General features: G+C 48.2%; 4 protein-coding genes across 4 annotated transcripts; 1 reads left to right on the plus strand and 3 right to left on the minus strand.

Annotated features, from left to right (window-relative positions):
• Positions 1–22,126: 22,126 nt before the first annotated feature.
• On the minus strand, positions 22,127–22,533 carry LOC136582571 (histone H2B 1.1-like). The gene has a single exon (XM_066583739.1). It carries the CDS (start codon positions 22,514–22,516, stop codon positions 22,136–22,138), a length of 381 nt encoding a protein of 126 aa, XP_066439836.1. The 5' UTR covers positions 22,517–22,533; the 3' UTR covers positions 22,127–22,135.
• Positions 22,534–22,830: 297 nt separating this feature from the next.
• On the plus strand, positions 22,831–23,258 carry LOC136582574 (histone H2A type 1). The gene has a single exon (XM_066583742.1). It carries the CDS (start codon positions 22,850–22,852, stop codon positions 23,240–23,242), a length of 393 nt encoding a protein of 130 aa, XP_066439839.1. The 5' UTR covers positions 22,831–22,849; the 3' UTR covers positions 23,243–23,258.
• A 2,068-nt stretch (positions 23,259–25,326) lies between these two features.
• Positions 25,327–25,798, minus strand: LOC136582572 (histone H3). The gene has a single exon (XM_066583740.1). The coding sequence runs from the start codon at positions 25,796–25,798 to the stop codon at positions 25,388–25,390; it is 411 nt and encodes a 136-aa protein (XP_066439837.1). The 3' UTR covers positions 25,327–25,387.
• A 650-nt stretch (positions 25,799–26,448) lies between these two features.
• On the minus strand, positions 26,449–27,105 carry LOC136582573 (histone H1B-like). The gene has a single exon (XM_066583741.1). It carries the CDS (start codon positions 27,103–27,105, stop codon positions 26,449–26,451), a length of 657 nt encoding a protein of 218 aa, XP_066439838.1.
• Positions 27,106–72,089: the final 44,984 nt, after the last annotated feature.

Genomic DNA, 72,089 nt, shown 5'->3' on the forward strand with positions numbered 1-72,089 from the left:
GCTCTGAGGGCTTCCAGAAGAGGTCGCATAATTCGCCTCTTTGTAAGAGTAGCAGGGGATAGATCCTGGAAAATTTGGATTGAAGAGTCCCCGTATGTTAAATTTTTGTGTTGTCTGGCAGCTTTCAGGATGGCAGACGTGTCCTGGAAGGTGAGGAGCCTGCAGATAACATCCCTGGGGGGCTCTGCAGGCGGGGGGAGGGGTCTAAGAGCGCGGTGGATGCGCTCCACAGAAATTGTCGCCGCTCTGTCTTGCCCAAGTAGCTAGCCAAATATTTCAATGGCAACTTTAGACAGGGCCTCCGCTGCCCAGGATTCAGAGATTCCCTTGAAACGGATATTGCACCTCCGGTTACGATTCTCCAGGTCCTCCTGGAGAATGAGGGCTTTATTTAAATTGTCGTGCTGTTCCTTTAAGACTTTAGCCATGGCCAGGGCATGAGATGTAGCAGAGGCAGAGGCAGGCTCCAGCTCCTCAACTCTGCCACCCATCTGCCTTATGTCAGCTTTTATCTCTGTTAGCTCGTTTATGAGGCGGGACAGAGCCTTTGAGATAAGCTCCTTCATAAATCCCCGGGACACAGGGCTGGCATCCTCTTCATCAGAGGAGAACTCTCCCTCCCCCTCCTTACTGTAGGCAGATGCAGCCTCCGAGGCTGGCACTATCTTGATGGAAGGGTGGGGGGAGCCGGAGCTGCGCTCCTTCAGAAAGCGCTGCATCCCCATCTGGCTTTTGGAGGTCCTGGGTGTGCAGGCTTGTTCTCCACCTTTGTCCCTTACAGGTTTGGGCATTTTGATGCTGCTATCGGTGCTGTGGGTCCTCCGTGGGCGCCTCGCTGAGGGAGCTCCGGTCTCAAGCGGCCATCTTGCTCCGGAGTTAGGCCACGCCCTCAATTATTCAATTCTAAGCGCAAAAAAATAGCGAACAAATTTTACGTACGGAATTTAATTCTCTCACTTCCCAATGTCATAGAAACTTGAAATTTGGCACGAGCATTGATTATGTCATAAATAGGAAAAGCTAATGGGTGCCAACTCGATTATTCAATTCTAAGCGCAAAAGAATTAGCGTCCAAATTTTACGTACGGAATCTAATTCTCTCACTTCCCAATGCTATAGAAACTTGAAATTTGGCACGAGCATTGAATATGTCATAAATAGGAAAAGCTAATGGGTGCCAACTCGATTATTCAATTCAAAGCGCAAAAGAATTAGCGTCCAAATTTTACGTACGGAATCTGATTCTCTCACTTCCCAATGTCATAGAAACTTGAAATTTGGCACGAGCATTGATTATGTCATAAATAGGAAAAGTGAATAAGTCCCAACTCGATTATTCAATTCTAAGCGCAAAAGAATTAGCATCCAAATTTTACGTACGGGATCTAATTCTCTCACTTCCCACTGTTATAGAAACTTGAAATTTGGCACGAGCATTGATTATGTCATAAATAGAAAAAGTTAATAAGTCCCAACTCGATTATTCAATTCTATGCGCTAAAGAATTAGCGTCCAAATTTTACGAACGGAATCTAATTCTCTCACTTTCGCAATGTCATAGAAACATGAAATTTGGCATTAGCATTGATTATGTCATAAATAGGAAAAGTTAATGGGTCCCAACTCGATTATTCAATTCTAAGCGCCAATGAATTAGCGTCCAAATTTTACGTACGGAATCTAATTCTCTCACTTCCCAATGTCATAGAAACTTGAAATTTGGCACGAGCATTGATTTAGTCATAAATAGGAAAAGCTAATGGGTCCCAACTCGATTATTCAATTCTAAGCGCCAAAGAATTAGCGTCCAAATTTTACGTATGAAATCTAATTTTCTCACTTCGCGATGTCATAGAAACATGAAATTTGGCATGAGCATTGATTATGTCATAAATTGAAAAGGTTAATGGGTCCCAACTCAATTATTTAATTCTTAGCGCAAAAGAATTACCATCCAAATTTTACGTGTGGATTCTATTGCTCTCACTTCCCAATGTAATTTGGCACGAGCATTGATTATGTCATAAATAGGAAAAGCTAATGGTTCACAACTCCATTATTCAATTCTAAGCGCAAAAAAATAGCGTCCAAATTTTACGTACGGAATCTAATTCTCTCACTTCCCAATGTCATAGAAACTTGAAATTTGGCACGAGAATTGATTATGTCATAAATAGAAAAAATTAATTAGTTCCAACTCGATTATTCAATTCTATGCGCTAAAGAATTAGCGTCCAAATTTTACGAACGGAATCTAATTCTCTCACTTTCCCAATGTCATAGAAACATGAAATTTGGCATGAGCATTGATTATGTCATGAATAGGAAAAGTTAATGGGTCCCAACTCGATTATTCAATTCTAAGTGCAAAAAAAATAGCGTCCAAAGTTTACGTACGGAATCCAATTCCATCACTTTCCAATGTCATAGAAACTTGAAATTTGGCACGAGCATTGATTATGTCATAAATAGGAAAAGCTAATGGGTCGCAACTCGATTATTCAATTCTAAGCGCAAAAAAATTAGCGTCCAAATTTTACGTACGGAATCTAATTCCATCACTTCAAAAAAGTCATTGAAACATGAAATTTGGCACGAGTACTGATTATGTCATAAATAGGAAAAGTTAATAGGTCCCAACTCGATTATTCAATTCTAAGCGCAAAAAAAATAGTGTCCAAAGTTTACGAACGGAATCTAATTCTCTCACTTTCCCAATGTCATAGAAACATGAAATTTGGCATGAGCATTGATTATGTCATGAATAGGAAAAGTTAATGGGTCCCAACTCGATTATTCAATTCTAAGTGCAAAAAAAATAGCGTCCAAAGTTTACGTACGGAATCCAATTCCATCACTTTCCAATGTCATAGAAACTTGAAATTTGGCACGAGCATTGATTATGTCATAAATAGAAAAAGCTAATGGGTCGCAACTCGATTATTCAATTCTAAGCGCCACAGAATTAGCGTCCAAATTTTACTTACATAATCTAATACTCTCACTTCCCAATGTCATAGTAACTTGAAATTTGGCACGAGCATTGATTATGTCATAAATAGGAAAAGTTAATAAGTCCCAACTCGATTATTCAATTCTAAGCGCAAAAAAAATAGTGTCCAAAGTTTACGAACGGAATCTAATTCTCTCACTTTCCCAATGTCATAGAAACATGAAATTTGGCATGAGCATTGATTATGTCATGAATAGGAAAAGTTAATGGGTCCCAACTCGATTATTCAATTCTAAGTGCAAAAAAAATAGCGTCCAAAGTTTACGTACGGAATCCAATTCCATCACTTTCCAATGTCATAGAAACTTGAAATTTGGCACGAGCATTGATTATGTCATAAATAGGAAAAGCTAATGGGTCGCAACTCGATTATTCAATTCTAAGCGCAAAAAAATTAGCGTCCAAATTTTACGTACGTAATCTAATTCCATCACTTCAAAAAAGTCATCGAAACATGAAATTTGGCACGAGTACTGATTATGTCATAAATAGGAAAAGTTAATAGGTCCCAACTCGATTATTCAATTCTATTCGCTAAAGAATTAGCGTCCAAATTTTACGTACGGAATCTAATTCTCTCACTTCCCGATGTCATAAAAACTTGAAATTTGGCATGAGCATTGATTATGTCATAAATAGGAAAAGCTAATGGGTCCCAATTCGATTATTCAATTCTAAGCACCAAAGAATTAGCGTCCAAATTTTACGTACTAAATCTGATTTTTTCACTACGCGATGCCATAGAAACATGAAATTTGGCATGAGCATTGATTATGTCATAAATTGAGAAAAGGTAATGGGTCCCAACTCGATTATTTAATTCTAAGCGCAAAAGAATTAGCGTCCAAATTTTACGTATGGAATCTAATGCTCTCACTTCCCGATGCAATTTGGCACGAACATTGATTATGTCATAAATAGGAAAAGGTAATGGGTCCCACCTCGATTATTCAATTCTAAGCGCAAAAGAATAGGCGTCCAAATTTTACGTACGGAATCTGATTCTCTCACTTCCCGATGTCATAAAAACTTGAAATTTGGCACGAGCATTGATTATGTCATAAATAGGAAAATCTAATGGGTCCCAACTCGATTATTTAATTCTAAGTGCAGAAGAATTAGCGTCATAATTTTACATTCGGAATCTAATTCTCTCACTTCCCGTGTTATTTGGCACGAGCATTGATTATGTCATAAATAGGAAAAGTTAATGGGTCCCAACTCGATTATTCAATTCTAAGCGCCAAAGAATTAGCGTCCAAATTTAACGTACGGAATCTAATTCTCTCACTTTCCCAATGTCATAGAAATATGAAATTTGGCATGAGCATTGATTATGTCATAAATATGAAAAGTTAATGGGTCCCAACTCGATTATTCAATTCTATGCGCTAAAGAATTAGCGTCCAAATTTAACATACGGAATCTAATTCTCTCACTTTCCAATGTCATAGAAACTTGAAATTTGTCACGAGCATTGATTATGTCATAAATAGAAAAAGTTATTAAGTCCCAACTCGATTATTCAATTCTATGCGCTAAAGAATTAGCGTCCAAATTTTACGAACGGAGTCTAATTCTCTCACATTCACAATGTCTTAGAAGCATGAAATTTGGCATTAGCATTGATTATGTCATAAATAGGAAAAGTTAATGGGCCCCAACTCGATTATTCAATTCTATGCGCTAAAGAATTAGCGTCCAAATTTTACGTACAGAACCTATTTCTCTCACTTCCCATTGTTATAGAAACTTAAAATTTGGCACGAGCATTTTATATGTCAGAAATAGGAAAAGTTAATGGGTCCCAACTCGATTGTTCTTTTCTAAGCACAAAAAAATTAGGGTCCTACTTTTACGTATGGAATCTATTTCAATTGCCAATGTCCTAGATACTTCAAGTTTGGCACGAGCATTGATTATGTCATAAATAGGAAAATAGATTGTGTTCCAACTCCATTATTCAATTCTATGCGCAAAAGAATTAGCGTCCAAATTTTACGTACGGAATCAAATTCCATCACTTCCCAAAGTCATCGAAACATAAAATTTAGCACGAGTATTGATTATGTCATAAATAGGAAAAGTTTATAGGTCCCAACTCGATTATTCAATTCTAAGCGCCAAAGAATTAGCGTCGAAATTTTAAGTACGAAATCTAATTTTCTCACTTTGCGATGTCATAGAAACATGAAATTTGGCATGAGCATTGATTATGTCATAAATTGAAAAAGTTAAGGGGTCCCAAGATGATTATTTAATTCTAAGCGCAAAAGAATTAGCGTCCAAATTTTACGTATGGAATCTAATGCTCTCACTTCCCAATGTAACTTGGCACGAGCATTGATTATGTCATAAATAGGAAAAGTTATTGGGTCCCAACTCGATTGTTCTTTTCTAAGCACAAAAAAATTAGCGTCCTACTTTTATGTACGGAATCTATTTCAATTCCCAATGTCATAGATACTTCAAGTTTGGCACGAGCATTGATTATGTCATAAATAGGAAAATAGAATGGGTTCCAACTCCATTATTCAATTGTAAGTGCAAAAAAATTAGCGTCAAATTTTACGTACGGAATCTAATTCCATAACTTCCCAAAGTCATCGAAACATGAAATTTAGCACAAGTATTGATTATGTCATAAATAGGAAAAGTTAATAGGTCCCAAATCGATTATTCAATTCTATTCGCCAAAGAATTAGCGTCCAAATTTTACAGACGGAATTTAATTCTCTCACTTCCCGATGTAATAAAAACTTGAAATTTGGCAAGAGCATTGATTATGTCATAAATAGGAAAAGCTAATTGGGTCCCAACTAGATTATTCAATTCTCAGCGCCAAATAATTAGCGTCCAAATTTTACGTACGGAATCTAATTCTCTCACTCCCCGATGTCATAGAAACTTGAAATTTGGCATGAGAATTGAATATGTCATAAATAGGAAAAGCTAATGGGTGCCAACTCCATTATTCAATTCTAAGCGCAAAAGAATTAGCGTCCAAACTTTACGTACGGAATCTAATACTCACACTTCCCAATGTTATAGAAACTTGAAATTTGGCACGATTATTGATTATGTCATAAATAGAAAAAGTTAATGGGTCCCAACTCGATTATTCAATTCTCAGCGCCAAATAATTAGCGTCCAAATTTTACGTACGGAATCTAATTCTCTCACTCCCCAATGTCATAGAAACTTGAAATTTAGCACGAGCATTGATTATGTCATAAATAGGAAAAGTTAATAGGTCCCAACTCGATTATTCAATTCTATTCGCTAAAGAATTAGCGTCCAAATTTTACGTACGGAATCTAATTCTCTCACTTCCCGATGTCATAAAAACTTGAAATTTGGCATGAGCATTGATTATGTCATAAATAGGAAAAGCTAATGGGTCCCAATTCGATTATTCAATTCTAAGCACCAAAGAATTAGCGTCCAAATTTTACGTACTAAATCTGATTTTTTCACTACGCGATGCCATAGAAACATGAAATTTGGCATGAGCATTGATTATGTCATAAATTGAGAAAAGGTAATGGGTCCCAACTCGATTATTTAATTCTAAGCGCAAAAGAATTAGCGTCCAAATTTTACGTATGGAATCTAATGCTCTCACTTCCCGATGCAATTTGGCACGAACATTGATTATGTCATAAATAGGAAAAGGTAATGGGTCCCACCTCGATTATTCAATTCTAAGCGCAAAAGAATAGGCGTCCAAATTTTACGTACGGAATCTGATTCTCTCACTTCCCGATGTCATAAAAACTTGAAATTTGGCACGAGCATTGATTATGTCATAAATAGGAAAATCTAATGGGTCCCAACTCGATTATTTAATTCTAAGTGCAGAAGAATTAGCGTCATAATTTTACATTCGGAATCTAATTCTCTCACTTCCCGTGTTATTTGGCACGAGCATTGATTATGTCATAAATAGGAAAAGTTAATGGGTCCCAACTCGATTATTCAATTCTAAGCGAAAAAGAATTAGCGTCCAAATTTTACGTACGGAATCTGATTCTCTCACTTTCCCAATGTTATAGAAACTTGAAATTTGGCACGAGCATTGATTATGTCATAAAAAGAAAAAGTTAATGGGTCCCAACTCGATTATTCAATTCTAAGCGCCAAAGAATTAGCGTCCAAATTTAACGTACGGAATCTAATTCTCTCACTTTCCCAATGTCATAGAAATATGAAATTTGGCATGAGCATTGATTATGTCATAAATATGAAAAGTTAATGGGTCCCAACTCGATTATTCAATTCTATGCGCTAAAGAATTAGCGTCCAAATTTAACATACGGAATCTAATTCTCTCACTTTCCAATGTCATAGAAACTTGAAATTTGTCACGAGCATTGATTATGTCATAAATAGAAAAAGTTATTAAGTCCCAACTCGATTATTCAATTCTATGCGCTAAAGAATTAGCGTCCAAATTTTACGAACGGAGTCTAATTCTCTCACATTCACAATGTCTTAGAAGCATGAAATTTGGCATTAGCATTGATTATGTCATAAATAGGAAAAGTTAATGGGCCCCAACTCGATTATTCAATTCTATGCGCTAAAGAATTAGCGTCCAAATTTTACGTACAGAACCTATTTCTCTCACTTCCCATTGTTATAGAAACTTAAAATTTGGCACGAGCATTTTATATGTCAGAAATAGGAAAAGTTAATGGGTCCCAACTCGATTGTTCTTTTCTAAGCACAAAAAAATTAGGGTCCTACTTTTACGTATGGAATCTATTTCAATTGCCAATGTCCTAGATACTTCAAGTTTGGCACGAGCATTGATTATGTCATAAATAGGAAAATAGATTGTGTTCCAACTCCATTATTCAATTCTATGCGCAAAAGAATTAGCGTCCAAATTTTACGTACGGAATCAAATTCCATCACTTCCCAAAGTCATCGAAACATAAAATTTAGCACGAGTATTGATTATGTCATAAATAGGAAAAGTTTATAGGTCCCAACTCGATTATTCAATTCTAAGCGCCAAAGAATTAGCGTCGAAATTTTAAGTACGAAATCTAATTTTCTCACTTTGCGATGTCATAGAAACATGAAATTTGGCATGAGCATTGATTATGTCATAAATTGAAAAAGTTAAGGGGTCCCAAGATGATTATTTAATTCTAAGCGCAAAAGAATTAGCGTCCAAATTTTACGTATGGAATCTAATGCTCTCACTTCCCAATGTAACTTGGCACGAGCATTGATTATGTCATAAATAGGAAAAGTTATTGGGTCCCAACTCGATTGTTCTTTTCTAAGCACAAAAAAATTAGCGTCCTACTTTTATGTACGGAATCTATTTCAATTCCCAATGTCATAGATACTTCAAGTTTGGCACGAGCATTGATTATGTCATAAATAGGAAAATAGAATGGGTTCCAACTCCATTATTCAATTGTAAGTGCAAAAAAATTAGCGTCAAATTTTACGTACGGAATCTAATTCCATAACTTCCCAAAGTCATCGAAACATGAAATTTAGCACAAGTATTGATTATGTCATAAATAGGAAAAGTTAATAGGTCCCAAATCGATTATTCAATTCTATTCGCCAAAGAATTAGCGTCCAAATTTTACAGACGGAATTTAATTCTCTCACTTCCCGATGTAATAAAAACTTGAAATTTGGCAAGAGCATTGATTATGTCATAAATAGGAAAAGCTAATTGGGTCCCAACTAGATTATTCAATTCTCAGCGCCAAATAATTAGCGTCCAAATTTTACGTACGGAATCTAATTCTCTCACTCCCCGATGTCATAGAAACTTGAAATTTGGCATGAGAATTGAATATGTCATAAATAGGAAAAGCTAATGGGTGCCAACTCCATTATTCAATTCTAAGCGCAAAAGAATTAGCGTCCAAACTTTACGTACGGAATCTAATACTCACACTTCCCAATGTTATAGAAACTTGAAATTTGGCACGATTATTGATTATGTCATAAATAGAAAAAGTTAATGGGTCCCAACTCGATTATTCAATTCTATTCGCCAAAAAATTAGCGTACAAATTTTACATACGGAATTTAATTCTCTCACTTCCCGATGTAATAAAAACTTGAAATTTGGCACGAGCATTGATTATGTCATAAATAGGAAAAGCTAATTGGGTCCCAACTAGATTATTCAATTCTCAGCGCCAAATAATTAGCGTCCAAATTTTACGTACGGAATCTAATTCTCTCACTCCCCGATGTCATAGAAACATGAAATTTGGCATAAGCATTGATTATGTCATAAATAGGAAAAGTTAATGGGTCCCAACTCGATTATTTAATTCTATGCGCTAAAGAATTAGCGTCCAAATTTTACGAACGGAATCTAATTCTCTCACTTTCCCAATGTCATAGAAACATGAAATTTGGCATAAGCATTGATTATGTCATGAATAGGAAAAGTTAATGGGTCCCAACTCGAATAATAAATTCTAAGCGCAAAAAAATAGCGCCCAAAGTTTATGTACGGAATCTAATTCCATCACTTCCCAATGTCATAGAAACTTGAAATTTGGCACGAGCATTGATTATGTCATAAATAGGAAAAGCTAATGGGTCGCAATTCGATTATTCAATTGTAAGCGCTAAAAATAGCATCCAAAGTTTACGTACGGAATCTAATTCCATCACTTCCCAATGTCATAGAAACTTGAAATTTAGCACGAGCATTGATTATGTCATAAATAGGAAAAGCTAATGGGTCGCAACTCCATTATTCAATTCCAAGCGCCAAAGAATTAGCGTCCAATTTTTACGTACGGAATCTAATTCTCTCACTTCCCAATGTCATAGAAACTTGAAATTTGGCACGAGCATTGATTATGTCATAAATAGAAAAAGGTAATAAGTTCCAACTCGATTATTCAATTCTATGCGCTAAAGAATTAGCGTCCAAATTTTACATACGGAAACTAATTCTCTCACTTTCCCAATGTCATAGAAACTTGAAATTTAGCACGAGTATTGATAATGTCATAAATAGGAAAAGCTAATAGGTCCCAACTCTATTATTCAATTCTAAGCGCCAAAGAATTAGCGTCCTACTTTTACGTACGGAACCGCTTGGAAAAACCGCAGCAAAATAAGCAATAGCGGTTTTCATTGCAGTTTTTGCTGCATCCATGGGGCCCTATGGAAAAAAAAGCGCTGCGGAAAGGTCGAAAGAATGGACATGCTGCATCTTTCAAAACCGCGACGCAGTTGCTTATCCGCACTGTGGCTCTGCGGTAAATTTTACGCCCTGTGAGAACGACATTTTGGCCAAACACATTGGCACTGCATTGCACTGCAACCGCGACGGAATGGCCACAATGCGGATATGCAACGGCAAACCGCGGGAAATAAGAAACAAATACGCCCTGTGTGAACCCAGGCTTATAGCTTCAAAATCAGAACTTTGTAGCAGGGGTATTGTGCAGAATATGTTGTTTCAGCAAGACTCCACTAGATGGCAGCAGAGCACAGTAGCAGTCCTGTTCTCATAAGACAGCAGCTGCATCCTTCCTGAGTGTCTCTCCTCTCTCTCCTGGATTTAAGAGGTTGCTCGGTGTGAAAGAGGGGGGAGTGTGGGTGGGCAGGTGAGGGGGCGGGCAGGTGACTTCCCTTGTGGTGAGTTTAGTTGTAAATTGTGCTTGTAGAGGCACTTTTCTGTTGTTTGCTGCAGGCTTTCTTCTCTCTCCCTCCTCTCCCCCAATAACATCCCCTTCTCTCTGTGACTCAACATGAATCTGAGAGTTGATGTCTCTCTGCCTCCCGGCTCCTGTGACAGCGTCCCCCACAATGTAGATTGCGCAGTAGGGTCAGCAGTTAGTGTGACTCCTGCTGTGTAGGCACCACAGGAGTGTTGGCACGGAAGTGTAGGGACCTGGGGCAGGAGTTTGCAGGCTGAGAGCAGCTGGCAAGCCTCTCTCAGAGCCTGTCACTCACCCGGTTGCCACTGCAGGAACAGAGTGCAGGGAGTAGTACACAACCATGGCTTCTCCAGGAGCCTCACAGCCCAAACAGCAGCAGGGTTGTATTTGGGACTTCTGCTGGGCACAGGCTCCTGGTAGTCCAGCCCACAATCCTCTAGGTTCAGCAGGCCACACCAGGCCCCAGCTGGAGTCAGTCCACAGAAGACCTTAAAAGACCATAAGAAGCCTCTAGCTGCACCCAGAGGGCAAAAGAGGATATCCCAGGACCCGGCCAGCAGACCAGGGGCTTCTATCAGCAGGATTGGAGGGGATTTCAAAGGCTGGCTAGGAGAGCTCATTTTTGTGCATCCTGTCTCTTTGCCAGCTAGACAATGTGCCCCTCCCCTCCTTCCTTTTTTGCAGTTTTTATCTTTTCCTTACATAATTCCTTTCTTCCCTGTACATTTTTTGCTCTTCTAGTTTTAATAGTTGAAACACTTTCTTTTTTTTCCTTATTGCCTCTGTTACCGTCTTGTCGAGCCACGTTTCCTTTTACTTGTAGTTCTTTTATTTTTAAATTTTACTGGAAAAGAGCCAAACATTCAATACCTGAGAAGGTGCAGAGCAAGCATGATCGCCGCTAAGCAGGCACAATCGCCATAAGACCAACACAATGGCCATAGAACCTAACAATATGCAGCAATATGCCGAGCTCCAGAGCCTCCACCAGGTTACGGCCGTTGTCATATACGACCATGCCCGGTTGGAGGCTCTGCGGCGAAAGCCAGAGGTCGGTCTGCTCTGTCAGACCCTGTAACAGTTCGGGGGCCATGTGTCTCTTGTTACCTAAGCTGAGTAGTTTCAGCACGGCCTGCTGACGCTTGCCCACCGCTGTGCTGTCACGCCGCGCCACACCGACTGCTGGCGACGTGCTGCTCACACTTCTTAATTGAGAGGTAGAGGTTGCGTAGGAGGAGGAGGGGGAGGGTTTAGAGTAGGTGGCATAGTGCGACGCAGATACCAGCACCGAGGTAGGACCCGCTATTCTGGGTGTGGGTAGGACGTGAGCGGTCCCAGGCTCTGACTCGGTCCCAGCCTCCACCAAATTCACCCAATGAGATATAGTGGCCCTGCCCGCCAGTACTTGTCCACGTGTCCCTGGTTAAGTGGACCTTCCCAGTAACCGCGTTGGTGAGGGCATGATTGATGTTGCGGGAGACCTGCTGGTGTAGGGCTGGGAGGGCACACCGGGAAAAATAGTGGCGACTGGGGACCGAGTAGCGCGGGACCGCTGCTGCCATCATGTTTTTGAAAGCTTCCGTTTCCACAAGCCTGTACAGCAGCAACTCCAGGCTGATTAATTTTGCAATGTGCACATTTACAGCTTGTGCATACGGGTGCGTGGTAGCGTATTTGAGCTTTTGCTCCAACGCTTGTGCTAGCGACAGCTGAACGCTGCACTGAGAGACATTGCTGGGTGGGGTGGAGGACAATGGAGGTGAGGGTGTGGGTGCAGGCCGGGAGGCACACGTGCTTGTGTCCTGAGCGGGGGGGGGGGGTAGATCTGAGTGGCAGGTTGGGGCACAGGGGGAGGTGGTGTCCCGTAGGCGGTGAACGGACCTCGTCCCACCTTATCGGGTGCTTGGCCATCATATGCCTGCGCATGATGGTGGTGGGGAGGCTGGTAGTGGGGGCACCCTGGCTGATCTTGGCGCGACACAGGTTGCACACCACTGTCCGTCAGTCGTCTGTGCTATCACTGAAAAACATCCACACCTTTGAAGACCTAGGCCTCTGCAGGGTGGCTTGGCGTGAGGGGGTGCTTTGGGAAACAGTTGGGGGAGTCTTCGCTCTGGCACCTGCCTCTACCCCTGGCCACTCCACTGCCTCTTCCAACATGTCCTGTGGCTGCACTTGCCTCCCCCTCTGAAGAACTCTTCTCAGTTGGCTTATCAAACCAGGTGGGGTCAGTCACCTCATCGTCCAGCTGCTCTTCCTCTGAATCCTCTGTGCTCTCCTCCCTCGGACTTACTGCCCTTACTACTACCTCACTGATAGACAACTGTGTCTCATCATCATCGTCCTCCTCACCCACTGAAAGCTCTTGAGACAGTTGCCGGAAGTCCCCGGCCTCATCACCCGGACCCCGGGTTGGGCATCGGTCATGACAAACTCCTGAGGTGAGAGAGGAACCATTATTTCCCAATCAAGGCAGGGGCCCCAGAACAGTTCCTGGGAGTCTGCCTGCTCCTCAGAATGTGTCATTTTCATGGAGTGAGGAGGCTGGGAGTAAGGAGGAGCAGCAGCGAGAGGATTCAGAGTTGCAGCAGTGAACGGCGCAGAACTCTGGGTGGTCAATAGATTGCTGGAAGCATTTTCTGCCATCCACGACAGGACCTGCTCACACTGCTCTGTTTGTAATAAAGGTCTATTAAGTAGACCCAAAAATTGTGATATGAAGCTGGGGATCCCAGAAACGTTCCTCTCTCCTAATCCCGCAGCAGCCGGCTGCAATTCACCTGGACCAGGAACTCGGCATGTGCCCACACCCTCACTTGGACCTCCGCGTCCTCGACCCTTACCCCTACTCCTCATCATGGCGGATTAAGAATAGAGCAGGGCCAAATAAATTACCCCACTGTACAGCACTGACAACTGGGCCTTAATTCACCGCACACAGAGACTTGTAGATAGCGGAGGCTCTATGCTGTGACTTGTGTCTTGCGCTGATACCGAGGGGTAATTTACTGCTCGCAGAGACTTGTAGATAATGGAGGCTGTGTGGAGTGGGAGAAGACTCTAAAGCCAGTGGAGAGTGCTGGTAACTGCGGCGATCTCAACCCCACAAAGGAAAGGGTATTGTGAGACGCTCTGCACAGTGGCAGAGCTGAAATACTTTGCAGTGGCCCCGGAAATATTACAGTACTGTTTAGCGGTGAGACCGCTGTCTAATACACTGCAGACACAGAACGGTATAACTGAAGTCGTTTTGCAGTAGGCTAGGAAATATTTGAGTGCAGTTTCATGGTGAGAGACGGTTGTACGGCACTGCAGCCTGAGAACGCCTATTACTGAAAGGCTGGGAACAGGCCTAGATGCGTAATACAAAAATGGATGCACTACAACTCCCAGCAGGCCACAAGTATAATGTACAGGGTCAGATGCAGCCCAATGGAGGAGCTTTGGGGGTTTTGTAGACAGGATCCTACTCTAACACTTTACCTATATCAGCAGCTCTTTCCCTATACTCTGTATAATACACTGCAGACTTAGAACGCTATAGCTGTAATGGCATGCACAGCCCGAGATGGGGGGGGGGTGCACTACTGCTCCCTGCCAGCCACAACAGTAATGCACACGGTCAGATGTGGCCCTAAGAAGGACAGTTGGGGTTCTTGTAGACAGGAACCTACGCTAACACTATATCAGCAGCAGCACTGTCCCTATACTCTCCCAGCGTGTGTCTGAGGCGAGGCACGGGCGGGACCGCTTTAGGTACTCGGCGGTCACCTGATCTCGCCAGCCACTCACTGCTGGGGGGTGGGATAGGGCTGGCGTGTCACAGCAGGAAGTGGTAATGCCTTCCCTGCATGTCTATTGGCTAGAAAATGGCGCTAAACATGCAGGGAAGGACATGGAATTGACTGGAGTACCGCGTGGTGTTCGTCTCGAGTAACAAGCATCTCGAGTCCCCTAATGCTCGGACGAGTGTGCTCGCTCATCTCTAGTTATTAACTTAATTATATCAATGTGGATTCTATCATCTATATTGATTACATAGTATATCTAAAGATAGATAGACAGACAGACATACAAACACATTGCATGCTAATGAGCCTGCCTGTCTGGCAGTTGACTGTGCATTGTGATGTCCTCAATCTGGTGTGACACGGGCAGTATAGAATGATGAATACTGGAGCTTGGTGGCCATCTGAAGTCAGTCTCCACTTCGGACGGGTTACAGATTAAACAGTATTGTATTGTCGTAAATGTGCCCGGTCATATCTCCGCTTGCTGCATGCTATATTGTTGCAGCGTGTGCATCTTCCATGCGGCACTTATAGGATCCTGCCGGTAGGGTAGATAAATTGCCCCTATGTTTTTGATGTGTCCCTACAGAATACTATATTGGGCCTGGGGGTTATGGTATCTATTAGGCAAATATCACTTTTAAGTATCTCCCAGTGTTTAATGAAGAGAATTCTAAAGGCCCATTTAGACACAACGATTATCACTCAAAATCCACGCACACGGCAGTTCATGGGGCAGTTTTGAGTGTTCGCTTTGCATAAGCGTGTAAATGAAGACTCACGCTGTATGCAGAATACAAGTGGGACCGCTATCTTCTCCATACAGCTGTTGTCTTCTCTGAGCGTTTAGCTGATATCCCGCTAAGCACTCCTAGCGGGGTATGCAGAACACAGATGGAGCGCTTGTCTTCTTCATATTCCGGCTGTGTTCCCCAAGCGGGATACCAGCTAAAACAATAGTATCAGCAGTATCCCGCTGAGAATGCAGCATGCAGCATGGATAAGGCTCATCGTTGTCTTTCAGCTAGCTAAATGGGCCTTTATTGAAACATTGAAACATGTCTTGCTGGGGGGGGGGGGGGCAGTGCCCGTGTAAGGGTCTAGTACTCTGTTGTATGCATTGCACAGCTGCAGCATGTAAGGGGCTAATGTCTGAAAGTGGCTGGGATATGTCTGCAAAAGTACCAATACATGTACCGTCACAAGATGTCTGCCTTCTATAAATGCGGGTGATTGAGGTGTAGTTGGAGTCCATCCTCTTCAACGGTTAGGAGTGAAGGGTACTATTGTACCTTGACGCTGTTGTGGCATGGTGGTCTGGACGCAGGTCAAGACCTGTTGCCTTGTTATGGAGGACGGGGGTTAATGCACCATGTGCAGAGACTGCTGGCACTGCCTGTCTTTGATGCATGCTAGATTAGTCATGCCTAGGAGTAGGGTGATGTTGTGTTGTTTTCCATTCACTCTGCCAGTTCCCATGTGCATAGTGGCTATATATTCTCACGCCTCCCTTTGCTCAGTGCTGCTTATTATGTTCCATAGTGGAGTCCCTGGAGTTTGGAGCTCTTCTGTGCTGGGTATATTTCTACTTGCAGATAAGTAGCTATGGGTTCCTTTTCAGTTGCATTTCTGTGTTGCTTTGCTGTTCGGTTCATCTCTCCAGGGGTCCTTTCAGGGACAGACAGGGCCCAGGAGGAAGACCGTGGGGCCGTCTCTATCGAGGCTACTACTCTTCTTTAAGGCGGGGCCCCTTCACCTCCCTTACTAGGTTAGGGCCAGGCTTCATCCTCCCTGTAGCGGTGCTACCATTCAGCATAGCATGGTGTGCGGCTCGTTCATACAGCGCATGCGTTCCCTGTCGCCGTGCTGAGTGTGGTACCCTGGTGTCGCACAGGCTTTTCATCAGGGTTATGCATTTCAGTTGTGGTGCACACTGTTCTTCGGTGCATATCTATCTACCAGAGTAGTTGTGAACATCACCCTGCGCCGGTGCTAAGCGTAGTGCTTGTGAACCATTGGGGCGTCACACCCGCAGCAGTCAGGAACACGGCGATCCATGGGCAACCATATATATCCTGGCAATGGTAATGATCTCACCTATGCAGCAGGTTATGTTAGCTCCCGTCTTATACTTCTTGCTGTGTCCTCTTTTCTGCATGAAGAAAGCAGTCTCTCATCCATACCGCTCGATCCTAGGCGGTACGTCCTGAGACGTTTGCATTTTTCTTGTTATAATGGGCACATATCTCTATGCCTCCAGGCTCCTATCATTTAAATGCACATATATATCCTGGGCCTGCTAACCTGAAGTTGAATGCACATTAAATATTCTAATCATAGAGCCTCTGAGGCGAAGCAGGGTAATTTGGAAGCGGGCCCACTCAGCAGATAATAGGCTCTCTGCCTGAAAGAAGAAGGTAGTTATAGATTCATAGAATGGTAGAGTTAGAAGGACCCCCAGGGTCATCGGGTCCAACCCCCTGCTCAGTGCAGGATCACTAAAACATCACAGATCAATGGGAGTCTTCAGAGGCCGGACAACCATCTAAGGATTACTCGCCCCACCTCACGTGGCAACCTGTTCCACTCATTGATCCCCTCACTGTCTAATATCTAATCTGTGTCTCCTCCCTTTCAGTTTCATCCCATTGCTTCTTGTCTTTCCTTGTACAGATGAGAATAGGGCTGATCCCTCTGCACTGTGACAGCCCTTCAGATATTTGTAGACAGCTATTAAGTCTCCTCTCAGCCTTCTCTTCTGCTAAACATTCCCAGATTCTTTAACCGTTCCTCATAGGACATGATTTGCAGACCGCTTACCATCTTGGTAACTCTTCTCTGAACTTGCTCCAGTTTGTCTATGTCTTGTATAAAGTGGGGTGCCCAGAACTGGACCCGATATTCCAGATGAGGTCTGACTAAGGAAGAGTAGAGGGGGATAATGATCTCACGTGATCTAGACTCTATGCTTCTCTTAATACATTCCAGAATTGCATTTGACTTTTTGGCTGCCGCATCACATGGTTGACTCATGTTCAGTCTATGATCTATTAGTATAGCTGATTCTTTTTCTTGGATAAGTATACATTTCAGTCACTCTGGTTGATGCCTGTTAGACAGCCATTCCTCAGCCTCAGACGGAGAGGAGAAGAAACGTGTGCGGTCACCATCCATATGCCATGGAGTATGGCAGCTGGAGATCTCAGAGTTGCCTTTTGATCCCAAAGAAGGGCGCTCTCTGCTTTTGTAGATCTGCCGAGAAGTCCGGGAAGATGGATTTTGCAGCATTGTTGCATCTAAGAGGGCCTCCTGTTCTGGCAGCTTGTACGATCACCTCTCTATCCCAGGAGTTGAGCAGCTTTGCCAACAGGGGTCCGGGAGGAGCGCCCGCCTGGTATAGGTGGTTTCATGGGTACTCGGTGTGCGCGCTCCACCACAAAGACCTGTGTGACAGAAATCTGGAAACAAAAGGCGGGCGGCTTGGGGAATGGTTCACGGCGGAATAATCTCTGTGTTGTGGGCCTGCCAGAATGCACTGAGGGGCAGAGACCGCAGGGGATCATGGAACGGTGACTACGTGAATGCTTCCATGATCCCCTGCGGTCTCTGCCCCTCAGTGCGTTCTGGTAGGCCCACAACACAGAGATTATTCCGCTGTCAGCCATTTCCCAAGCCACCCGCCTTTTGTTTCCAGATTTCTGCTTTTTGCGTAAGCTCTCGCACAGTAGCTGCCGTCGGGGATACGGTATCATCCAGCACAGAGATCCTGTCCTCTGTACTAGTGACCCGGTCGGTCTCTTAGATTCTGAGTGGCTTGTCTCAACAGGCTCACATCCATTCGGATCTCATGGATTTTACCCGTAAGGGCAGCAGTAGCTGTCTGCATCGCTGATAAGAGCCGATTGGACAGTCATTGCAAAGTCTGAACCAACCCAGCAAGCGAACTCAAACAGGCGGTTGGTGCAGAGGCCACGTCTCCTGATGCAGATGATGTCGTAGGCTCCGGGTCGGGGGGTTCCCCCCTCGCAAACATCTTTAGTGTATCACTGGGAGAGTTCTGTCTAGTGGGTCCCATAGCAGAACCACTTCTGCATTTCCTGCCTTTGCAGGGGATTTTGCAAATTGCTTAAAGCTCCTTAAAGGGGTTGTCCCACGCCAAAACGGGTTTTTTTTTTTTTCAACCCCCCCCCCCCCCCCCGTTCGGCGCGAGACAACCCCGATGCAGGGAAGTAAAGAAAGTTTACCGGAGCGCTTACCTTAATCCCCGCGCTCCGGTGACTTCAATACTTACCGCTGAAGATGGCCGCCGGGATCCTCTGTCTTCGTGGACCGCAGCTCTTCTGTGCGGTCCACTGCCGATTCCAGCCTCCTGATTGGCTGGAATCGGCACGTGAAGGGGCGGAGCTACACGGAGCCGCTCTCTGGCACGAGCGGCTCCATAGAAGACTGCTGAAGACCCGGACTGCGCAAGCGCGGCTAATTTGGCCATCGGAGGCCAAAAATTAGTCGGCACCATGGAGACGAGGACGCCAGCAACGGAGCAGGTAAGTAAAAAACTTTTTATAACTTCTGTATGGCTCATAATTAATGCACAATGTACATTACAAAGTGCATTAATATGGCCATACAGAAGTGTATAGACCCACTTGCTGCCTCGGGACAACCCCTTTAAGTAGACCTGTAAAGGCCCCTAAGACATAAGGAGTATACAGCAGTGTCTGGCAGCAGTCACACAGGGAAGTCGTTCGGTTTGCACTTCATTGATGACTGTAATGAGGGACTCCGGGTCTTGAGAATCTGCAGAGTGTTGCACAGCATGGTGGCCACAGCAGAGGAGGAGTAATCCTGGTGCTTCTTGGGGTGGCAGTAGAAGTGCCACTGTATGCCCTGTGCCGGGGACTGTCACAGGTTATGGGGCCTCCTTGTTATACACGGTGCCCTGATGTTCCTGCCGCCCACAGCTGTCTGTTGTGGCTCCTGAGTGTCTCTCTGCTCCGGCAGGGGAGCGCTGATGCAGCAGAGCTCTAGTACTCCCCTTCACCGAAGCCTCCCTGCGCGCTCTCTCCTCGCCCCCACGTGTTTGTGGCAGCAGCTGCACTGCTCGCTTTACAGGAGGGATTCACGCTCCAGCGGCTCTCTGCTGCATGGCCCTTGTCTCCTTCACTCCGTCTTCTCTCCCACTGCTTCAGGAGCTGACAGGCCAATCGGCTGCACAAGATGGCAAGGGCTCTTGTATTCATCCAATCAGCAGGGAGAGGGGATGGGCCTTTACGCTAGACAACTAAAAGAAACGCCCCGCAATGACGGCCCTGATCAGTAGTTCCCTCTCTGGTCCGCTCACTGTATATATAGACTAGGGCTCTGCGCTGAGCAGCTATCGCTTTCTGCTTACAACGTAGAAGATGTCTGGTCGCGGTAAAGGAGGGAAAGGTCTTGGGAAGGGCGGCGCCAAGCGGCACAGGAAGGTGCTCCGTGATAACATCCAGGGCATCACCAAGCCTGCCATCCGCCGTCTAGCTCGCAGGGGAGGTGTCAAGCGTATCTCCGGCCTCATCTATGAAGAGACTCGCGGCGTCCTGAAAGTCTTCCTGGAGAACGTGATCCGCGACGCCGTCACCTACACCGAGCACGCCAAGAGGAAGACCGTCACCGCTATGGACGTGGTGTACGCGCTCAAGCGCCAGGGCCGCACTCTCTACGGCTTCGGAGGTTAATAATTCTGCTCTTTCTCCATAACACAAAGGCTCTTCTCAGAGCCGCCCACCTCTTCCAAGGAAAGGCTGTAATCCAACTCCTTGTGGGGGGTTGCCGCTGATTCAGTCTGATTGCCAGTCTGATAATTGGAATGTCCCAGGTGAAGGAAGAGCTTCCTGGCCCGCGCGTACTTCAGGCTCTAGTCCCTTTCCCCTCCTACCGTTAGAGGAGGAAGCAGGCTGCGGCGCACTGATTGTATGTCCTCCTTGCACTAAAGCATACGGCCTGCCCGCTAATCCGTGTAATGCTACCATATTGGAGGCGTCCTGCACGGCGGTCCTCTCATATAGAAGTGCTGCAATTGCACCAAGATCTCCCAAGGACCCGCGGAGCCATTATTTTATATAGAGTTGCGGTCATAGCACCCAGCTCTCCCAGAGTACTGCACTGACATCGTGTTGCAGGACTCTGGGAGAGCTGAATGATATAGCCGCAGCACTAAATTAACCTAGGCAAGAGGGTGGCCCTGCAGATCTCTGAGAGATACAGTCTGCGCCTCTATGTGAGGGGATGACCGCTGTCACTCTGGTCCCCGCCAGGCTATCTTGGCTCCCATTCCCACTGCTGCTGCTACTCTGGTCCCTGCACCGCTCTCGTTCCCTTTGCGGCCGCTGGAGTAAAAGGAGTCAAGAGGCGCCTGGACACCTCTACATGCGGAGCTGGGGAGTGTGAGGCTCTTCTCGTCATGCTCCTCCTCCCCTTTCCTGGCGCTTCAAGCCTCTCATTGTCAGGCATCCCGGGTTGCCTCCGCTACCCCCTTGTACCCACTACAATGCACTACAGCCCCCAGCATGTCATCCTTGGACAACTATGTCGTCTGCCTCCGACCCTTTGTGCACCCCACTGCTTCGGTCACACACACTCCATGTAACCCGTGTAATCACTGACGGGGCATCTGATAGAGCGGCGATCAGGGCTGCCGGTATCTAATTAGCGGGGGATACACTGTGCTCAGAGTACCGCGAGCAGCAACATTGTCCGGTGCGGCGCCACTAAATCTAGGTAGAGCGCCGCACAGTGCCCACCAGTATGGAGGCGTCCGCGGGTGCTCTAGAGTGACGGCTCTTCTGCCCGCGGGTCACCCGGATGGTTTAGAGATCTGCCTATTCCCAGGACACAAGCTCCAGGTCCGCTCACTATCAGCTCCCCGGCCCGGCTGTCACGTATTCACCATTTCTGAGAGAACAGTTGGGTTTATCAGCGAGCTGCCGGGACGGGTACATATCGGGGGAAGCATGCGGCCGGCGCTGTACACTCCACCGATCACACTCGGGTAATATCCCGAACTCCCGCGCTGGGTTTCTAAATATTCCCTAAAGTGTGCTGGAACTGCACCTTGTCAGGATTTCTCCCCGTCGGCGATCCTCCTAGTTGCTCTTTACCATCCGCAGCTTTCTTCTAATTCATCCCAGCTGCATTACTGGCGATATAAACCACGGGTTCTGAGCAGTCCGTCAGGGCATCGTCCATAACAATGCTGCGGCCGCTTTGTCCTCACACCGGGAGCAATGCATCAACACCCGGCAGCCGCGCCGACATAACGGCGGTCTATCCCCACCTACTGACAGCAGGAGACATGATTGCTATTGCTGGTAGGCAATAGGACAGAGCCCCCCCCGAGCGCTTGTGGACACGGGGAAGAAAACGGAGCCCCAAACCGCAGCAGGCGGTGGAGTCGGAGATGATCATCTGTGTTCCGCTGCTGCCTCCCCCAATAATGCCATTTATACTGCACGATGCAGAAGAGACACCAGAGAGAACTAGCACACAATCTGGTTATCATTCCCTCTACAGCAACGTATTACAATAACCTACACACCGACTAGGAGGTGACAGCTCTGCTGTAGACGGGGTGGGGGGCTCTTAGAAGAGCCTTTGGGGTGATCGTGCACGGCGGGCCACAGAACAGATTACTTGGCGCTGGTGTACTTGGTGACGGCCTTGGTGCCCTCGGACACGGCGTGCTTGGCCAGCTCTCCGGGCAGCAGCAGGCGCACGGCGGTCTGGATCTCCCGGGAGGTGATGGTGGAGCGCTTGTTGTAGTGAGCCAGGCGGGAGGCTTCCCCTGCGATGCGCTCGAAGATGTCGTTGACGAAGGAGTTCATGATGCCCATGGCCTTGGAGGAGATGCCGGTGTCGGGGTGGACCTGCTTCAGCACCTTGTACACGTAGATGGCATAGCTCTCCTTCCTGGTCTTCTTACGCTTCTTGCCGTCCTTCTTCTGAGTCTTGGTCACGGCTTTCTTGGAGCCCTTCTTGGGCGCTGGAGCAGACTTGGCGGGATCAGGCATGATAACGTAGAGATACTTTCCTCACTAGAGAGAACAGTGTTCCTGCACCTCCCAGCGCTGCGGTATTTATAGCGGGGCCATGCAAATGAGTACCGCCGTCTGCTTGCTGTTCTACTTCAGCGACATGTGGCCTCTGTGAGCGTCATTAGCCACGCCCAGTGCCGCTCATTGGTTCTTCCTCAAGTCTGGCCTCTATTGGGGGGATTGAAATCTACCCAATTAGAAAAGAGGAGGGCGGAGCAGCAGGTTATAAAAGTCAACAGAAGGGCTCTTCTCGTTATCACAACTTCCGAAGTATTCTTTTTTCATAGGTCTCCTTTCAAGTGCTAGAAGATGTCTGGACGCGGCAAACAAGGAGGTAAAGTCCGTGCTAAGGCCAAGACTCGCTCATCCCGGGCAGGGCTGCAGTTCCCTGTCGGCCGTGTACACAGGCTTCTCCGCAAGGGCAACTACGCTGAGAGGGTGGGCGCCGGCGCTCCGGTCTATCTGGCAGCAGTGCTAGAGTATCTGACCGCTGAGATTCTGGAATTGGCTGGCAATGCCGCCCGGGACAACAAGAAGACCCGCATCATCCCCCGTCACCTCCAGCTGGCTGTGCGCAACGACGAGGAGCTGAACAAGCTGCTCGGTGGGGTGACCATCGCCCAGGGAGGCGTCCTGCCCAACATCCAGGCCGTGCTGCTGCCCAAGAAGACCGAGAGCAGCAAGACGAGCAAGAGCAAGTGATCGCGCTGATCCTCCATAGAACCAAAGGCTCTTCTAAGAGCCACCCACATGCTCCTTACAACAGAGCTGCGCCGCTTCTATGCTGTGATACTCGGTGGCCGGTACGCCGGCTGCACCGGGAAACTAACTGTACAGGACTTTCCACAAGGAGGCAGAGATTGGGGCGGATGCCAATTTGGCCATCCCTGTCACCGGCAGAAGCGCACAATCGTCCTGCTCTAGGTGACCTCATGTCCAGAGGACGGGCGGCTGTAGGACTCGCTCACCAGTCCGTGCGATAACGGGTTAACAGAGTCCTCTGTTTGCTCACGTATATACAAGAATCGGAACGCTTCTGTTGTGTTTCGGATAGAACACCCAGCTTTCTCAGGGTCCTGCGTGGGCCGTATGCTTACAGAGCGTTACAGCCGCATCATCCAGCCCTCTCAGAGCTCTACACCTTCGCCCCTTAGAAGTGCGCTCATCATGTCACTCCACAGCCATGCCCTTGTTATGGAGGTGGAGCTATATCACCCAGATTTCCCAGAGCCCTGCACGGCTCAGGCTGGTTTTGGATTATAGTAAACCTACAGGGATTAGACGTCCTCTTGCGTTACGGGTGGAGCAGGTAGAGGATTCCACCGCCCGTCGTAGGTCTGGGATTAGGGGGTGTATCTGAGGGTTCTTTACCTCCAGCCCCGAGCGCCTCTATATCAGACGGCCTGGTCACTGATTACACGTGTTACATGGATGGATGGAGGACAGGAAGAGCGGGAGACGCGATCAACTGAGCGGGAAGTTCAAAATCTCCGGGGATCTGCCAATGAGCGGGAAGAATCTGACTATAGCCCCGCCCATAGGCGGCACTAAAACCACCCGACCTCCAACGGCAGGTCTGTTAACCCTTCACCGCACTCATTAATTCAGGCCCAGCTCATCGCGTATTATAAACATAACCTGCCTGCCCTAAATAGGTTAAGGGGTTTAAAAGCGTGCCGTGACCGCAGCCTGAAGCGCACCCTGACGGGGAGGCTGCTACACCCCCGCTGTATCATGTCAGAGCGCATAGACCATTACCGCTGCTGACGACCCCACAAGGAGTTGGATTGCAGCCTTTCCTTGGAAGAGGTGGGCGGCTCTGAGAAGAGCCTTTGTGTTATGGTGAAAGAGCAGAATTATTAACCTCCGAAGCCGTAGAGAGTGCGGCCCTGGCGCTTGAGCGCGTACACCACGTCCATAGCGGTGACGGTCTTCCTCTTAGCGTGCTCGGTGTAGGTGACGGCGTCGCGGATCACGTTCTCCAGGAAGACTTTCAGGACGCCGCGAGTCTCTTCATAGATGAGGCCGGAAATACGCTTGACGCCTCCCCTGCGAGCTAGACGGCGGATGGCAGGCTTGGTGATGCCCTGGATGTTATCACGGAGCACCTTCCTGTGCCGCTTGGCACCGCCCTTCCCAAGACCTTTCCCTCCTTTACCGCGACCAGACATCTTCTACGTTAAAAGCAGAAAGCGATTGCCAACCAGCTCAAGCGTCCTCCCTTATCTACGCGACGAGCGGACCAGATTGAAAACAGTAACAAATGACGCAAGTTTAGGCGTTCCTATTGGGGCAATTACATGTTGGCCAGTCCCCTCTCCTTGCTGATTGGTTTAACACAGAACCGTTTGGAATTTTGAATTTACCGCATTTCTTAACAGTTTCCCGGCCGGTTATCAATCTCATTATGCCGTATTAATTAGTGTAGTTTTGTGTATTGCTGTCTTTCTTCTTCGTACAATGAGATAATATCCACATAAATACATGCTCAACACTAATCCCTTCCCGGCCCACAGGCACAGATAGATGCCTCATACGGACACGTTTGATCAACCACGTTCATAACAGTCTGCCGGGGACTCAAATCTCTTTCTACTACATTTGAAAGATGAGAGAATGGCATGAATTAATTGAGGAACTGACTAGGTCACTGAAGGGGTTAACAGACCACCTCCTGCTGACGAGAGAACATTATTGGGAAGAGGCGGCACCAGGGTACACCGCGCACAGGCTGGCTGTGAACCCGAGTTGGGGAAATGACAGCGGAGGACAGGATGCAGCTCGTTTGAGGAGGATTTGGTGGCTCTGAAAAGAGCCTTTGTGTTCCATGCGGTGCCCAGAGCAGATCTAAGCCCTCTCTCCGCGAATCCTGCGGGCCAGCTGGATGTCTTTCGGCATGATGGTGACCCGCTTGGCGTGGATGGCGCACAGATTGGTGTCCTCGAACAGTCCTACCAGGTAAGCCTCGCTGGCCTCCTGCAGGGCCATGACCGCTGAGCTCTGGAAGCGCAGGTCAGTCTTGAAGTCCTGGGCGATCTCTCTCACCAGGCGCTGAAAGGGAAGCTTACGGATCAGCAGCTCGGTGGACTTCTGGTAGCGACGGATTTCACGGAGAGCCACTGTACCTGGACGATAGCGGTGAGGCTTCTTCACTCCGCCGGTGGCAGGAGCGCTCTTCCTGGCGGCCTTCGTAGCCAGCTGCTTGCGGGGAGCTTTCCCTCCGGTGGATTTACGAGCGGTCTGCTTGGTTCTGGCCATAGCTCTACTGTAGAGATGCACACAGATGTGATATGATGGGAGCCGTAGAAAGAGCAGAGCCTTTATACCCAACTTGCTTTTCCCTATTGGCTCTTAGAAACAACGCCCCCTACATCTCATTGGCTTTTTCAAACAAACCACTAGCCCGCCAAAACGCTTGATGCCCGCGACCAATCAGCGTTCGGCAGAGGCTGGCCCCACCTCACCCTATCAGGCCACTGCATGATACGTACGGGTGTCTGTGAAATCATGTTCTCAGCTGCTTCCCTGCATTGATATGTCCGCAGAAACACACACTCCACGCTGCACGGCAGTCTCCCCCATTAGAAGCTGTGCTGGTTTTATGGGAAATGCATTAGGTCGGCGAGTCCCCTCCCCCTTCACACTCAGCCCGGCATCCATACACGCGTTGTATAGGTCACACTCCCCAACAGGAACAGGGATGATGCGGCGACAATGTCTCGTATTACTTCCCCTCTACAGCCTCCCCCTCGCTCCCTAGACTACCAACTGATATGAAGTCCTCTGTAGCCGCTATGGGGCGCTGCTATCTAGAACAGAATTCGAGGCAGTGATAATACAGCTCTGCGGTGAGAAGGTGGCGGCTCTGAAAAGAGCCTTTGTGGGGTAAATGCATGGGCGGCTTCAGCTTATTTCTTAGCCGCACTCTTCTTGGGTTTAACAGCCTTCTTAGCCGGACTCTTGGCAGCTTTGGGTTTGGCCGCCTTCTTAGCCGGACTCTTCGTCACCTTCTTGGGCTTTGGGGCGGCCTTCGGCTTTGAGACTTTCTTCGGGCTCTTGGCTACTTTCTTGGCGGCGGCCGCTGCAGGTTTCTTTGCTTTTTTCGGGCTTTTGGCCGGAGCCTTCTTGGGCTTCTTAGGAGATTTCGCCGCTTTCTTGGCTCCAGCGGGCTTCTTGGGCTTGGCCGCAGCCGCTGGCTTCTTTTTGGCCGGCTTGTCCTTAGTCTCCTGCTTCTTGTTCAGCTTGAAGGAGCCGGAGGCGCCGCTGCCTTTCACCTGGAGCAGGCTGCCCTTGGTGACCAGAGACTTGACGGCCAGCTTCAGGCGGCTGTTATTCTTCTCTACATCGTACCCTCCGGCAGCCAGAGCCTTCTTCAGGGCGGCTAGAGACACCCCGCTGCGCTCTTTAGAGGCGGACACGGCTCTGACGATCAGCTCCGACACGCCGGGACCGGAGGACTTCTTGCTTTTCTTGGCGCCCCCTGCGGCGGATTTCTTCGGCTGCTTCTTGGATTTGGCAGCCGGCTCGGCGGCAGGAGGAGCGGCGGCTGGCGCGGTTTCTGCCATTGTGTGCTGCGGTAATCAAATACTAAAACTCTCCTGGAAGAGAAACTCTGAGAGCGGCGCTGGTGGCGCCTCTTATATGTACAGCGGCCGCGCTCTGATTGGCTCGTGAGCAGGCCCGTCCTGAGCTGCTATTGGCTGAATCTGAGCACAGCTACTGCCTTATCCCATCCGGGCCTCCTCTCCGCTCCGTTCTCCTCTTGTGCTTCCCTGCCCGGGATAAGAGTCCGTCACCGGTCAGAACCGGACAGGAAAGCTCGCTTTCAACGTGACTCCTCACTCTCTGACATCTCATGCAACCGTTTATAGCCGCTGCTGGCGGAGGTTCCGGGGAGGAGCGGAGAGGAGGCCACGAGATCTTCGCCATAGTTCTCCCGATCTGCACATCACCGCCTATCTGGGGAGATAAAACCGCTGCGGGAGCGCCTTCCCTCTATTCCCGGCCCTTGTCACCATCCCCGGGATCTACTCCACAATCTCCATCGTGCAGAAGCTGATTGCACAATGTGAGGACGACCTGGAGCTGCCGAGAGCCCAGAGGTGTAGCACAGGCGGCGCCTCCGCTCACTGCCAGCTCCCGGGTGCTGAATGTATATTGTATATACTGCAGACTTCTCTATACTGCGGCGCAATGTAAGATGAGGAAACCCAGTACCCCCCCTGTATACTCAGACGATCGGGAATGCCACACGTTATCGTCCCTTTAATACCCCGGACATGATGGGTGTGGTTGTCCACAAGAAGAAGCGATTCTTCTTCTCTGCAGGTCCATCTCCTCCCGCGGGCTGCTGCCCGTTCTATATCATCCCAGGGATACCATGTGCTGGACGTGACGGTCATTGCATCGGCTCTGTAGTTCCCATCAATCGTTGACGGTGAAGATGGAACTTGGGATTCTGCTGAAGAGCGGTGGCATCTAACAACGCTCTAATCGGGATGTAGATCGCCAAGAAATGACGCCTGAACAAAGCCTTCTACCCGCGGGTCTCCTGCAGCCGGCGATGGCCTGTCAGTCACTGATGTCCGAGAGGAGCAGTGATACAGCGGGACTCTCAGCGCCAGATCCAGTGCCACAGTCGGTGACATCGTACAGAACCCGCAGGGAGGGTTCTACTGTAGATCCCCGGGGCAGCAGATGTTGTACAGTGTCCGCTGGGATTCCTACGGGAGAGCGTGTTGGTCCAGAAAGCTAAAGGACCATCGGTACTGTGAGACCCCCGCTTCCCCCACAACCCCGTCCTCTATACCCTTCCAGATCGCTAATCAGCTCTTCTATTTAGCGCCCAAGGAGGCGACCCAGAAAGAGAGCAGTGCAGGGGCAGCTAGTGGAGCTCTTGTAGGCAAGCCGCTGCTCCGGCCGAACAGCAGCTCACAGTCATCGGCAGAGCTGGCCACCAGCGGCGCCATGGGCAGCGAGATCGGGGTTCGCCGTGGCAGCGGCGCCAGTGCCATCGGTGTACGGGAGCGGAGGCCAGCGCGTAGGGTGACAGCGGCGACGGCTGCTGCGGCCGACGGGGACAGGAGCTGGGAGCAGACAAAGCTGTCCAGCGAGCGCCCGGGGGGAAACGAGAGTAGATGTCAATCCGGCGGGGAGATGTGTGAGACAGGACCAGAGATGGGAATCCGCCTGGGAGATATGTGAGCTTGCCAGGGGAATGGGCGGTACATGTGGGGAGGTGTGTGTGCGGCAGCCGGTCCACCGTCGTGCCCCTCGCTAGACGTACCATCTAACTCGGGGCTCCCAACCCATGTTTCCACCCTTACATCCGCTGGAGACATAATGCACCAGGGCCGCTCAGCTGTAAGTGAATAGGAGCAACGCAGATGGTACGGCATCAGTACACCTGTAGCTGAGCTCCGTCTCCCGGCCGGCCTCCAGCTTCCTTCTCAGTACAGTAGGGTCACTCCGGCTTTGCTGCATCTCATGCCCTCCCATGAACCCTCCTCCGGGCGGGTGTGAGGGGAGGGGGCAGCGCTCTCTAGGACGGGCTCTCCTAGCTGCCTCGGACGCTGCTCTTGTTCTATGTCTATGTGATGCCTCCGTGGGGAGGAGGGGATAATAAATACCATCGGGTGCCATCAAGAAGCTTCACGGAAGAGCTCCCTGTCCGGGCTGCCCCATGCGTGACTTCCCACGGGACACCGGCCTAGCTATGTACATTTAACCCTTAACCCACTAGTCTCCGGTCACTGTATCTACCTGCAGTCATACATGTAAAGGCAGTAGCCGCAGTACACAGTGCGCCCGGTGGGTCAATAATCTGCTCACAATGAACAACATGGACATACAATGGAGAACAATACAATAAATGAGTTCTGAATGTAATGTTTATGTAAAGGTCACCGTGTCCGTACAAAGGGTCTAGTGTTCTTGTGTCACATTGTGTGCAAGTAGTAGCGGTAAAGGGAAATAGTTAGGCTGATATCTTGTCACGGAGTGTTGTTCAATCTTTGGCAATCTGGTCTGATGCCCCAATAATAGTTGGCCCTGATATATGCACCCCGTCTACCCTGATACCCTGCCTCCATGACCTTCACATCTTGGTGGGATCGTCCACCTTGCTCATGGCTGAGGGCACCAAGGTTTTCCGGGAAGTTACCACGATGGCTGAGCAGAAAATGCCCCTCGATGCTGATGTTGTAGCATTGTGTAGCTCCAGACAAACTCCGGACAAACCCTCATTAGCAAGGCGCACTTTAGCTAAGCACCACACTACCTCCAACCCAACACAAGCACTGCCTGCGGGACACACCGCTGCCTCTTCTCCTGAGTTACAGTATAGTCAGACCCCAGTAACATTTCAGTTTCAGCAGTATAGGCATAGCCCAGTATTAGTAACATTTCAGTAGTAACAGTATAGACAGACCACAGTAACATTTTAGTTGCAGAAGTATACACAGACCCCAGAAACATTTATGTAGCAGCAGTATTGGCAGACCCCTGTAACATTTCTGCAGCTGAAGTATAGGCAGGCTCCTGTAACGTTAATGCAGTTACGCTCATCTCATTTGGCCCAAACAAGTTTCTCCGATAACTGTAGTAACACTAGAGAAAGCACATGATGTGCATTGCTGATCCCCTGACCCCAAGCGGGAGGAGGTGGCATTACAAGGCCAAGACACCATGACCAGGACCCGCTATAGTCTGTGTGGGAAGCACGTTAGCGGGCCCAGGGTCAGGCTCGGTTCCAAGCCTCCACCTTTGTGACCCAAGGTGCCCTGAGTTACATAGCAACAAGAAATCCATGTGACACAACATAGATAGCTCAACACTGGAAGAGGCAGTCTTTGAGTTCCTTGGCCTAGCCTATGCTGTAAGTGCACAAAGATGGTATTACACAGGAAGTACTCGGAGTGCCCAACCATGGGAGAGTTTCGCCCCGCCAAGCAACTTGGCCTCGGACAGCAATTCAGGCCTAGTCAGCCACTGTACTATTTGTGCCACATAGGTAAAGCACCGCAATGGGAAGACTTAGTGCACCCATAGTATAGGCAGACCGCTGTAACATTCCTGTAGCAAAGGTATAAACACACCCCAGGAACATTTCTGTAGCAGCAGTATAGGCAGACCCCTGTAACATTTCTGTAGCAGCAATATCAGCAGACCCCTGTGACATTTATGTAGCGGAAGTATAGGCAGACCCCAGTAATATTTCTCTAGCAGCAGACCCCTGTAACATTTATGTAGCAGAAGCATATGCAGACCCCAGTACCATTTTTGTTGCATCAGTATAGGCTGTGAGGAAGGAGGAGCCGCAGCCAGAGGATTCAGAGTTTCAGCAGTGGACGGCGTAGAAGACTGGGTGGTCGATACATTGCTGGATGCTCTTTCTGCCATCCACGACAGGACCTGCTCACACTGCTCTGTTTGCAATAAAGGTCTACCACATGGACCCACAAATTGTGATATGAAGCTGGGGACCCCAGAAACTTGCCTCTCTCCTAATCCCACAGCAGCCGGCTGGGATACACCTGGACCAGAAACTTGGCCTGTGCCCACACCCTCACTTGGAACTCCGCATCCTCGCCCGTATCCACATCCTCGACCCCTACCCCTCAGCATGGTGGATTATGAATAGAGCAGACACAGACCGCTGTAAATAATTATGGAATTATATGCGTACAGTTTCGCGCAGAGAGCGGAATCGTAACGCTAACTCCAGGCAGAAAAAAATGGAAGCAATGCAATAGTGATGCACCAGAACTCCCACCAGGCACCCAGTAAAATGCAGACGCTCAGCGGTAGCCCTAAGTAGGAGCTTTTTGGGGTTTTTTTGGTCAAAGAATACAGGCTGGATAGTGTGTATATCACGTTCCCTCTACCAGTTGCTGTGGCCGTATGCTGTGCGTCTCTAATTCACTGCAGACACAGCCCGGTGTAAATAATCTTGGAATTATGTGCGTAGACTTTGTCACTGAGAGCGGTATAGTAAGGCAAACTCCAGGCAGAAATCAATAGTCAGGAAGGCCGCAAACAGGCCTAAGTGCAATAGTGTGGGACTACAACTCCCATCAGACAACCTGTAAAATGCACACGGTCACAGGTAGCCCTAAGAAGGAGCTTTTATATATTTATTTTTATTTAAAAAAAAGAATACCGGCTATATAGCGTGTATATGACTTTCCCTCTACCAGGGGCTGTCGCCGTACGTTGTGCGTGAAGTTGACCACAGACACAGAGCGGTGTAAAAAAAAAAATTGTAATTATTGGCGTACAGTTGGAGGCTGACAGCGGTATTCTAACGCAAACTGCAGCCAGAAAAAAAATTATACGGAAGGCTGCAAACAGGCCTAGCTGTGCAATAGTGATGGACTACAACTCCCATCCGACAACCTGTAAAATGCACACAGTCACAGGTTGCCCTAAGAAGGACCGTTGGGGTTCTTGTACACAGGATCCTACACTATCACTCTCCCTATCTCAGCAACGCTGTCCCTATACTATGCAGTACAGACTGCAGCCTGAGAACGCTATAGCTGTAATGGGGCTACACGCCCGATATACAAAAAAAAAAGCAAAACTGCTACCAGCAGCCACAACAGTAATGCAGATGGTCAGATGTGGCCCTAAGAAGGACCGTTGGGGTTCTTGTACACAGGTTCCTACACTAACACTTTCCCTATAGCAGCAGCAGCACTGCCCCTGATCTCTCCCAGTGTGTGACTGTGGCGAGCCGCGAGCGGACCCACTTTAAATACTCGGGGGTCACTTGATCTTGCCAGCCACTCACTGCAGGGGGGTGGGACAGGGCTGAAACGTCACAGTAGGAAGTTGTAATGCCTTCCCTGCGTTTCTATTGGCCAGAAAATGGCGCAAAACTTTCAGGGAAGGAAATGGAATTGAATCGAGTACCGCGTGGTGCACGTCTCGAGTAACGAGCATCCCGAGTACGCTAATGCTCGAACGAGTATCAAGCTTGGGCGAGTACACTCGCTCATCTCTAAAGTTAACCCCTCAGTGGCCACGCATTTTTGTTTTTGTTTTATTTTTTCCCATTTTCGTTTTTCCTCCTCCCTTAAAATAAATAAATTAATTAAAAAAAAAAAAAAAGAACTAACTAATAGAGATGAGCGAGCACACTCGTCCGAGCATTAGGGAGCTCGAGATGCTCGTTACTCGAATTGAATTGACTCGAGTACCATGCGGTACTCGAGTCAATTCCATTTTCTTCCCCACATGTTTAGCGCCATTTTCTAGCCAATAGACATGCAGGGAAGGCAATACCACTTCCTCCTGTGATGTGCCAGCCCTATCCCACCCCCCTGAAGTGAGTGGCTGGCGAGATCAAGTGACTGATGAATATTTAAAGCGGCCCCGCCCGCAGCTCGCCTCAGACACACACTGGGAGTGTATAGGGAAAGTGCTGCTGCTACTATAGGGAGAGTGTTAGTGTAGGATCCTGTCTTCAAGAACACCAATGGTCCTTCTTAGGGCCACATCTGACCGTGTGCATTACTGTTGTGGCTGCTGGGAGCAGTTTTGCACTTTTTTTTCTTTTTTTATCTTGGGCTGCAGTCGATTATGCAGAGTATAGGGAAAGTGCTGCTGAGATAGGGACAGTGGTAGTGTAGGATCCTGTCTTCAAGAACCCCAACGGTCCTTCTTAGGGCTACATCTGACCGTGTGGATTTTACTGGGAGGCTACTTGGAGTTGTAGTGATTCCATTTTAGTATTATGCAGCTTGGTGGGGTTGAGATCGCCACAGTTACCAGCACTCTCCACTGGCTTTACAGTGTTCTCCCACTCCACACAGCCTCTATTATCTACAATTCTCTGCGAGCAGTAGAGCCTCCGCTATCTACAAGTCTCTGTGTGCGGTGAATTAAGGCCAGGTTGCCAGTGCTATACAGCGGGGTACTTTATTTAGCCCCTGCTCTATTCTTAATCCACCATGATGAGGAGTAGGTGTAAGGGTCGAGGACGTGAACATGGATGTGCAAGTGAGGGTGTGGGCACAGGCTGAGTTCCTGGTCCAGGTGAATCACAGCCGGCTTCTGTGGGGTTAGGAGAGAGGCAAGTTTCTGGGGTCCCCAGCTTCATATCACAATTTATGGGTCCATGTGGTAGACCTTTATTACAAACAGAGCAGTGTGAGCAGGTCCTGTCGTGGATGGCAGAAAGTGCATCCAGCAATGTGTCGACCACCCAGTCTTCTATGCAGTCCACTACTCCCAGATAGGGACTGCAACTCTGATTCCTCTGGCTGCAACTCATCCTTCCTCCCAGCCTCCTCACTCCATGAAAATGACATATTCTGAGCAGACAGACTCCCAGGAACTGTTCTGGGGCCCCTGCCATTAGTGGGAAAAAAATGGTTCCTCTCTCACCTGAGGAGTTTGTCTTGACCGATGCCCAACCTTTGGAAAGTCCCCGGGGTCTGGGTGATGAGGCTGGGGACTTCCGACAACTGTCTCAAGAGCTTTCAGTGGGTGAGGATGATGATGATGATGAGACACAGTTGTCTATCAGTGAGGTAGTAGTAAAGGCAGTAAGTCAGAGGGAGGAGCGCACAGAGGATTCGGAGGAAGAGCAGCTGGACGATGAGGTGACTGACACTACCTGGTTTGCTAAGCCTACTGAGGACAGGGCTTCAGAGGGGGAGGCAAGTGCAGCAGCAGGACAGCTTGGAAGAGGCAGTGGAGTGGCCAGAGGTAGAGGCAGGGCCAGAGCGAAGAATCCCCCAACTGATTCCCAAAGCACCCCCCCCCCCCCCCCCCGCGCGCCAAGCCTCCGTGCAGAGGGCTAGGTGTTCAAAGGTGTGGATGTTTTTCAGTGAGAGCGTGGACGACCGCTGAACAGTGGTGTGCAACCTGTGTCGCGCCAAGATCAGCCGGGGAGCGACCACTACCAGCCTCACCACCACTAGCATATGCAGGCATATGCTGGACAAGCACCCCACAAGGTGGGACGAAGGCCGTTCACTGCCTCCGGGTAACACCACTGCCTCGTCCCCCAACCTGCCACTCAGATCCAACTCAGGATACTGGCACGTGCGCCTCCCGGCCTGCACCCACACCCTCACCTCCACTGTCCTCCACCCCATCCAGCAATGTCTCTCAGCGCAGCGTTCAGCTGTCCCTAGCACAAGCGTTGGAGCAAAAGCGCAACTCAGCCACAACGCACCCGTATGCACAAGCTGTAAACGTGCACATTGCAAAATTAATCAGCCTGGAGATGCTGCCATACAGGCTAGAGGAAACAGAAGCTTTCAAAAACATGATGGTGGCGGCGGTCACGCGCTACTCTATCCCCAGTCGCCACTATTTTTCCCGGTGTGCCGTCCCAGCTCTACACCAGCACGTATCCCGCAACATAAATCGCATCCTCACCAGCACGGTTACTGGGAAGGTCCACTTAACCACGGACACGTGGACAAGTACTGGCGGGCAGGGCCACTATATCTCCCTGACGGCACATTGGGTGAATTTGGTGGAGGCTGGGACCGAGTCACGTCCTACCCACACCCAGAATAGCGGGTCCTACCTCAGTGCTGGTATCTGCGGCGGTCTATGCCACCTCCTCTAAACCCTCCCCCTCCTCCTCCTTCTACGCAAATTCTACCTCTCAATTAAGAAGTGTGAGCAGCACGTCGCCAGCAGTCGGTGTGCGCGGCAGCACAGCGGTGGGCAAGTGTCAGCAGGCCGTGCTGAAACTATTCTGCCTAGGTGACAAGAGACACACGGGCCCCGAACTGTTGCAGGGTCTGACAGAGCAGACCGACCTCTGGCTTTCGCCGCTGAGCCTCCAACCGGGCATGGTCGTGTATGACAACGGCCGTAACCTGGTGGCGGCTCTGCAGCTCGGCAGCCTCACACACGTGCCATGCCTGGCCCACATCTTCAATCTGGTGGTTCAGCGGTTTCTTAAAAACTAGCCTCACTTGCCTGACCTGCTCGGCAAGGTGTGCCGCGTCTGCGCACATTTCCGCAAGTCCACCATGGACGCTGCCACCCTGAGGACCCTGCAACATCGGTTTAATCTGCCAGAGCACTGACTGCTGTGCGACGTGCCCACACGGTGGAATTCTAGACTGCACATGTTGGCCAGGCTCTATGAGCAGTGTAGAGCAATAGTGGAATACCAACTCCAACATGGGCAGCATAGTGGGAGTCAGCCTCCCCAATTCTTTACTGAGGAGTGGGCCTGGTTGGCAGACATCTGCCAGGTCCTTGGAAACTTTGAGGAGTCTACCCAGATGGTGAGCGGCGAGGCTGCAATCATTAGCATCACCATTCCTCTGTTATGCCTGTTGGGAAGTGCCTTGCAAAACATAAAGGCTGGCGCTTTGCGGTCGGAACAGGAAACAGGGGAAGACAGTACGTCGCTGGATAGTCAGAGCACCCTCATGTCTATATCTCAGCGCGTTTTGGAGGTGGAGGAGGAGGGGGAGGAGCCTCAGGAGGAGGAGGGGGAAGAGACAGCTGGGCACACTGCAGAGGGTACCCATCCTGCTTGCCTCTCATCTGTTCAGGGTGTATGGCCTGTGGACGAGGAGGAGAAGGATGATCCAGAAAGTGATCTTCCTAGTGAGGACAGCGATGGGTTACATACAGGTACCCTGGCACACATGGCTGACTTCATGTTAGGATGCCTTTCTCGTGACCCTCGTGTTAGACGCATTCTGGCCACTACGGATTACTGGGTGTACACACTGCTCGACCCAAGGTATAAGGAGAACCTTTCCACTCTCATTCCCGAAGAGGAAAGGGGTTCAAAAGTGATGCTATACCACAGGGCCCTGGTGGACAAACTGATGGTAAACTTCCCATCTCAGACCGCTAGCGGCAGAAGGCGCAGTTCCGAGGGCCAAGTAGCAGGGGAGGCGCAGAGATCAGGCAGCATGTACAGCACCGGCAGGGGAACACTCTCCAAGGCCTTGTCCAGCTTTATGGCTCCCCAGCAAGACTGTGTCACCACTCCCCAGTCAAGGCTAAGTCGGAGGGAGCACTGTAAAAAGATGGTGAGGGAGTACGTAGCTGATCGTACCACCGCTCTATGTGATGCCTTTGCTTCATGCAACTATTGGGTGGCAAAGCTGAACACGTGGCACGAACTTGCGCCGTACGCCCTGGAGGTGCTGGCTTGCCCTGCCGCTAGCATCTTGTCAGAGAGGGTGTTTCGTGCAGCTGGGGGAATCATCACGGACAAGCGTACCCGCCTGTCAACTGCCAGTGCCGACATGCATACACTCATAAAGATGAACAAAGCCTTGATTCCCCCAGACTTCTCTTCTCCACCGGCGGAAAGCAGCAGTACCTAAAGATTATTTTCGCTGCAGCCGGATAAATAAGCATTCCCTATCACCAGAAAAAAAAGGGGGGGATTAACTTTGTCAATCACTCTTGGATATTAGTCCTCCTCCTCCTACTCCTCCCCCTGAAACAACATGTCATCATGCTGAACTGCCAATTTTTCTGTGGCCCAAAAGGCTCTGCTTACTTTTTTTTTTTTTTTTACAATTGTTCAAAGTTTCAAACGTATTGATACTTTACCAGAAACCATTTTTTCCCCACGGGGCTGCCTCCAGGCTATGTTGAAAATTAAGCAATAGCGAGCTGTATCTTTAAAAAAAAATATTTGGGGGGCGTGGCCTGACTGCGGACAAAGACGTACGCCATCCTTTGAGCACCACTCTGATATAAACCTCCACAGCAATTAGAAAAGCACCAGCGGGACTTCCCTCCGCCACAAAGACGTACCTGAACCTCCTGTCGGGACGACGCAAGCCTTCAAAGGCGCCCCCGCAGCCTCTTCCCGACTTCTTCTCTGCCCGCAGAGGCAGAAGAGCTCCGGCGACAGCGCTCCCCCCCCCTCCTCGGGCGAACCTAGCAATGCTGCTATCGGCTCTCCCCAGAGGCAAGCTTCATCAGCAGAGAGTCCCAACACCGACCGGAGGGATGCATGCCGACTTCTAATCCTGGGAGAGGTGAGTGAGACATCGGCAGCCATCACACGCAGCCCCACTCTCCCAGCCAAGATGGCGCCCAGCCACATGTCACACTCAGAGGACAGTCGTTCACCCTCAGCTAGCCCTGAAAAGGGGAGACAGAGGCTAGCGGAGGCAATAAAAATATCTTTGCCCCCACCCAATACCGCAGAATTTTTAGAAATGGTCCCAACATCAGACCAACCTGCGTCGGAGGCCTTTATAAAGGAGATGATGCTCGCTCTAAGGAGCACTATAAGAGAAGATCTCCACACATTCTCGTCATCATTCAGCTCCACCATAAATGAGATTGAGGAAAGAACCTCCCATATAGACAATTAAATGGAGGAATTAACTAAATCTCACAACTCCCTGATTGATGCACACTACTCTCTGGAGGAGGAGGTAGACCAAATTAAAGTTAAGATGGCGGATCTGGAAGATCGCAACAGACGCAATAATGTAAAATTTAGGGGCATCCCAGAAAAAGTCAGCCCAGCAGATTTGAAGGACTTTCTGGTGCAATTAATGAAAAAACTCCTGCCTTCTACTCCAGATCAGGAACTCATAATTGATAGGGCACACCGTCTGCAGAAACCGAAATTCCTTCACGACAATGTCCCACGTGATGTCATAGCGCAGATCCATTTCTATCACATCAAAGAGGCACTCATGTTTGCCTCCCGCAAAATGACTGATCTACCTCCACAGTTCTCAAATATTAAATTATTTGTGGACCTATCCGCCGCTACCATAGGAAATCCTTCTTCCGTATAACCTCATCCCTCAGGAAAGAAAAAAATTCCTTACAAATGGGGCCACCCCACCAAACTTATACTCCACAAAGAAGGCACTACATATGTATTTAACAAGCCAGAAGAAGGCGAAAAAACCCTCATCTCGTGGGGCTTTCAGCTCACCGAAGAACCCCAAAATAAATCTGCCGCTCATCGTCCGCTAGAGCGTTCAGGAGAGAATACGCAACCTCGCTCACCTCGCTGATTTATATATTCCCCCGCAAAACCTGGAGGCTTATTTCTCTCTCCCGTCGGGCGAACTTTTTACCCCCCCATAACCACGCAGGATCACAAACCTGCGAGAACAGCTCAATATGGGCAGCTGTTCCCAACAATTTTCTGGCTATTAAACACCGCATCCAGAAACAGTTGTATATCTGGCCATACTAGTTGGCGTTTGTGGCCAGCTATCTCTGTTATGATTGTTCATGTTGTCTTTCCCTTCCCCAACCCAACAACAGTCAGCAAAAATCCAAGGTTCCATAAGTACAACACTCAGCAGCTTCCTAAAAAATGGTGTTAAAAATATCTTCACTCAATGCAAAAGGGCTTAACTCTCCCTATAAGAGGTCAGCAGTCTGGAGAGATGTGATGCATGAAAAGGTCGACATCATATGTCTCCAGGAATCACATTTCGTCGCGGCAGCACATCCTCCCTTTCTCCACAAGACATGTCCCAATATCTTTTTATCCTGCGCTGAGAAGAAGAGAGCGGGGGTTATAACTGCAATTAAAGAAACCATAGATATAGATCTCACCGAAAAGATCATAGACCCCCAGGGTAGATATGTTATCTTAGTAGGTCTATTTAACGAGGTACAAATGACTCTAGTAAACATATATGCCACTAATTCCTCGCAGATCTCGTTTTTAAGCAAGATCCTTAAAAAAAGTACATAAAGTCCAAAAAGGCAAACTTATCATATGCGGCGACTTCAATATCATCCCTGACAAACAACTTGACTCAACCAGCACCGCCAATAGACTATCACCCACCCTCGCCCCATGGCTTCACAAACGAGCACTGTTCGACTCTTATAGATGTCTCAACTCCACATCTAGGGAGTATACCTTTTACTCCCCTCGCCATAGATCCTTCTCAAGGATCGACCTATGCTTGGTGGACAAATTGACATTAGCGGGAGTTAGAAGTGCAGACATTGGTAAGACTACATGGTCAGACCACTCCCCTATATATCTTACGTTTGAGACATCCAATCCTCTCCGCCCACCTGGGAACTGGAGAAACAATATCTCCCTCATGAGGATCCCTGAATTTAATAAGCTGATCAAAGAATCCCTGACAGAATACTTCTTGTTTAACAGGAACCCAGACACAGATGTCCTCTCCACATGGTGTGCCCACAAGGCATACATGAGGGGCATAATGATTAAGATTAGCTCTCAATATAAAAAAAAGAAACAACTCCAAATAAACAATATCCTAGCACAAATTGCTAATACTGAGCAAAAAATTCAAATCTCCCCCTCAATTGGGCTCCACAGGGAACTAATGTATCTACGCCATAAACTTCGCCAAGAATTAATAGAAGACTACGTCAAAACTCTAAATTTCTCAAAAATGAATTATTACACAGCGTATAATAAGCCTTCTAGAGTAATGGCTAGGATAATGAAACAACGCCAGTCACCATCCAAAATTCCTTATCTGGTAAGGCAGGATGGATCGGGAACGAAAATAATACATCCACAAAAAATAGCGGATGAATTCAGTCTGTTCTATTCCAATCTGTACAATTTGAATAAAGATGGCTCCACCCCTCAACCAGATATCCAGCAAATCAATAATTTCCTGGGGAAAATAACTCTCCCTACTGTCGCTGAGGACCAACTAAAGTCATTAAACACCCCTATCTCTCCTGCGGAGATCTTGGAAACAATTAAGATACTGAAAGCACACAAGGCTCCAGGCCCGGACGGTTTTTCAAATGAATATTATAGAGACTTCGCTCCGGACCTGGCCCCTTGTCTAGCCGAAACATTCAACAAAGCAATGCTCAGTGGTAGCCTACTGGAGGAAATGTTGAGAGCCACTTTGGTCACAATTCCTAAACAGGGAAAAACCCTGAATTCTCCAGCAAACTTTAGGCCAATTTCATTGTTAAATTGCGATACAAAAATATATTCAAAAGTATTAGCCCAACGCCTACTAAAAATCCTTCCACAGATTATTCATAGCGACCAGGTCGGGTTTACGAGAGGTAGGCAGGCGTCGGACGGCACCAGAAGAGTACTGAATCTTATGGCAATGGCAAAGGCGAATCATACCCCAACAATCCTTTTGGCTTTAGACGCCGAAAAAGCCTTTGATAGGCTACATTGAGGGTTCGCCTTCGCCTCCTTGGAGAAATTTGGTTTCCAGGGAAATATTCTCAGGGCCATTCGAGCTCTCTATGGCTCCCCCTCCGCCAGGGTTCTAGTGGATGGGGTCCTCTCAAAACCCTTCCAAATCACTAACGGCACCCGACAAGGGTGCCCGCTATCTCCATTGCTATTCACGCTAGTTATGGAACCTCTGGCGGAGAATATTAGGCTCAATACAAACATCAGGGGGATCCCTGCTGGCGCTAGACAGCACAAAATAAGTCTGTTTGCGGATGATGTCCTGCTCCTCCTTACAGATCCCATAACATCTCTAAGAGAAGTTAGCAATACAATCCAAGAATTTAGCAAAAATTCATACTACAAATTAAACATAGACAAAACCCAGATACTCCCCATTAACATAGACAACCCCCTAAAAATCACTATCCAAAAGGAGTTCCCTTTCCAATGGGGAAAAAATACCATCCCATACCAGGGAATAAAATTATGCACCCCGCTGGCTAATATTATCCCAGCAAACTTGATACCCTTGTTAGTTAACCTTCAAACGGAGCTAGAGTCCCTGGCGACCAAAGAGCCGTCGTGGATGGGCAGAGTTACGCTCTACAAGATGCTGATTCTACCTAAAATCCTATATCTTTTTCGAACAATTACCCTTCCGATCTCTAGATCTGAAATCTCAAAATTTCAAAAAACAATTATCTAACTTCATATGGAAGGGGAAAAGACCAAGAGTCGCCGCTCCTATACTCTACCTTAACAGGAAGCAGGGAGGCCTGGGAGTGCCGAATTTATGGTCTTACCTCCACGCGACTAATGTTAATCAAACCAGACATTGGCTGAAACCAAGGCCGGGTCCAAGCTGGCTTTAAGTTGAGACCCAATTAATCAATGACAGGCCCATCCGCTCTCTTCTCTTGGCCTCCCTCGTATCCTCTCTCTCCTCGTCTGTGCCGCCGATCCATAATCTACAGTCTATTTCCCCACCTATACAAGCTTCATTAGAATCCTGGAATTGGCTGGCTCGGAACACCAGCCCTCACACGGTGAAAACTATGGAATGTATCCCAATTTCTACTCTCGAGTTTCTTATCCCCAACCTACACTTGGGGTCGCGGATGGAGAGGGGAATACTAAATCTGGGGGATGTGCTGCTAGATGATGACATACTGCCTTTCCAAATCCTGATAGAAAATTCAATCTCTCTTCAAGAGATGCATTTAAATACCTTGAAGTGTGGTCCTTATTACAGTCCGCCCAACTCTGGAAAGTGAAGTTCACAGACGACATGCTGAGAGTCTTTAACAATCCTTCTCCGACCTCCCGCTCCCTGGTGAGAGTCTGCTACGACATGCTCTCTGGAGACATGAGAAACATAAAACGTGCTCACATTCTCAACTGGGAGAGGGACATAGGAAAGAGATTCACACCAGACAGGTGGCTCTCGGCCTTCACATGGGCCAATAAAGCAACTATCAACTCCAATACGATCGAGGTGCATATCAAGGTCTTAACTAGATGGTACTTCACTCCAGTGGCGATGGCTAGGGCCTTTACAGACTCAGACAATCATTGTTGGAGACATTGTGGCCACATAGGCAACCTATGTCACATATTTTGGAGTTGCCCAAAACTCCTAGGCTTTTGGGACGAAGTTTTTTTCCATACTGAGAAAGATCACAAAAATATATATTCCCAAATCTCCTGAGTTAGCCATCCTTTTGCTAGACAATAAACATATCCCCAATTCAATGAAAAGTCTGACAGGCCACATACTCCTAACCGCCAAATTATTGGTGTCAAGGAAGTGGAAATCCGCCAAAGCTCCGAACATTTTGGAACTAAAACAGACAATCGCGGACCATATTACATATGAAAAATGATATGCCCTAAAAAATGGAAGCTATGCTAAATACCGAAATAAATGGAACCCATGGTTACAAAACTACCCTACTTAATGATTAAAAGCTGACACCATATTCCCTTTAACCCCCACCCTACTGTACCACTAACGTTTTTTTTTTTCTCTCTTGTTATAAGTTAGGAACGAAGGAAAAAATAAAAATGTGTGTATGTATGTATGTATGTGTATATGTGTGTATATATGTATATATATATATATATATATATATATATATATATGTGTGTGCATGTATGTGCATATGTGTGTATATATGTATGTATGTGTATATGTGTGTATATATGTATGTATGTGTATATGTGTGTACATATGTATGCATGTGTATATGTGTGTGTGTGTATATGTATGTATGTGTATATGTGTGTATATATATATATATATATATATATATATATATATATATATATATATATATATATATATATATATATACATATATATATATATATTAGAGATGAGCGAACGTGTTCTTCCGAGCTTGATATTCGTGCGGATATTAGGGTGTTCGGGATGTTCGTTATTCGTAACGAACACCATGCGGTGTTCTGGTTACTTTCACTTCCTTCCCTGAGACGTTAGCGCGCTTTTTTTGGCCAATTGAAAGACAGGGAAGGCATTACAACTTCCCCCTGTGACGTTCAAGCCCTATACCACCCCCCTGCTGTGAGTGGCTGGGAAGATCAGGTGTCACCCGAACATAAAAGTTGGCCCCTCCCGCGGTTCGGCTCAGATGCCGTGTGAGTTAGTGAGGGACAGTGCTGTTTGTACCGGAGCTGCTGTAGGGAAAGAATTGGTAGTTAGTGTAGGCTTCAAGACCCCCCAAAGGTCCTTATTAGGGCCACTGATAGCTGTGTGTTGGCTGCTGTTAGCAGTGCCATTTTTTTTTTCTCAAAATCGGCTCTGCAGAGCGTTGCACCCGGCATTAGGGACAGAAGTGCTGCATAGGCAGGGAGAGTGTTAGGAGTGAGTGTAGCCTTCAAGAACCTCAACGGTCCTTTCTAGGGCCATATTTAACCGTGTGCAGTACTGTCCAGGCTGCTGTTAGCTGTGCTGCATTTCTTTTTTGCTTCTCAAAATCGCCTCTGCAGAGTATTCCACCCTCCATTGATACTGCAGGGAAAGAATTGTATAGGCAGGGCCACAACACAGTTATTATTCATTGAATATACGCAGTGCTGCCTTTTGCTTGTAAAACAAGTGAAAATAATTCTATTTGTCCTGCCTCTGTCCGTACTAACGCCGGTGGACACGTGTCGGCTGCGTGTGCAACCTGTAAAAATCATACGCACCCAGCTACGTTTTACTCCTGGCTTCGCCATTTGCTTTCCTTAATTGGGAAAAAAAATACCTGCTCTGCCACAGTTAATAACTCTGCTACCCTCACGTTCTGTGACACATTAGCAGGAAAACAGCACAGTTATTAAACTTCTCATGTTCATAGAATATACGCAGTGCTGCCTTTTGGTGCAAAAAAACGGAAAATAATTCTATTTGTCCTGCCTCTGTCCGTACTAACACCGGTGGACACGTGTCTGCTGCGTGTGCAACCTGTAAAAATCATACGCACCCAGCTACGTTTTACTCCTGGCTTCGCCATTTGCTTTCCTTAATTGGGAAAAAAAATACCTGCTCTGCCACAGTTAATAGCTCTGCTACCCTCACGTTCTGTGACACATTAGCAGGAAAACAGCACAGTTATTAAACTTAGATTATTCATTCACTAGAGGCAGTGGGGCCTTTCGTTTTCAAAAAAGGGAAAAAATTATATTTGGCCTGCAGTCTTGCGCCAATTTATTAGCTGCCTGTGAAATCAAATCACTGGTAATACAGCATGCTGAGGGGTAGGGGTAGGCCTAGAGGACGTGGACGCGGCCGAGGACGCGGAGGGCCAAGTCAGGGTGTGGGCACAGGCCAAGCTCCTGATCCAGGTGTGTCGCAGCCGACTGCTGCGCGATTAGGAGAGAGGCACGTTTCTGGTGTCCCCACATTCATCGCCCAATTAATGGGTCCACGCGGGAGACGGTTATTAGAAAATGAGCAGTGTGAGCAGGTCCTGTCCTGGATGGCAGAAAGTGCTTCGAGCAACCTATCGTCTACCCGCAGTTCTGCGCCGTCCACTGCTGCCAATCCGAATCCTCTGTCTGCTGCTCCTCCTTCCTCCCAGCCTCCTCACTCCACTACAATAACACCTGCTCAGGAGCGGGAACACTCCCAGGAACTGTTCTCGGGCCCCTGCTTAGATTGGGCAGCAGCGGTTCCTCTCCCACCAGAGGAGTTTATCGTCACTGATGCCCAACCATTCGAACGTTCCCGGGGTCCGGGGGAAGAGGCTGGGGACTTCCGCCAACTGTCTCAACAACTTTCTGTGGGTGAGGAGGACGATGACGATCAGACACAGTTGTCTTGCAGTGAGGTAGTAGTAAGGGCAGTAAGTCCGAGGGAGCAGCGCACAGAGGATTCGGAGGAAGAGCAGCAGGACGATGAGGTGACTGACCCCACCTGGTGTGCAACGCTTACTCAGGAGGACAGGTCTTCAGAGGGGGAGTCAAGGGCATCAGCAGGGCAGGTTGCAAGAGGCAGTGCGGTGGCCAGGGGTAGAGGCAGGGCCAGACCGAATAATCCACCAAGTGTTTCCCAAAGCGCCCCCTCGCGCCATGCCACCCTGCAGAGGCCGAGGTGCTCTAAGGTCTGGCAGTTTTTCACAGAGACGCCTGACGACCGACGAACAGTGGTGTGCAACCTTTGTCGCGCAAAGCTCAGCCGGGGAGCAAACACCAACAGCCTCACCACCACCACCATGCGCAGACATATGATGGCCAAGCACCCCGCAAGGTGGGACGAAGGCCGTTCAGCGCCTCCGGTTTGCACCCCTGCCTCTCCCCCTGTGCCCCAACCTGCCACTGAGATGCAACCCCCCTCTCAGGACACAGGCACTACCGTCTCCTGGCCTGCACCCACACCCTCACCTCCGCTGTCCTCGGCCCCATCCAGCAGTGTAGTTCAGCGCACCGTCCAGCCGTCGCTTGCGCAACTGTTGGAGCGCAAGCGCAAGTACGCCGCCACGCACCCGCACGCTCAAACGTTAACCGTCCGCATAGCAAAATTCATCAGCCTTGAGATGCTGCCGTATAGGGTTGTGGAAACGGAGTCCTTCAAAAGTATCATGGAGGCGGCGGCCCCGCGCTACTCAGTTCCCAGTCGCCACTACTTTTCCCGATGTGCCGTCCCAGCCCTGCACGACCACGTCTCCCGCAACATTGTACGCGCCCTCACCAACGCGGTTACTGCCACGGTCCACTTAACTACGGACACGTGGACAAGCACAGGCGGGCAGGGCCACTACATCTCCCTGACGGCACATTGGGTGAATTTAGTGGAGGCTGGGACAGAGTCAGAGCCTGGGACCGCTCACGTCCTACCCACCCCCAGAATTGCGGGCCCCAGCTCGGTGGTGGTATCTGCGGAGGTGTATGCTTCCTCCACTAAAGCACCCTCCTCCTCCTCCTCCTCCTCCTCCTCTGTCTCGCAATCAAGATGTGTTAGCAGCAGCATGTCGCCAGCAGTCGGTGTCGCGCGGTGTGGCAGCACAGCGGTGGGCAAGCGTCAGCAGGCCGTGCTGAAACTACTCAGCTTAGGCGATAAGAGGCACACGGCCCACGAACTGCTGCAGGGTCTGACACAGCAGACCGACCGCTGGCTTGCGCCGCTGAGCCTCCAACCGGGCATGCTCGTGTGTGACAACGGCCGTAACCTGGTGGCGGCTCTGCAGCTCGGCAGCCTCACGCACGTGCCATGCCTGGCCCACGTCTTTAATTTGGTGGTTCAGCGGTTTCTGAAAAGCTACCCACGCTTGTCAGACCTGCTCGTAAAGGCGCGCTGGCTCTGCGCACATTTTCGCAAGTCCCACACAGACGCTGCCACCCTGCGCACCCTGCAACATCACTTTAAGCTGCCAGTGCACCGACTGCTGTGCGACGTGCCCACACGGTGGAACTCTACGCTCCACATGTTGGCCAGGCTCTATGAACAACGTAGAGCTATAGTCGAATACCAACTCCAACATGGGCGGCGCAGTGGGAGTCAGCCTCCTCAATTCCTTTCAGAAGAGTGGGCCTGGTTGGCAGACATCTGCCATGTCCTTGGTAATTTTGAGGAGTCTACCCAGGTGGTGAGCGGCGATGCTACAATCATTAGCGTCACCATTCCTCTGCTATGCATCTTGAGAAATTCCCTGCAAACCATAAAGGCAGCTGCTTTGCGCTCGGAAACGGGGGCGGGGGAAGACAGTATGCCGCTGGATAGTCAGGGCACCCTCCTGTCTATTTCTCAGCGCGTACAGGAGGAGGAGGAGGAGCATGAGGAGGATGAGGAGGAGGGGGAAGAGACAGCTTGGGCCGCTGCTGACGGTACACCGGCTGATTGCCTGTCATCCTTTCAGCGTGTATGGCCTGAGGAGGAGGAGGAGGATCCTGAAAGTGATCTTCCTAGTGAAGACAGCCATGTGATGCGTACAGGTACCCTGGCACACATGGCTGACTTCATGTTAGGATGCCTTTCTCGTGACCCTCGCGTTGCACGCATTCTGGCCACGACGGATTACTGGGTGTACACACTGCTCGATCCACGGTATAAGGATAACCTGCCCACTCTGATTCCCGAAGAGGAAAGGGGTTTGAGAGTGTTGCTATACCACAGGACCCTTGCGGACAAGCTGATGGTAAAATTCCCAGCCGACAGCGCTAGTGGCAGAAGGCGCAGTACCGAGGGCAAGGTAGCAGGGGATGTGCGTAGATCGAGCAGCATGTACATCCCAGGCAGTGCAACAGTCTTTAAGGGCCTGGCCAGCTTTATGGCTCCCCACCAAGACTGTGTCACCGCTCCCCAGTCACGGCTGAGTCGGCGGGAGCACTGTAAAAGGATGGTGAGGGAGTACGTAGCGGATCGCACGACCATCCTTGGTGACGCCTCTGCCCCCTACAACTACTGGGTGTCGAAGCTGGACACGTGGCCTGAACTAGCGCTGTATGCCCTGGAGGTGCTTGCTTGTCCTGCGGCTAGCGTCTTGTCGGAGAGGGTGTTTAGTGCGGCTGGGGGAATCATCACAGATAAGCGTAGCCACCTGTCAACCGACAGTGCCGACAGGCTAACACTCATCAAGATGAACAAAGCCTGGATTTCCCCAGACTTCTGTTCTCCACCAGCGGACAGCAGCGATACGTAAGCAATACGTAGGCTGCACCCGCGGATGGAAGCTACGTTCTCTCTCACCATCCAAAACGGGGACATTTCTGCTTCATCAATCTGTGTCTAATATTCCTCCTCCTCCTCCTCCTGCTCCTACTCCTGAAACCTCACGTAATCACGCTGAACGGGCAATTTTTCTTAGGGCCACAAGGCTCACTCAAATAATTTTTCTGAACAATTTTTATAAGTTTCAATGCGCTTAAAAGCGTTGGAACTTTAACTTGAACCAATTTTTCGTTACACTGGGCTGCCTTCAGGCCTAGTTACAACTTAAGCCACATTAACCAAAGCGATTAATGGGTTTCACCTGCCCTCTTGGCTGGCCATGGCCAATTTTTGGGATGTACATTAGTACTGTTGATACAGCAATTTTTGTGGGCCCTCGCCTACAGTGTAATCAAATGAATTTTTAGCCCACCTGCATTACAGCTGACGTTACATCCGCTGTGTTGGGCAATGCAATGGGATATTTTTATGTACCGCCGGTGGGTTCCAGGGAGCCACCCATGCTGTAGGTGCACACGGAGTTTTTAATACATCTGTCCACTTCTAAAGAACCCCAGTCTGACTGGGGCATGCAGTGTGGGCCGAAGCCCACCTGCATTATGCACGACATTACTACCTCAGCTGTGTTGGGCAATGCAATGGGATATTTCTATGTACCGCCGGTGGCTTCCTGGCACCCACCCATGCTGTGGGTCCACAGGGAATTATAAATGCATCTGTTTCCACTTATAAAGAAACCCAGTCTGACTGGGGCATGCAGTGTGGGCCGAAACCCACCTGCATTAACCCTTTCCAGTCCACTGTGTGACCTGTGAAGACATTAGGGTTTAAGGCTGTACAGCTCCGTTGTTGGTAGACGTCCGTCGGGGTTCTCTTACTGTATATTGCCAGCCTCTCTGCTGTCGGAGCCTATCCTACGTGTCAGCTCATGCAGTACTGGCTTTAGCCAGCATATAGCGCCGTTGTATAACGGCAGAAAAAGAGTAAGCCCCCTAGGAAAACCATATACAAATTGGATTGGAAAGGGTTAAGCACAACATTACTACCTCAGCTGTGTTGGGCAATGCAATGGGATATTTTTATGTACCGCCGGTGGGTTCCAGGGAGCCACCCATGCTGTAGGTGCACACGGAGTTTTTAATACATCTGTACACTTCTAAAGAACCCCAGTCTGACTGGGGCATGCAGTGTGGGCCGAAGCCCACCTGTATTACGCACGACATTACTACCTCAGCTGTGTTGGGCAATGCAATGGGATATTTCTATGTACCGCCGGTGGCTTCCTGGCACCCACCCAGGCAGTGGGTCCACAGGGAGTTTAACCTACATGTGTCCACTTCTAAAGAACCCCAGTCTGACTGGGGCATGCAGTGTGGGCCGATGCCCACCTGCATTATGCTCGACATTACTACCTCAGCTGTGTTGGGCAATGCAATGGGATATTTTTGTGTACCGCCGGTGGGTTCCAGGGAGCCACCCATGCTGTAGGTGCACACAGAGTTTTTAACACATCTGTACACTTGTAAAGAACCCCAGTCTGACTGGGGCATGCAGTGTGGGCCGAAGCCCACCTGTATTACGCACGACATTGCTACCTCAGCTGTGTTGGGCAATGCAATGGGATATTTCTATGTACCGCCGGTGGCTTCCTGGCACCCACCCATGCTGTCGGTCCACAGGGACTTCACAATAGGGAGTTGTACCTGCCTGTGTCTATGAATTAAAAAGCCCGGTCTAACTGGGGCATGCAGACACCTTGACAGAATGAATAGTGTGTGGCACATAGGTTCCCCATTGCTATGCCTACGTGTGCAGCTCCTGATGGTGGTGGCACAGGATTCTATTTCTCATTGCTTCTGTACAGCATTGTGGGCTATCGCCCCACCCCTTTTAAAGAGGGTCGCTGCCTAGCCGTGCCAACCCTCTGCAGTGTGTGCCTGCGGTTCCTCCTCATGGCAGACGCACTTCTAAATAGACATGAGGGTGGTGTGGCATGAGGGCAGCTGAAGGCTGCGCAGGGACACTTTGGTGTGCGCTGTGGGGGGGAGGGGGGGGGGGCGGTTGGTCAGCATGTAACCCAGGAGAAGTGGCAGCGGAGTGTCATCCAGGCAGTGATTGTGCTTTGTTGTAGCTAGTGTGGTGCTTAGCAAAGGTATGCCATGCTAATGAGGGCTTTTCAGAAGTAAAAGTTGTTGGGAGGGGGGGGGGCACTCTTGCCGGTATTGTGGCTTAATAGTGGGACCTGTGAACTTGAGATGCAGCCCAACATGTAGCCCCTCGCCTGCCCTATCCGTTTCTGTGTCATTCCCATCACTTTCTTGAATTGCCCAGATTTTCACACATGAAAACCTTAGCGAGCATCGGCGAAATACAAAAATGCTCTGGTCGCCCATTGACTTCAATGGGGTTCGTTGTTCGAAACGAACCCTCGAGCATCGCGGGAAGTTCGTTCCGAATAACGAACACACGAACATTTTGGTGTTCGCTCATCTCTAATATATATATATATATATATATATATATATATATATATATATATATATATATATATATATATATATATATATATATAAAAGCATCTAATACTAAGTAAAAATACACATGATCAGTTTTGTTCGTGGTTTAAAATGTCTAAAATTCGCTTTTTTTACACAGGATATAGACATGGACTCTACAAGGCTATTACAAAAGTGAAGCTATTAAACAACAATTTGCTCCATTGTAATCAAGTATGACCTACTAAATTCATGTGCAGTCACACGTATATTTAATGTATGTCCTGTAAGTGTTTTTTAAAAAATGCAATAAAGAACAAATGGAAAAAAAATATATATATTTCTGGGTTTCACCTGCCCTCTTGGTTGATACATTTTCAGAGTTTCACTTGTACTCGTGTTACACTATTTTTTCTAGCCTTCGCCTATACTGTTATCTACCTTTTTTTTTTTCCGGACTTCGCCAACACTAATGGTACACCAATGTTTCAGGGGTCCGCCTATATATCTGCTACAGAAATGTTTCTGAGGTCTGCCTATACTATTACTACAGAAATGGTACTGTGGTCTGCCTATACTATTACTACAGAAATGGTACTGTGGTCTGCCTATACTGTTACTACAGAAATGTTTCAGGGGTCCGCCTATACTTCTGCTACAGAAATGTTACTGAGGTCTGCCTATACTTCTGCTACAGAAATGGTACTGTGGTCTGCCTATACTGCTGCTACAGAAATGTTTCAGGGGTCCGCCTATACTTCTGCTACAGAAATGTTACAGGGGTCTGCCAATACTGCTGCTACAGAAATGTTACAGGGGTCTGCCTATACCTTTGCTACTGGAATGTTACAGGGGTCTGCCTATAACTTTGCTACTGGAATGTTACAGGGATCTGTCTATACTATTGGTGCACAAAGTCCTCCCATCACAGTGTTTTACCTATCTGGCCCCAAAACTCTGACTGACTAGGGCATGAATTGTGGGCTGAGGCCAACATGTATTTTCTCTTGCGTTACCACAGTTATCCGCGGCACTGGTTTGGGCCAAACAAGAGGAGTGATACTGCACAAATAAGACGTTCACAGCTGCACTAGCATTGAAGTCCGCTGTATGCCCGCCATTGCTGAGGGTTTGTGCAGAGGCCTATGTCATGATGGAAATGCAACTGTGCCAGGTTGGGCCCGTGGAACTTGGCCCTGGTTAATCCAGTCTTTGGAACGGTGAAAGCAACCGCAACAAATTAAATGAGACGTTCACTGCTGTACTAGCATCAGAGTCTGCTCTATGCCCACGATTGATGAGGGTTTGTGCAGAGGCCTATGTCCTCGGTGCAGTGAAAGTCTGCCATGTTTGGCACTCTGATTTCTTCATGGTTCATGTCTTGGGATTCTTTGGACTCACCTATGCTTTGGGTGCACACAGACTTCCCATAGCGGTGATTTACCTGTCTGGCACAAAGACACTGACTGACTTGGGTAGGGTGCAGAGTGCAGATGGCTTTCCCCTTGCGTTGTCGATGAGGTACCCGACACCCAAACACAATGAGTAGTGTGTGGACACATGGAGTCCCCACTGCTATGTCATTGGCGGTACCTTGGGTCACACAAAATGGAGTCTGGGACCAAGCCTGACCCAGGGCCTGCTCACATACTTCCCACACAGGGTATTGCTGCATTGTGGAAATGTGTAGAAGTGCGAAGTGCTGGGCTGGCACCTGAGTCCCCTTTATGCCCACGTTTGCAGCTCCTGACAATTTTGCGATAGAGGTGGCACGAAATTGGAATGATGATCGTACGTCAATTTATCATCAATTCTCATCAATGCACCCCCCCTCCCTTCAAAAAGGGTTGCTGCCTGACCCTGCCAACCCTCTGCAGTTTGTGCCCCCAGTTCCTTCTCATCTCAGATGCACTTATAAATAGACATGACGGTGGTGTAGCTATGAAGCAAGCGTGTGGCATGAGGGCAGCTGAAGGCTGCACAGGGAAACTTTTGTGTGCGCTGTGGACGCAGGAGTGCAGTGTGCGTTGGGTTGGGCAGCATGTAACCCAGGAGAAGAGGCAGCAGTGTCACCTGCAGGCAGTGATTGTCCTTGGTTGCAGGTAGTGTTGTGCTTAGCTAAGATGTGCCTTGCTAATAAGGGTTTGACCAAAGTAAAAATTGTTGTGTGTGTGTGTGTGTGTGTGTGTGTGTGTGTACGTGCATCCCAGCTGTATTCTGCCCACTGTTAGAGGTTTTATGCTGTGTACTACTAGGGGTTTATATTTAGTTTTTTTGTTTTTGTTTTTTTGTTTTTTTTTGGGGGGGGGGGACTAAGTGTTGTTGATGTATTGGAGCATACTGTATCTATTAGTCTCTGTGTGCTTTGAATTAGCCCTAGTTATCACGCTATACAGTGGGTTATTTTTTTCTGGCCCAGCTCAAGGCCTCTCAAATTTACAAGTCTCTGTGGGTGGTGGATTAGGAATAGATTTCAGTGCTTTATACTGCTTTAATTTTTTTCTAGCACTGCATTGAGCCTCTCATATCTACCAGTCTCTGTGGGCGGTGAATTAGGCCTAGATGTCAGCACTTTACACTGGTTCAATAGACACGTGGCACAAACTGGCGCTGTATGCCTTGGAGGTGCTGGCCTGCCCTGCCGCTAGCATATTATCAGAGAGGGTGTTTAGTGTTGTTGGAGGGATAATCACGGAGAAGCGTACCCACCTGTCGACTGAGAGCGCCAACAGGCTTACACTCATTAAGATGAACAAAAAGGCTGGATTTCCCCTGACTTCTCTTCTCCACCAATGGAGAGCAGCGGAGCATAAAGATTATTTAAGCTGGAACTAAAGACCCATGCATCCTATATCACCCCAAAAAATAGAGGGAAGTAGCTTGGTGTATGCTTCTCTGATCTTCCTCCTCTTCCACCTTCTCCTAAACCAGCATGACAGCACGCTGAGCAGCCAATTCTTCTGCGGGTCAAAAGGCTTCGTAAAAACTATCTTTTTTTTTGTTTGTTTTGGAGGGCTGCCTCCAGGCTCTGTTAGCAAATTACGCAACAACAAGCTCTATCTTAAAAAAAAATGTTCCTGGATTTCACTTGCACTCTGGGTAAACACATTTTTCAGGGGTACACCTGTACTCTTGTGTGAGGAGATATATATATATATATATATATATATATATATATATATATATATATATATATATATATATATTGCCATATGTTTTTTTTATGCTTTATACCTGTATGCAAGTTCTATTCAATTCCAAATGAAAAAAACTTATATGTCGCCTTACATCAGATATTCCAAGAGGCCTTGCCAGGCGAAGACAAAAACGTATCTTGAACAAAATGTATCTTAAACACAGCAAAGAAGAACCAGACATGAAGGCCGCATGTACTTGGCCGTTTTCCCAGAAGTGCCGTATCAAGATGTTCAACCATGTACATAATTTTCACTGTCTCAGGCCGAAAATCCGGACTGCCCATATATGGTTATAAGCCCATCACCCCTTGTTGGTGAGGGGACAAAGGGTATAAGATCTCATGTAATCTGTAATAAAGCACGTCGGCACAGCGCAGCCATGTCCCGTGTGAGGAATGATACCAGATCCCTGTGTGGTGTCTCTTCTTACCGCCGGCAACGGGGAAAGTGGGGTGGGCCCGATTGGTGCTGTACTTAGAAATTTTACCCTGATACTAGGTACACAATTTTTTCAGGGCTTCGCTTTTACTCTTAGCAAACTATTTTACTTTTTTGGGTGTCGCCTATACTCTTGCTAAACAAATGTTTCCAGGTGTTCACCTGTACTCTTGGTCCACCAATTTTCCAGTGGTTCGTCTAAACTCTTGTTACACAACATTTTCCCAGCGTGGTGTTCAGCTATCTGACACATACACAGATTGAATTGTCCTGCTTTGCTCATTAAAATTTCTTCATGTTTCATATTGTCTTTGGAGCGATGAAAGGAACCGTAACTGATTTATTGAGACTTTCACAGAAGTACTAGCATTCAAGTCCACTTTATGCCCATGTTTGTTGAGGGTGGGTGGAGAGGCTAAGGTCCTGGGTGATGGCAACTGTGCCAAGTTTGGCCTGTGGAATTTATTTGTGGTTCATCCAGTCTTTGGTGTGATGCAATGAACCGTAACTGATTTTCTGGCCCTGAACAGAGTCTCTCAAATCTTCAAGTCTCTGTGTACGGTAAATTACTACTAGGTATCAGCGCTTTACACTGGTTCAATTTTTTCTGGCCTTGCTCAAAGCCTCTCAAGTCTACAAGTCTCTGTGGACGGTGAATTAGCCCTGCTTCTCAGCGCTATACAGTATTTTTTTTTTCTGGCCCTGCTCAAAGCCTCTTAAATCTACAAGTCTCTGTGTGTGGTGTATTAGGAATAGTTTTCAGTGCTTTACACTTCTTAATTTTTTTCTAGCACTGCATTGAGCCTCTCATATTTGCCAGTCTCTGTGGGCGGTGAATTAGGCCTAGATGTCAGCACTTTACACAGGTTCAATTTTTTTTCTGGCACTGCACAAAGCCTCTGATATCCATCAGTCTCTGTGTGCCGTTAATGAGGCCTAGGTCTCAGCACTTTACACTGGTTAAATTTTTTTCTGGCCTTGCTCAGAGTCTCTTAAATCTACCAGTCTCTGTGGGTGGTGAATTAGCCCTAGGTATCAGAGGTATACATTGATTATTTTTTTTTTCTGGCCCTGCTCTGTCATTTACCCTACACGACGAGGACTAGGGGTAAGGGTCGAGGACGAGGTCGTGGACGCGGGCGTTAGAATGAGGGTGTGGGCACAGGCCGAGGTCCTGGGCAGGGTGAAACAGTGCCTGTTGCTGAGGGATTGGTAGAGCGCCGCTTATCTCCACTCCCCAGCTTCATGTCATATTTTGCAGGTCCGCATGGTAGACCATTATTAAAAGCACAGCAGTGCGATCTGGTGCTGACGTGGATAGCGGATAACACCTCCAGTACTTTATCCAGTACCCAGTCTTCCACACAGCCCACTCACGCCACCCAAGGGACTGCACCTCTGTATCCTCAGGCTGCTCTTCCTTCCTCCCAGCCTGGTCACTCCAGGAAAAGGGGAATTTGCGTTGAACAGGCATACACCCAAGAACTCTTCCTGCGTCCCTGCCCTGAGTCTAAAAAAAAATGGTTCCACAGCAACGTGAGGAGTTTGTCGTGACCGATGCCGAAAATGGGGAACTTTCACAGACTCAGGGTGATGAGGGTGGGGACTTTAAATAACTGTCTCAAGAGCTATTTGTGGATGATGAGGATGAGACAGTTGTCTGTCAGCGAGGTGGTTGTTAGGGCAATTAGTCGGAGGGAGGAGCTGACTGAGGAGTAAGAGGAAGAGCTGGTGGACGATGAGGTGACTGACCCCACCTGGCTTGCAAACCCTACTGAAGACAGGGCTTCAGGGGGGGGGGGGGAGAGGAAGCAGCAGAGCAGGTTGGAAGAGGTAGTGTGGTGGCCAGGGGGAGAACCAGGGCCATAGCAAATAATCCACCAACTGTCCCCCACAGCACCCCCTCACGGCAAGCCTCCATGCAGAGGTAAAGGTGTTCGAAGGTCTGGAGGTTTTTTATTGAGTGCACAAACAACCAACAGACAGTGGTGCAAACCTGTGTCGCACCAAGATCAGCCGGGGAGTCACCGCTACCATCCTGACCACCACCAGCATGCACAGGCATATGATGGCTAAGCACCCCCACAAGGTGGTACGTAAGCCATTCACCGCCTGCGGGTCACACCACTGCCTATTCCCCAGTGTCACATCCTGGCACTGAGATGCAACCCCCCTCCCAGGACGCAGACACAAGCTTTTCCCGGCGTGCACCCACACCCTCACCTTCACGGTCCTCCACCAATGTGTCCCAGCGCACCAGTGTAGCGTTAGCTGTCGCTAACCCAATCGTTGAAATGAAAGCGGAAATACGTTGCCACTAGAGATGAGCGAGCACCAAAATGCTCGGGTGCTCGTTACTCGAGACAAATTTTTTGTGATGCTCGAGGGTTCGTCTCGAGTAACGAATCCCATTGAAGTCAATGGGCGACTCGAGCATTTTTGTATATTGCTGATGCTCGCTAAGGTTTTCATTTGTGAAAATCTGGGCAATTCAAGAAAGTGATGGGAACGCCACAGCAACGGATAGGGCAGGCGAGGGGCTACATGTTGGGCTGCATCTCAAGTTCCCAGGACCCACTATTAAGCCACAATAGCACCCCCCCCCCCCCTTCCCAACAATTTTTACTTCTGGCAAACCCTCATTAGCATGGCATACCTTAGCTAAGCACCACACGACCTCCGACAAAGCACAATTACTGCCTGCATGACACTCCGCTGCCACTTCTCCTGGGTAACATGCTTCCCAACACCCCCCCCCCCCCCCGCACGACCCAGTGTCCACAGCGCACACCAACGTGTCCCTGTGCAGAATTCAGCTGGCCTCATAGCCACACCACCCTCATGTCTATTTATAAGTGTGTCTGCCACGAGGAGGAACCGCAGGCACACACTGCAGAGGGTTGGCACGCCCAGGCAGCGACCCTCTTTAAAAGTGACGGAGCAATAGCCCATAATGCTGTACAGAAGCAATGAGAAATCCAATCCTGTGCCACCTCCATCAGGAGCTGCACACATGGGCATAGCAATGGGGAACCCATGTGCCACACACTATTCATTCTGTCAAGGTGTCTGCATGCCCCAGTCAGACCAGGGTTTTTTATAAATAGTCACAGGCAGGTACAACTCCGCAATGGGAATTCCGTGTGCACCCATAGCATGGGTGGCTCCCTGGAACCCACCGGCTGTATATAAATAAATCCCATTGCATTGCCCATCACAGCTGAGGTAACGTCAGGTTTAATGCAGGTGGGCTTCGGTCCACACTGCATGCCCCAGTCAGACAGGGGTTCTTTAAAAGTGGACACATGCAGTTACAACACCGTGTGGACCGACAGCATGGGTGGGTCCCAGGAAGCCACCGGCGGTACATAAATAAATCCCATTGCATCGCCCATCACAGCTGAGGTAACGTCAGGTTTAATGCAGGTGGGCTTCAGCCCACACTGCATGCCCCAGTCAGATTGGGGTTCTTTAGAAGTGGACACATGCAGTTACAATTCTGTGTGGACCGACAGCATGGGTGGCTCCCAGGAAGCCACCGGCGGTACATAAATATATCCCATTGCAGTGCCCAGCACAGCTGAGGTAACGTCAGCTTTAATGCAGGTGGGCTAAAAATTACTAGGATTACAATGTAGGTGAGGGCCCCAAAAAATTGGTCTACCAACAGTACAAATGTACTTTAGAAAAATTGCCCATGCCCAACCAAGAGGGCAGGTGAAACCCATTAATCGCTTTGGTTAATGTGGCTTAATTTGTAACTAGGCCTGTAGGCGGCCCAGTTGAAATAAAAATTGGTTCAGGTGCAAGTTTCAATGCTTTATTGAATTGAGAATTGAAACGTATAAACATGGTTTACAAAAGTTATATGACTGAGCCTTGTGGGCCTAAGAAAAATTGCCCGTTCGGCGTGATTACGTGAGGTTTCAGGAGGAGGAGCAGGAGGAGGAGGATGAATATAATACACAGATTGATGAAGCTAAAAGGTCCCCGTTCTTTATGGTTATAGAGAACGATGCTTCCATCCGCGGGTGCAGCCTACGTATTGTTTAGGTATAGCTGCTGTCCGCTGGTGGAGAAGAAAAGTCTGGGGAAATCCAGGCTTTGTTCATCTTTATGATTGTAAGCCTGTCGGCACTGTCGGTTGACAGGCGGGTACGCTTATCCGTGATGATTCCCCCAGCCGCACTAAACACCCTCTCTGACAAGACGCTAGCCGCAGGACAAGCAAGCACCTCCAGGGCATACAGCGCGAGTTCAGGCGACGTGTCCAGCTTCGACACCCAGTAGTTGTAGGGGGCAGAGGCGTCACAGAGGACGGTCGTGCGATCGGCTATGTACTCCCTCACCATCCTTTTACAGTGCTCCCGCCGACTAAGCCTTGCTGGGGAGCCATAAAGCTGTCAAAGACCTTGGAGAGTGTTCCCCTGCCTGTGCTGTACATGCTGCCTGATCTCCGCGCCTCCCCTGCTACCTGGCCCTCGGAACTGCGCCTTCTGCCACTAGCGCTGTTGGATGGGAATTTTACCATCAGTTTGTCCGCCAGGGTCCTGTGGTATAGCATCACTCTCGAACCCCTTTCCCCTTCGGGTATGAGAGTGGAAATGTTCTCCTTATACCGTGGGTCGAGCAGTGTGTACACCCAGTTATCCATAGTGGCCAGAATGCGTGTAACGCGAGGGTCACGAGAAAGGCATCCTAACGTGAAGTCAGCCATGTGTGCCAGGGTACCTGTACGCAACACATGGCTGTCCTCACTAGGAAGATCACTTTCAGGATCCTCCTCCTCCGCCTGCTCCTCCTCAGGCCACACACGCTGAAAGGATGACAGACAAGCAGCATGGGTACCCTCAGCAGTGGGCCAAGCTGTCTCTTCCCCCTCCTCTTCATGCTCCTCCCCCTCCTCCTCCTCCTCCTCAACGCGCTGAGATATAGACAGGGTGCTCTGACTATCCAGTGACATACTGTCTTCCCCCGCCTCCGTTTCCGAGCGCAAAGCATCTGCCTTTATGTTGTGCAGGGAACTTCTCAAGAGGCATAGGAGAGGAAAGGTGACGCTAATGATTGCAGCATGCCCGCTCACCATCTGGGTAGACTCCTCAAAGTTTCCAAGGACCTGGCAGATGTCTGCCAACCAGGCCCTCTCTTCTGTAAAGAATTGAGGAGGCTGACTCCCACTACGCCGCCCATGTTGGAGTTGGTATTCCACTATAGCTCTACGCTGCTCATAGAGCCTGGCCAACATGTGGAGCGTAGAGTTCCACCGTGTGGGCACGTCGCACAGCAGTCGGTGCACTGGCAGATTAAACCAATGTTGCAGGGTGCCAGCGTCCGTCTTGGACTTGCGGAAATGTGCATTGAGCCGGCGCACCTTTCCGAGCAGGTCTGACAAGCGTAGGTAGCTTTTCAGAAAGCGCTGAACCAACAAATTAAAGACGCGGGCCAGGCATGGCACGTGCGTGAGGCTGCCGAGCTGCCGAGCCGCCACCAGGTTACGGCCGTTGTCATACACGACCATGCCCGGTTGGAGGCTCAGCGGCGAAAGCCAGCGGTCGGTCTGCTCTGTCAGACCCTGCAGCAGTTTGTGGGCCGTGTGCCTCTTCTCTCCTAAGCTGAGTAGTTTCAGCACGGCCTGCTGACGCTTGCCAGCCGCGTGACACCGACTGCTGGCGACGTGCTGCTGCTGACACATCTTGATTGCGAGACAGAGGTTGCGTAGGAGGAGGAGGTTGGTTTAGTAGAGGAAGCATACACCGCCGCAGATACCAGCACCGAGCTGGGGCCCGCAATTCTGTGGGTGGGTAGGACGTGAGCGGTCCCAGGCTCTGACTCGGTCCCAGCCTCCACTAAATTCACCCAATGTGCCGTCAGGGAGATATAGTGGCCCTGCCCGCCTGTGCTTGTCCACATGTCCGTTGTTAAGTGGACCTTGGCAGTAACCGCGTTGGTGAGGGTGCGTACAATGTTGCGGGAGACGTGGTCGTGCAGTGCTGGGACGGCACATCGGGAAAAGTCGTGGCGACTGGGAGCCGAATAGCATGGGGCCGCCGCCGCCATCATGTTTTTGAAAGCCTCCGTTTCCACTAGCCTATACGGCAGCATCTCCAGGCTGATCAATTTGGCTATGTGCACGTTTAACGCTTGAGCGTGCGGGTGCGTGGCAGCGTACTTGCGCTTGTGCTCAAACACTTGCGCTAGCGACGGCTGGACGGTGCGCTGAGAGACATTGGTGGATGGGGCCGAGGGCAGCGGGGGTGAGGGTGTGGGTGCAGGCCGGGAGACGGTCGTGCCTGTGTCCTGAGAGGGGGGGTTGGATCTCAGTGGCAGGTTGGGGCACAGGGGGAGAGGCAGTGGTGCAAACCGGAGGCGGTGAACGGCCTTCGTCCCACCTTGTGGGGTGCTTGGCCATCATATGCCTGCGCATGCTGGTGGTGGTGAGGCTGGTGGTGGTGGCTCCCCGGCTAATCTTGGCACGACAAAGGTTGCACACCACTGTTCGTCGGTCGTCTGCACTCTCAGTGAAAAACTGCCAGACCTTTGAGCACCTCGGCCTCTGCAGGGTGGCATGGCGCGAGGGGGCGCTTTGTGAAACAGTTGGTGGATTATTCGGTCTGGCCCTGCCTCTACCCCTGGCCACCGCACTGCCTCTTCCAACCTGCCCTGCTGCTGCACTTGCCTCCCCTTCTGAAGACCTGTCCTCAGTAGGCTTAGCAAACCAGGTGGGGTCAGTCACCTCATCGCCCTGCTGCTCTTCCTCCGAATCCTCTATACGCTCCTCCCTCGGACTTACTGCAATTACTACTACCTGAGTGATAGACAACTGTGTCTCATCGTCGTCGTCCTCCTCACCCACTGAAAGCTCTTGAGACAGTTGCCGGAAGTCCCCAGCCTCATCCCCCGGACCCCGGGAACTTTCCAAAGGTTGGGCATCGGTCACGACAAACTCCTCCGGTGGGATAAGAACCATTGCTGCCCATTCTGAGCAAGGGCCCGTGAACAGTCCCTGGGAGTCTGGCTGCTCCTCAGAATGTGTCATTGTAATGGAGTGAGGAGGCTGGGAGGAAGGAGGAGCAGCAGTCAGAGGATTCAGAGTTGCAGCAGTGGACGGCGTAGAACTCTGGGTGGTCGATAGATTGCTGGATGCACTTTCTGCCATCCACGACAGGACCTGCTCACACTGCTCATTTTCTAATAAAGGTCTACGGCGTGGACCCATTAATTGTGAGATGAATCTGGGGACGCCAGAAACGTGCCTCTCTACTAAACCCGCAGCAGTCGGCTGCGATACACCTGGATCAGGAGCTCGGCCTGTGCCCACACCCTGACTTGGGCCTCCGCGTCCTCGCCCGCGTCCACGTCCTCTAGGCCTACCCCTACCCCTCAGCATGGTGTATTACCAGTAGTGCAGAAACAGACCGCTGTAATTAAATGTGCCGCTTAGAGGCCTGTGGTTAGAGGCTGACTTCGCTTACGGAACGCACAGCAGAGCCAGGAAACAATTTAGCGCACGCCTGTAGTGAGACGTAGGTGCGTATGACTCAGCTAGTGAAATTCACAGCGATGAAGCAGTCAAGTGGCCAAACGCCACTAGTGGGCCTTAAGTATTTTGCTTCTATTTTTTGAAAGGCTGAGCTGAGACAGCAGACAGATACTGTAGGCAGCGTTTATATGTATACTGTTTCCCTCTGGACGGGATGACAGCGGTGATGTAACGGGCAACACAGAGCCAGGAAACACTTTTGCGCAAGCCTGCTGTAACACTTAGCTGCGTATTAATTAGGACTACTACCCCCAGCAGACACTCAGTACACTGAAGACGGTCACAGGCAGCCCAAATATAGTATTTTTCGCAAATTTGTTTGAAAAAGCCCACTGCCTATATAGACAGTTTATCTCTTTCACCTTTCCCACTGTCCCTGCCTCACCAGTACTGGCCCTATACTATGTAAAATTACTGCAGACTGTTTCCCTCTGGACGGGATGATGGTGGTGATGTAACGGGCAACGCAGAGCCAGGAAACAATTTTGCGCAAGCCTGCTGTAACACTTAGCTGCGTATTAATTAGGACTACTACCCCCAGCAGACACGCAGTACACTGAAAACGGTCACAGGCAGCCCAAATATAGTATTTTTCCCAAATTTGTTTGAAAAAGCCCACTGCCTATATAGACAGTATATCTCTTTCACCTTTCCCACTGTCCCTGCCTCACCAGTACTGGCCCTATACTATGTACAATGACTGCAGACTGAGGGCGCAATGCTCTGCACGCCCGATATACAAAAAAAAAAAAAAAGTGCAACACTGCTAAAAGCAGCCTCAACAGTACTGCACACGGTCAGATGTGGCCCTAAGAAGGACCGTTGGGATTCTTTAAGCCTAAAATAACTCCTAATGCTCTCCCTATAGAAGCAGCAGCATCAGCAGCACTTTCCCTGATCTCTGTCAGAATGCATCTGTGGCGAGCCGCGGGCGGGGCAGATTTAAATACTCGGGTGACACCTGATCTCCCCAGCCACTCACTGCAGGGGGGTGGTATAGGGCTGGAACATCACAGGAGGAAGTTGCAATGCCTTCCCTGTCTTTCTATTGGCCAGAAAAGCGCGCTAATGTCTCAGAGATGAAAGTGAAAGTAACTCGAACATCGCGTGGTGCTCGTCTCTAGTAACGAGCATCTCGAACACCCTAATACTCGAACGAGCATCAAGCTCGGACGAGTACGCTCGCTCATCTCTAGTTGCCACACACCCACATGCACAATCTTTAAACGTGCATACCGCACAGCTACTTAGCCTGGAGATGCTGCCATGCAGGCTAGTAAAAACTGAGGCTTTCTGCAACATGATGGCGGCGGCGTTACCTCAGTACTCGGTCCCCAGTGGCCACTATTTTTCCCGGTGTGCGTGCCCGCCCTACACCAGCACGTCTCACTCAACATAAACCGTGCCCTCACAAACGTGGTAACTGAAAAGGTCAACTTAACCACCTACACTTGGACAAGTGCTGTAGGGCAGGGACACTACATCCCCCTGACTGCACATTGGGTGAACTTCGTGGAGGCAGAGACCGAGTCTGACCTTGGGTCTGCTCACGTGCTACCCACACCGAGGATTCCGGGTCCTACGTCCGTGAAGGTTTCTCTGGCTTGGAATACAAGAGGCACACCACCCAAGAGCTGTTGCAGGGTTTGACAGAGCAGACAGATCAGTGGCTTTAGCTCGGAACCTCCAACCAGGCATGGTCGTGTGTGATAATGGGCGTAACCTGGTGGCGGCTCTGTAGCTTGGCAGCCATGCCAATGCCATGTCTGGCCCACATGCTTAATCTGGTGGTTCAGCGCTTTCTGAAAAACTACCCCCATTTGTCTGACCTGTTCAGCAAGGTGTGCCGCGTGTGCTCCCATTTAAGGAAGTCCACCACAGATGCTGCCACCGTCAAGACACTGCAGCATCAGTTCCAGCTGCCAGAGCACCGACTGCTGTGCGACATGCCCACATGCTGCAACTCTATGTTGCACACGTTGGCCAGGCTGTACGAGTAGCATAGAACCATTGTAGAATACCAGCTGCAACATGGCCGGCGCAGTGGTAGTCAGCCTCCGCAGTTCTTCGCAGAGGAATGGGCATGGATGGCAGACATCTGTCAGGTCCTAGAAAACTTTGAGGAGTCTACACAAATGGTGAGCGGTGGTGCGGCCATTATCAGTGTAACCATCCCGCTATTTTGCCTGCTGAGAAGTTTGCTGCTAAGCATAAAGGCCGATGCTTTGCGGTTATGACAGGAGATGGGGGATGGCAGTATGTCGCTTGATAGCCAGACCACCCTCATGCCTGTTTCTCAATGCGTATTGGAGGAGGAGGGGGTGGAGGAGGAGGAGAAGGAGGGGGAAGAGACTGCCGCCCACACTGCATAGGGTACCCATGCTACTTCCCTCACATCTGCTCAGCGGGTATGGGCTGAAGCAAAGGAGGAGGATCATGAAAGTCATACTCCTAGTGAAGACAGTGATGTGTTGCGTACTGGGACTCTGGCATACATGGCTGACTTCATGTTAAGCTGCCTTTCCCGTGACCCTCACGTTAGATGTATTATGGCCAACCAGGATCACTGGCCGTTCACCCTTCTCGACCCACGGTATAATGAGAAGCTTTCCACTCTCATTCCCGAAGAGGGAAGGAGTACGAGAGTGATGCAATACCACAAGGACCTGGTGGAAAAGCTGATGCTAAATTTCCCATCTGACAACGCTAGTGGTAGAGGACGTGCTTCAGTGGGCCAAGTAGCAACTCTACACAACTATTTGGTGTCAAAACTGGACACGTGTGTGTGTGGGGGGGGGGGGGGGGGGGGGCTGACTGCCGACCGAGCTGGGCGCTTTTTGCTAGGCTCCGCTGGCTGGTTCCCTTCCGAGCGACTATTAAGCTGCTAAAAGAGCTTTTTTCACCCTAAAGGCGAGCTACCTACCGGAGAGAACACAGCGATGTCAAAGCGCAGGATTTCCAAGCCGCCCCCGCAGAAAGTCTCTGACTTCTTCTCTGCCCGGGGTGCCGGCCGGGGAGAGTCTGCAGCTGTGGACGGCCCGCCCGCGCTCCCCGAACGTTCCATAGACGGAGAAGCGCTGCAATCCTCTGCTGAGTCAGAGGGAGCTTGTGCAGCGATCGTAGATGCAGGGGAGAAGAGCAGTGATTCCTCCCCATCCAGGCAACAACAAGAACCGCTGTCACAACGCCAGAGGAGGGTGAGTGAAAAATCTATCACACACAATCTCACCAGAGACATAGATAAGATGGCGCCTGCAACAGTAAATCAGCGGGAAAGTGCTTTTTCCCCCACCTCTAGCCCTGAAAAGCAACGGCCAAGAGTAGACTCCCCCTCCCTTTCTGATACCAGCTCACTTGCGGCAGAAGATCCGTTTATAAACCTACCCTCCACAGACCAACCGGCCTCTGAATCGTTTATAAAAAAACATAGTGATGGCCTTGAGAAAGTCTATGCAGAAGGACTTTAAGATACTTTCTACTTCCGTTAATTCATCCATACAAGAACTAGGTGACCGCACAGACCATGTGGAGCACAAGATGGAGGAGCTGACCTCCTCACATAACAATCTAATTGGCTCACACTATTCACTAGAGGAGGAGGTTTCGGCTATTAAAAATAAACTTGCGGACCTAGAAGATAGGAGTAGGCGAAACAACTTAAAACTCAGAGGAATACCAGAAAACGTAAATCAATCAAACTTAAAAACCTTCCTCGCAAAACTTATCACCGCCATTCTGCCAGGGACTCCAGAGTCTGAACGAATTATAGATAGAGCTCACAGACTCCCCAAACCAAATTTCCTCCCACCAGACTCTCCAAGGGATGTGATTGTGAGAATCCATTTTTTCCATGTAAAAGACGCCATGATGCAGGCAGCACGAAAAATGGACTCTTTGCCTGATCCTTTCTCTAAAATTCAAATATTCTCTGACCTCTCCCAAGCAACCATCCAAGCAAGAAAAGCCTTTGCTCCTGTGACGGCGGCACTACGCGCAAACAAAATCCTATACAAATGGGGTTTCCCAACGAAACTGCTGATCAACAAAGACGGCACCCTCCATATTATCGCAACTCCCCAAGAGGGAAGTAAGACTCTCGCGACGTGGAATATTTATCTCCCGGAGTTTAGCCGGGACACCTCTACAACAAGACCCAACAAATTATCCAAATCGTGGTCCCGTACGACCCATACTTGAATCTACATTCAGAGACTCCCAAACCCAGAATGGGACTCTCCAAATTTAAGCTTTTTTGCTTCTTGTTTCCTGGGTGAGATTGCTCATGCCAACCTTGAGGGAAGGTTGACCAACCTCAGGCGAACTTTTGCTCTCCCCCACCAGTATGCAGGCAACAAACCCTGCCTTTCTTGATGTTTGTTACACTTGTTTTGTTCTCTCCAGTTTTCTTCTTAGGCATCAAGAAATCTGCATGACATCCCCTACAAATGTCGAACCTGATGCACTCTCATTCGTATGTACCTATAATTGTTTATCTGTTGTTTGTGTGGTCTTGTCTCACTCTCGGAACTTTAATATCCACATGATTGAAAACCATGTCACTTAGGCTTACATCTCAAAATGCGAGAGGTCTAAATTCACCCTTTAAGAGAGCCATGGTGTGGAAGGATGCCAGGCAAACGGGGGCTGATGTGATTTTTCTACAGGAAACACATTTTTCCTCTTTAGTATGCCCAAAATTTTCCAATAAAATTTTCCCCCAAATTTATATGGCCTGCGCCCCTAAAAAGAAAGCAGGCGTATTAATTGCTTTTAAAGCCCAAGTCAACTTTACACTTAAAGACAGCCTAATAGACCCTAAGGGAAGGTACCTTATTCTATGCGGCACTATTGATCAAACTCCTATAACGTTTGCTAACATTTATGCTCCAAATACATCTCAAATTTCCTTTCTAAATAAAACCATAAAAAAAGTTAAAAAACTACAGATAGGTAAATTAATAATAGGTGGAGACTTTAACATTACGCCAGATAGAAATCTTGACTCAACAAATATCCATAGATCCTCGCCTACACTCTCCCCTTTGCTTCATAAAGAAGCTTTATACGACCTATTTAGATGTTTGAATTCCTCTTCTAAAGAATTCACGTATTTCTCCCCACGCCACAAAACTTTTTCACGCATAGACCTGTTCATAACAGATAGATGGACACTACCACTAGTCAAGACATCTGAAGTTGGTATAGCAACTTGGTCTGACCATTCCCCAATATTCCTTAAATTAGACCTTGGACCCGCTAGAACAAACACCAAGATTTGGCGCTACAATGTTCCATTAATGAACATCCCCAAAAATAAAATTTTAATCGCTGAAGCCTTGAAGGAATATTTTGAGATAAATGCAGACCCGGAAATCAGTCCTTTCACTCTATGGAACGCCCACAAAGCGGTCATTAGAGGGGTACTGATCAAAATAAGCGCCCAACATAAAATAAATAAGAAAAAACTGATGGACGAATTGTTAAGCCAAATCCAAACCATAGAAACCAAAATCCAAAAAACCTCCCAGACGTCTGATCATATCGAATTAGCAACTCTTAGGAGAAAATTGAGATCACTACTTATAGAAGAACATAATAAAAACACCAATTACATGACAGCTAATTATTATTCTTCATATAATAAGCCCTCCAAACTTATGTCAAACAAAGTCAAACCAAAACCTATAAAGGCAAGGGTTCCATTTTTACTCAAACCTAGCAACCCAAATGTAAGGCTCACCCATCCCCAAGATATTGCTAACGAATTCAGCTCGTTTTACGCCAATCTATACAATTTAAAAAATGACCCCGCCACTCCCCAACCGACCTTAGAATTAATCAACCACTTCCTACAAAAAGTGACCCTTCCCAAAATAGACCCATCTAAATACGATCTGGATGCCCCTATCACTATAACAGAAGTTTTATCAACTATCAAACTATTAAAAAAACTTTAAATCACCAGGCCCAGGCGGTTTCACAAACGAATATTATAAGATCCATTTGCAGACCCTCTCCCCCTACTTAGTTGATATCTTTAATGAAGCCATTACAAAGAGCACCATGCCAACAGAGATGCTCCGGGCCACTATTGTTGCAATCCCCAAACCAGGAAAAACACCAGATAACCCAGCAAATTTTAGGCCTATTTCCTTACTTAGTTCGGATGCAGAACTTTTTTCCAAAATTTTAGCGGCAAGACTTCTTCAAATACTCCCAGATATAATTCATGGTGTTAGCGCAAAATTCGCTATTATAGATATACCGTGTGTTCCAAATTAAATAATATGTGTACAGGCCTGGAGAGCCTTTCAAAGATCACAAGCCTACATCATGTGTTCCCAAAAGAGTCTCTCTTTATTATGCGCACGTAAAACTTAAATAAGTTTCAACACAGGAAGTCAGGCAATTTAGCAGTTACAGTGAGCTGATAGGCCATTTCTCAGAGGGAGGTATTTGTGAGGTAGCTTGTGATGTCATCCATCTGGGAGGAACTTCAGTGAGCACGCTCAGTTCATTCTTGAATTTGGCTTCATGAGAGAAACATCCTGTTTCTCCTCTCTGCTGTCCAAGACAAAGCACTCCTAAAAAGGTTTGGCCAGTTAGAACTGGTTTTACCAGTTCTTGAGCTCCTCCAATTCTTGTGGAGGTGTGGGGGGGGGGGGCGGGGGGAGGGGGAGGTGATGTTCCCTTCCTCCAGAAGTTCAGACCATTATAGACAAAATACAGTATATTCACAGTTGATAACAGAGAATACATACAAAATGGTGAACATATAGGATATCTCCCACAATTCCCTCCTTTGTTGTGCGTATTTTCATTCTCATGGATGTTTTTTTTCTTCCTATTTGTGTTCTCGGGCCTTTCCCTACCACCTACAGGGAACCCTAACTGTCACCTTGCTCATGAGGCTGCCTCCCGCAAGGGTGACACCACACGCCTGGGCCCTTTCCCTGTCTCCTGCCTTATCCCTTCCTACTGCTGGGTGATATCCAGGGTAAGGAAAATACAACACAACACGTTACAGTTTGCCAACGGTATTCTAGGTAGATGGCTCCTGAAAGATTGATCTTTATTCCATGTCTTCTGCATAAGCCACCTTGTTCATAGTTTAAATGACATACAACATGTTGAATGTGACTGGCTTTCCAAGTGTGATCTCAGGTTATATTGTTTGTTACATGTTAACATTGGTCTGATTACACAATATGGCTGAATCATTGGTAGATTTACTGCTACCTTATTGTATCTGTTGACATTTTTCCGATCTTTGACACATTACCAGGGGCGTAACTATAGAGTATACAGAGGATGTGGTTGCACCCAGGCCCAGGAGCCTTTTGGGGGCCCATAAGGCCTCTCTTCTTCATATAGGGAACCCAGTACTATGAGTAAAGCATTATAGTTCAGGGTCCGGTTCCAAGTTTTTCATCGGGGCCCGGGAGCTTCAAGTTACGCCTCTACACATTACATATGAAACAGTAATAACCCTCTTCACAGGATGTACGTCTTCTGTTACCCTTATGAGGAAGAAGAGAAATGACAGCCCAATGACCGCAAGGGTCCTACATATACCAAAGGATATGGGCCACATTTGTCTCCTCCCTTGATTATCTTTATTCAATGTCTGACATGAACCCAAATTAGCTTTTCTTGAGGTTTCACTGTGATCGTAGTGGTTAACAGTACTTGAAAGGATTCTGTGCATTTTGATCTGGAAACATGGAGAATACACATTTATGAGTGACAGATGATATAACTCCTGATATAAGGCACTCACTTGGGAGGTGAGACCCTCCTTTTTGGCCTGGAATAAGCATAGGCCTATTACAGCAGCATTACCAAACAAAACCTTCATAGGGACTCAACTTAGTCTTACAATCAGGCGTGGTTCTAACCAAGTAGATGACTATTAAAATGTTTACCTTTATTATTTATTATTACTTCTGGTGTACCTAAATATTCAAAATTACTTTCATAAAACATATTCTTAGGTCATATTTTTGGCGTGTTAAAAATTATTTTTATTTATTTATTTTTCCTCAAGCCACGCCTCCAAATAACATGAAAAGAGGTCTATGCAAACCAACAACTCCAAACACCTACCTTTGGTAGCTGTATGCTATCATTCTGCAGTCACTGATACAGATAGTCTGGCTGGCATCGAGAAGGTACCTTGACCAATTGGCCTGGATTGTAATGGGCGCATATTATGCACCCGTGTACAAACCCTATTGCAGCAGTGTTGAACCCTGGGGTAAGCCAAGCAGAAGACACCATACCACACGTTACCTCCTTGGATGGATGGGTTAGCTCAGCGATCAGGTGTGACATCATGGAGTACAGTGTGCAGGGGAGGCACAGGCATTTACCTTTCTGCCAGACCCCAGTAGCATTCCGCTCGCTTTTCCACTCCTCCTTTTTCTTCTTTTGAGGCCTGCTCCTGTAATGCAAGCAACAGAGAAATATCTACACCTGTTTCAGGTGCAAGCAGGTTACCAGCCGTTACCTCATTCAATGGAAGTCAGGCTGCTGCGGTGCCTGCTCTCTGGTTCCTTCCAGCCTCAGTAGTTGTCTCTGTGGCATAAGCCTGGACTCTGATGATAAGTTACCTGTGCGGAAAGAGCTAAAACCTTGTAGAACAAAGACATTTCTTCTGCGTTCTGGATTGGCTTACTCAAGGACCCCATGAAACGTCCACTGTGCCACAAAGGATGTGAAATCGTGTACGATTCCCAATGTGTACCTTAAGTCGGGGCAGACACAAACAGTGTTACCTGCAGCCAGCTTACATATTTCAGTGAGCGCCATCACCACTATTTCCTGAGTAACTGAGTGTCTCATGAGGAAAAGAGTGGTTTTTGTACAATTACCTCTTTCTGTCGGTTACCATTGCATAGCCTGTTTTACTTGTCCATTTCACCGATATTTGGAACCATCTATGGGTAAAACTCAAGATTTACATTAATCATGGCAGTTACAACATTATTGTTAGGACCCCTAGTTTCTCTTTTCATTTGTGTTTCTACAATCATACAACCCTAACAACTGCTATTTAATGTCATGGTCTGCGCCTGTTGCCCCTCCTCTCAACCTTCTAAATTCAGTAAAAGATATGAAATGGCATTTTGGAACTATACCCCTCTTGATTGCGATATGTGAGGGTGCTAGCAGGGCAGTCTCATACATAGATAGTCTGGAAGCTGAAAGATGTTTAGTTTGTACTCTATGCAGTATTTTATGACCCCTTGAGGAAGCATGATATTAAGGGGCCCCACAAAATCTCTGGTACCTGTACGAAAACGTACAGCAAACAGGAGAGGAAATATTGTTATTACAATCTGCAACCATAACAACTGCACCAATGATGGTAAACTACTGGTTTACTAAGGGACTAGTATCCCTGATACCATTTCGGGATAAACTCAATTACTGGCATCAAAAATGTACTTATTTTTCAAATGTAACTATTTTCATGTAAAATACTGTTGTTAATTGAAAATGAGATACACTCTAGAATAGAACTTTTGTTATTAATTTGACTAAAGTACTTATCAGGTGTTTCAAGTACACAATTTTCTCATTTTAGTATCTTAATTCAATAATATTCAAATTAACACGACTCAATATTTTTAAAACTCCACATACTCCAAGAACATATATATATATATATATATATATATACTGTGGTAATCCTGGACTATTATCTCACACAACTACCCTCAGGAATAAAATTAGATGCCCCTCCTTTGGTCACCTACATTTGTTCAAGTGAGAGACCTAACATGGAGTCTAACAGTGACCTTCCCTCTATACATTACCACAATATACATATATATATATATACACCAACATCCACTTAAATGGAGACACACCTCTCCTAGGCTGATCTGTGTTGAGGGTGGAGCAAGACCTCTTCCTATTGTTCTTACTTCCCATCTCCTTACATCACCTAGCTCCACCCCCTGTGGTCTGGCTCAGCGTTTGGTCATTCTTGCCTCATTTCATTTCTGGTTACGGACAGTACACACCATATAACACAGTCCAACTCTCATACGGGCCCTTCATTTATACACACAAATTCACACTCACTGGGGTTTTCATTCACTCATATACGGACTGATAAGTATCTCATGTGAAGTAGAAACTGGGATTGTATTTACTGTTCATAGGACTTCCCATATTGAACAAAGTATATATTTATAAGAAAACTCTTATGTACCGCGGTTTTTACATATTTTGTTCAGAATAGGCTATCCAATGACAAACATAATACAACTTATGCCCATTTCCACCCACGTACTTATATTTACCACTCCAGATAGCAGCCATTATCACCGTTCATTGTTAAACCTTCTACCTTTCCTTAACTCATTGACTTGCTTTTTCCTTTCCCATTTTTGTGTGTCCAGTTATGTTTACAAACATCATCTCATTGAATTTGCTTGCGAGTCATACTTCGATTTTTCCCACAACTCACGACACAGGTCTGGCTTATCTTATTAATAAGCACTTACAATTTCACCCCTGCCCATCTTGTCGTAATTGGAAAAATCCTTAATTAATTGAGATTCT

The sequence above is a fragment of the Eleutherodactylus coqui genome, chromosome 11, assembly GCF_035609145.1.
Source record: "Eleutherodactylus coqui strain aEleCoq1 chromosome 11, aEleCoq1.hap1, whole genome shotgun sequence".
Taxonomy (NCBI): domain Eukaryota; kingdom Metazoa; phylum Chordata; class Amphibia; order Anura; family Eleutherodactylidae; genus Eleutherodactylus; species Eleutherodactylus coqui.

Excerpts from the sequence above, each read along its gene's own strand:
- LOC136582572 (XM_066583740.1), bottom strand. The coding sequence starts at position 25,798 with ATGGCCAGAACCAAGCAGACCGCTCGTAAATCCACCGGAGGGAAAGCT.
- LOC136582571 (XM_066583739.1), bottom strand. The coding sequence starts at position 22,516 with ATGCCTGATCCCGCCAAGTCTGCTCCAGCGCCCAAGAAGGGCTCCAAG.
- LOC136582574 (XM_066583742.1), top strand. The coding sequence starts at position 22,850 with ATGTCTGGACGCGGCAAACAAGGAGGTAAAGTCCGTGCTAAGGCCAAG.
- LOC136582573 (XM_066583741.1), bottom strand. The coding sequence starts at position 27,105 with ATGGCAGAAACCGCGCCAGCCGCCGCTCCTCCTGCCGCCGAGCCGGCT.